This window comes from Heptranchias perlo, chromosome 3 (assembly GCF_035084215.1).
Source record: "Heptranchias perlo isolate sHepPer1 chromosome 3, sHepPer1.hap1, whole genome shotgun sequence".
Classification (NCBI taxonomy): domain Eukaryota; kingdom Metazoa; phylum Chordata; class Chondrichthyes; order Hexanchiformes; family Hexanchidae; genus Heptranchias; species Heptranchias perlo.
Window position 1 is genome coordinate 7,183,503 of NC_090327.1, and position 72,089 is coordinate 7,255,591.

General features: G+C 44.4%; 1 protein-coding gene and 1 long non-coding RNA gene across 2 annotated transcripts; one reads left to right on the forward strand and one right to left on the reverse strand.

The window, feature by feature from the left end:
- Positions 1–8,574: 8,574 nt before the first annotated feature.
- Positions 8,575–45,546, reverse strand: LOC137309941 (desmocollin-3-like). The gene is made up of 16 exons (XM_067977943.1): positions 45,228–45,546; positions 34,914–35,007; positions 32,568–32,779; positions 31,326–31,454; positions 31,051–31,206; positions 27,906–28,050; positions 25,874–26,046; positions 25,179–25,313; positions 23,999–24,184; positions 21,972–22,219; positions 20,261–20,403; positions 17,931–18,164; positions 13,644–13,868; positions 13,062–13,192; positions 12,365–12,742; positions 8,575–11,718 (listed from the first exon to the last, which is right to left on the reverse strand). The coding sequence occupies exons 1-16, from the start codon at positions 45,294–45,296 to the stop codon at positions 11,524–11,526; spliced, it is 2,853 nt and encodes a 950-aa protein (XP_067834044.1). The 5' UTR covers positions 45,297–45,546; the 3' UTR covers positions 8,575–11,523.
- Positions 44,612–45,877, forward strand: LOC137309953 (uncharacterized). The gene is made up of 3 exons (XR_010960029.1): positions 44,612–44,696; positions 44,995–45,103; positions 45,231–45,877. It is a non-coding gene; the product is annotated as an uncharacterized lncRNA (long non-coding RNA).
- The last annotated feature ends 26,212 nt before the right edge of the window (positions 45,878–72,089 follow it).

Consider the following 72,089-nt stretch of genomic DNA (forward strand, 5'->3'; position numbering starts at 1 on the left):
ACCAAAGTGTGCCACTCCCTCACGAGGCCATCTTGCGTAACATGTGTTGGTGGGAACGGAGAAAGCTTCATTGTACACTCAGTGAACCAGCAAGCTGTGGGTCACATCCTGTGACTCAACTGAATGGTTACATTCTCAACAGCAACTGAGCTGCTAATTTACTCATAACGAAAAAGACTTGCATTTATACAGAGCCTTTCACGACCTCAGGATGTCCCCACGCGACTTACAGCCAATGACGGATAAATATTGGTCCAGGACACCAGGGGGAACTACTTCACTCTTCTTCGCAGAGTGTCGAGGGATCTTTTACATCCAACTGAGAGGGCAGATAACATAGAAACATAGAAAATAGGAGCAAGAGTAGGCCATTCGGCCCTTCGGGCCTGGTCCGCCATTCAAAATTATCGTGGCTGATCGTCTAACTCAATGTAGTTAGCCTCCATGTAAAAGAGGCAAAATTAATGTAGTACACCTACATTTAATTAACACACAACAACTTGCATTTATATAGCGCCTTTAATGAAGTGGAACGTCCCAAGGCGCTTCACAGGTGGGTAATCAGACACAAATTGACACCGAGCCGCATAAGGAGATATTAGGACAGGTGACCAAATGCTTGGTCAAAGAGGTAGGTTTTAAGGAAACTCTTAAAGGAGGAGAGAGAAGTGGAGAGGCAGAGAGGTTTAGGGAAGGAATTCCAGAGCTTAGGGCCTCGGCAGTTGAAGGCACGGCCGCCAATGGCGGGGCGAAGGAATTCGGAGATGCACAAGAGGCCAGAATTGGAGGAGCGCAGAGATCTCGGAGGGTTGTAGGGGCTGGAGGAGGTTAGAGAGATAGGGAGGGGGCGAGGCCATGGAGGGATTTGAAAACAAGGATGAGAATTTTAAAATCGAGGGGTTGCTAAGTAGCTTTAGTATCTTGGAGCTTTGCTCGATTACTTTTGGAGTAAGAGGAAATGTCACCTCTTTGATTGGTCTATTCCTGATTTCGAGTGCAGCATCATTGGAGGAGCAGCCACATGGTGTCCCTACGCCAAACACGAGAGTCAGATTCCACTCTAGGTAGAGGTTAATCTTCATCTTTACAGCTCTTTGTGTAGAGCTTTTCATGCCAGGCGCACATATTGCCTGATTTGCAAGTCCTCAATTTTCCATGCATTAAAATTAACGAAGGAAAAATCGTAGGCCTGTGAATTGGGCACCCACTTGACTTTACTCTGATCTGGAAAAGTTTGTATGATTGACAGCAGTTAGTTAAAAAAAACACGTGTTTATCAAGGTCTGAAGTCTTTTCCAGTTTGTTACCAACTGAACTTCATAGCAAACGCTGCAGTGGCGTTGGAAATGTCTGCTTATAGACATTTCTGAAAGAATTGCCGCTCTCCTTCGAAGGATACGCAGGTAGGGTTAGATGAAGTAGGGGGAGGGGGTAGGCTTGTGTGGAGTGTAAACACCAGCATGGACCATTTGGGCTGAATGGCCTGTTTCTGTGAAGTTAATCCTATGCAGAATTCTACATAATCCCTTTCACAGAGGAGAGGGCAGGCTCACCTGAGGATCTAATGCAGTTTAGTGTGTGCTAGACAATGGGGTATGGTCGTCAGTGTGGTTGTTGCCAGTTTCAGGTCTGCCTGAGGTACTTTCTCAGATTGGTTTGTATCTTTAAATTTTATGAAATAAAGTATATTTTGAAATATTTTTTAAAAAACTATGCTTGTCCTTTCCATAAGCGTTCTGCACATCTTACGTTCAGCAGTGTGTCCTGCCCAATATCTAACCCACTGATTTATATAGTAACCCGAGGTTATAACAATACAACCCCTTTATGATCTGAACTGGATATCACGTCTTTCATACTTGCCCTCACATGCGCTTTCCCAGTCGTTCCCAAGGTGGACTGTTGTGACACGAGACCTGATATGAAGCTACTTTATTTTAGGGACATAGGAGCAGGAGGAGGCCATTCAGCCCCTCGAGCCTGTTCCGCCATTCAATTAGATCATGGCTGATCTGTATCTTAACTCCCATCTACCAGCCTTGGTTCCGTAACCCTTAATACCTTTGCCTAACAAAAATCGATCAATCTCAGTTTTGAAATTTTCAATTGACCTCCAGCCTCAACAGCTTTTTGGGGAGAGAGAGTTCCAGATTTCCACTCCCCTTTGTGTGAAGAACATAAGAACATAAGAAATAGGAACAGGAGTAGGCCAATCGGCCCCTCGAGCCTGCTCCGCCATTCAATAAGATCATGGCTGATCTGATCCTAACCTCAAATCTAAATTCATGTCCAATTTCCTGCCCGCTCCCCGTAACCCCTAATTCCCTTTACTTCTAGGAAACTGTCTATTTCTGTTTTAAATTTATTTAATGATGTAGCTTCCACAGCTTCCCGGGGCAGCAAATTCCACAGACCTACCACCCTCTGAGTGAAGAAGTTTCCCTCCCATCTTTGTATCATCTGCAAATTTTGATATGTTACACTCGGTCCCCTCCTCCAAATCGTTAATATAGATTGTAAAGAGTTGGGGACCCAGCACCGACCCCTGCGGAACACCACTGGCTACAGGTTGCCAGTCCGAGAATGTACCATTTATCCCAACTCTCTGCTTCCTGTTAACCAATCCTCCACCCATGCCAGAATATTACCCCCAATCCAGTGATTCTTTATCTTGAGCAATAATCTTTTATGTGGCACCTTGTCGAATGCCTTCTGGAAGTCTAAATACACTACGTCCACTGGTTCCCCTTTATCCACCCTGTACGTTATATCCTCAAAGAACTCAAGCAAATTTGTCAGACATGACTTCCCCTTTATAAAGCTATGCTGACTTTGTCCTATTAAATTGTGTTTATCCAAATGTTCCGCTACTGTCTCCTTAATAATAGACTCCAAAATTTTACCCACCACAGATGTTAAGCTAACTGGTCTATAATTTCCAGCCTTCTGCCTACTACCCTTTTTAAATAAGGGTGTTACATTGGCAGTGCTTCCTGACATCACCCCTGAACGGCCTAGCACTAATTTTAAGGTTATGCCCCCTTGTTCTGGACTCCCCCCACCGGAGGAAACAGTTTCTCTCCATCTACCCCATCAAATCCTTTAATCATCTTAAACACCACAATTAGATCCAGATTGTGGACGTGTAAACGTCTGTTCTCCTATCAGGTTTCCCAGCATGAATCCCAAGTCTTTTACGGGAAGCAAGTGACTGCACAGGACAACAGATACAGTCAAATCTCATCTTCATTCAACTAACTACAGAAGCCTCTTTGACAACAAGAACGACAGAAGACTTGCATTTATATAGCACTTTTCACGGCCTCAGGACATCCCAAGGCGCTCAAGAGCCAACGAGGCTACTTTTTTTTTTTGAAGTGTAGTCACTACGATAATGGAGGAAATGCGGCAGCCAATTTGCGCACAGCAAGATCCCACAAACAGCAATGTGATAATGCTCAGGTAATTTTTTTTTTTTTAAAGTGATTTTGGTTGAGGGATAAATATTGGCCAGGACACCGGGGGAGAATTCCCCTGCTCTTCTTCGAAATAGTGGCCGTGAGATCACTTACATCCACCTGAGAGGGCAGATGGGGGCCTCAGTTTAACGTCTCATCCGAAAGACGGCACCTCTGACAGTGCAGCACTCCCTCAGTACTGCACTGGGCATGTCAGCCTAGATTTTGTGCTCAAGTCACCGGAGTGAGGCTCAAACCCTCGACCGCCTGACTCAGAGGCAAGAGCGTTACCCACTGGGCCACAGCTCGTATCACAATAAAAGTACACCATGTCATCCCTACTAGCGGGCCCACTTAAGCTGTCCTGGTCAGCCGCCTTTTTTTAAAATTCATTCATGGGATGTGGGCGTCGCTGGCAAGGCCAGCATTTACTGCCCATCCCTAATTGCCCTTGAGAAGGTGGTGGTGAGCCGCCTTCTTGAACCGCTGCAGTCCATGTGGTGACGGTTCTCCCACAGCGCTGTTAGGAAGGGAGTTCCAGGATTTTGACCCAGCGACGATGAAGGAACGGCGATAAATTTCCAAGTCGGGATGGTGTGCGACTCGGAGGGGAACATGCAGGTGGTGTTGTCCCCATGTGCTAATTCTGATTCTGGCTGGCTCTGGGCTGGAGATGAGTGAGTTTCCACTCGATAGGGCTAGGCTGACTGCCCGCCCACGTTTCCCTTCTCTGTCAACGTCCCCAGCACAAAGGAGGGTTTCTCCCTCTGACTTCTTCCCCGTTCAGTCATCCGCCAATAAAACCAGTTAATTCTCTGTCCCCTCCCCCATGGGGTGTGGTCTGAAGATGCCCACGTCCTGCTGTTCTCAAAACGAATAGAAACCATTATGGCTTGATTAGTCGATTGGTTACGACATTTCACAAACTGACATATGCAGCTTTAAAACCCATCTTCAATATCTGTAGCTTGTGGTATTTTAAACCTGTACGTATTTACTTTTCTTTGAAAACAAACATAATTCATTCCCAAATCCTTTCCATGAACAAAAAAAAATGACCAAAGACCCCCTGAAACAATAATAATCCCTGGTACGGTAAGGTGGCTTTTAACCACTCTAGAGGGAGGTCAAGGGCATTGATTGGAAGCTACAACATTGTCTGTCCCCATTATTTATCTATGTCAGTAGCTGGATGCCAACTTTAGTCTGGACATAGTCTTTCCGGTCTGCACTTAAGCAGGAGTGAAGGGCACAAGTTGGTATAGTGGTTATGTTACTGGACTGGTAATCCTAGCAGGCCTGGATTAATAATCCAGAGACGTGAGTTCAAATCCCACCACGGCAGCTGGGGAATTTAAATTCAGCTAATTAAATAAAAATCTGGAATAAAAAGCTAGTATCAGCAATAGTGACCATGAAACTACTGGATTGTCGTAAAAACCCATCTGCTTCAATAATGCCCTTTCCGGAAGGAAACCTGCCATTCTTACCTGGTCCATATATGTCTCCAGACCCACAGCAATGTGGTGGATTCTTAACTGCCCTCTGCAAGCCACTCAGTTGTCAAGAAGGCAGCTCACCACCACCTTCTCAAGAGCAATTAGGGATGGGCAATAAATGCTGGCCTTGCCAGTGACGCCAATATCCCATGAATGAATTTTAAAAAAAAACTTTGGTCCTTTCTCGGTTTTCTTCAACGACAGCAAAATCTCAATGCGGTTTAAGTTTACGACGTGTAAGAGACGCCCAAATTGTTCTCCATGGCTCAGAACTCCTAGGCATGCATGATCAAGGACTGAACCTATTGACTTGGATATAAACGTGACCGGCCAGTACAAGGTGTCCACCATGCTGAAAGAGGCTGTCCACCGTATGGCAGATAATAAAACTCTTGAGGCTTGGGACTCCTGACTAATGCTGGGAAACATGATCGAACACACGTTCCTATATCCAGAATTTGGTGCCTACTGTGCTTGGGTGGCAAATACCTACTAGAACCACTATTGGGTGAGATATAATGTGCGTCTATGCTGTGGTTCGGGGAGTGGTTGAAATTTGCTTAGTTGTGCAGCTTGTCACACTGTTTATGGAGAGCTCCTAAATCGGTCCATTAAATGAGGTTTCAAACATGCACTCAAATTGTCTGATGACCAACTAGTGACGATACTTCTTTGGGTGGGGGGGGGGAGTAATCAGTTTCTTTGGGGTTAAGCTGACACACCTGGAAGGTCAGAAACAAATTAATCTCCGAGACAGACTCTAATTCAACACTTTAGCCAGGCAGATCCACTGTGGTCTATAACATTGTTACTGACAGACCAGCTAGCTTGGCACATTAAGAGTCCGCAGGGGTAAAGCAGTTGCTTGGATTCTACCCACTCAACTCCAGATAACTCGGCAAGCTAAAAAGGTAGGATGTTTTGGTTGGACAAACAGTGAGCAGCTTATCGTTCTCTGGTGGTAGGTTACGAACATACAAAATTGATGGGCAGGAAAAGACCAGCTGGTCTATCAAACCTACCCCACACCATGCGATGGCTGGAGCATCTTGACTAAACATTTCTCCAACAACCCCACCAACAGCCATGTAATCTCCTGAGAGAGGCAAAAGAACCCGAGGAAAAAACCCAGGGCCAATAAAGGAAAAAATATACTCTGGAAAATTCCTCTCCGAACCCCCTCAGGCGATCGAAACCAGTCCAGGAGATCATATGGACAGAGTGTGATCTGTAAAGACACTTACTTTCTATATGAAGCGGTCTCTCCTTCAGCTCCCTCTTGAAAGCAAATTTATGGTTATGTGGTTTCAGCTGGTTAAACTGAAGCAATAACTTTATGTCAAGGTGGATAAGCAATTTGGGCAACCTGTGCCTAAACTGCCTGTACTTAGTCAAGTGTGACAGATCTCCAGTGTGGACTTCATATATTGAGAACAAACAAAAACACTAAACCATGTGGATTCCTCAGTAGAATGGCATGGTTTGGAGGCTGATCAGCACAAGGATGAGTTTTGCAGGTCTCATACACTAGGTTAGTGAAGAAAAAGAGTTTTCCCACATCTGCACCCAATGTTAGTCAGTTGAAAATGTATCACCCGTGAATTTTCAGAACCATATAGATCAGGAATATCAATGGTTCAGTGTTTGGCCTGCACCAAGTAAATGGCTCTAACCCAAAGAAGCAGTTGGGGCACTATTGGTCTGTGTCATAGAATGATACAGCACAGAAGGAGGCCAGTACTCTCGAGGCAGTCCAAAGAAGGTTCACTTGGTTAATCCTGGGGATGAGGGGGTGGACATATGAGGAGAGGTTGAGTAGATTGGGACTCTACACATTGGAGTTCAGAAGAATGAGAGGCGATCTTATTGAAACATATAAGATTGTGAAGGGGCTTGATCGGGTGGATGCGGTGAGGGTGTTCCCAAGGATGGGTGAAACTAGAACTAGGGGGCATAATCTTAGAATAAGGGGCTGCTCTTTCAAAACTGAGATGAGGGGAAACTTCTTCACTCAGAGGGTAGTAGGTCTGTGGAATTTGCTGCCCCAGGAAGCTGTGGAAGCTACATCATTAAATAAATTTAAAACAGAAATAGACAGTTTCCTAGAAGTAAAGGGAATTAGGGGTTACGGGGAGCGGGCAGGAAATTGGACATGAATTTAGATTTGAGGTTAGGATCAGATCAGCCATGATCTTATTGAATGGCGGAGCAGGCTCGAGGGGCCGATTGGCCTACTCCTGCTCCTATTTCTTATGTTCTTATGTTCAAATCGGCCCATCGTGCCTGTCCCGGCTCTTAGAAAGAGCTATCCAATTAATCCCACTTCCCTGCTCTTTCCCCGTAGCCCTGCAAATTTTTCCCTTTTCAAGTATTTATCAAATTCCCTTTTGAAAGTTACTATTGAATCTGCTTCCACCGCCCTTTCAGGCAGCGCATTCCAGATCATCACAACTCGCTGCGTAAAATAAATTCTCAACTTCCCTCTGGTTCTTTTGCTAATTACCTTAAATTTGTGTCCTCTGGTTACCAACCCTCCTGCCAGTGGAAAGAGTTTCTCCTTATTTATTTGATCAGAATCCCTCATAATTTTGAGCACCGCTATTAAATCTTCCCCTTAACCTTCTCTGCTTCAGGGAGAACAATCCCAATTTCTATGGTCGCTCCATATAACTGAAGTCCCTCGTCCCACGGTAAATGAAAACTTAGACTGGATAACAAGTCCTGGCCCACATGAGTGACTCCTGTTGGAAACCACTCATTTAGACCCTGGACGAGAACATAATTGTGGTTAGCTGGCTTGTTGTCTCTTGTCCTTTCCATTGCTGACTCACTGTCCAGCAACATATGAACACTGGCCACTTAGGCAAACTATTACAGGGCTGCAAAAAATGCATTGAACTAGACCCTGGAATAGAAAGCATGGAGGAGATAAAGTGAGGGGGTAAAAAGCTGGTAGTATAAATATTTAGTTTTTGAGCTAAAAGAGCAAAGTTTTATGTAGTTATTTTGCCATTTGGCCAAGAGTAAATTGTGTGCATTATTCTAAAGGTAAGGAAGCTAGATTTTGGGACCTGACTGATTCCATTCTCCCAGAATCCAACAACAACTTGCATTTATATAGCGCCTTTAACATAGTAAAACGTCCCGAGGCGCCTCACAGAAACGATTTTCAAACAAAATTTAACTCAGCCGCAAGAGGAGATATTAGGACAGGTGATCAAAAGCTTGGTCAAAGAGGTAGGTTTTAAGGTGCATCTTAAAAAGGGAGAGAGGCGCAGAGAGGTTTAGGGAGGGAATTCCAGAGCTTAGGGCCCAGGCAGCTGAAGGCACGGCCGCCAATGGTGGAACAAAGGAAATCGGAGACGCACAAGGCGGCAGAACTGGAGGAGCGCAGAGATCTCGGTGGGTTGGTGATAGCCAGGCTTTTTTTTTTGAAAAAAAAATGCAGGTTTCCTATAGTTTGCTTAAAGAGTGGCCACAACAGGAGCACAGACGGTAGCCTTAGAGTCACATTCTACCGGGCCTTTAGGGTCCGCTACATATTGTATTTTTTTTTAAAAACCCATTCATAGTCGGCACTCTGAAGAAACAAAACGGTGGACACTTTTTTTCTCTCTCGAATATTTCGAGCAATTTCATTTATTGGCTTTTTACAATTGTAGTTTCTGCTCCTGGGTACACACACACACACTTAAAAAATAACACTGCATCTGCACGAGGCTCGCCTTCAGGTTCGACAAAATATCAACTGAATTGCAGCCACTCGAGGTTTAATGTGCACAGTTTCAGAAAATTATTTCCTGTGAGCGATGATGGTTTAGTTAATTGTGTACATCAATCATAGAAACAGGAGGGGGCCATTCAGCCCCTCGAGCCTGTTCAGTCATTCAATTAGATCACGGCTGATCTGTATCTCATCTCCATCTACCGCCTTGGTTCCCTAACCCTTAATACCCTTGCCTAACAAAAATCTATCAATCTCAGTTTTGAAATACTGTAGTGTTTATTAAGTTAAATAAATTTGCAAAGAAATCAATGTAATGTTGAATTTGACACATTGCAATTTTACATGCTGTATAAGCTCTTCTAAAAACAGTCTTACGCCTCCTTATGTACAATGTCAATTTTATTTTTTTTTAAAACAAGTATATTTTGACAGATATACAAAAGTCAGACATCATCTACTACATCAAGATGAATTCCATTCTGAACAAATATAGCATTGGGATGACTAATTGTTCAATCCAGAACTATGTTTGAGCAAGTTTTGAACAAGCTAGCAATTTAGTACAGCTTTGGTTCAGTATCTGTGTAAGTCATTATGACACTAATAGTTAATGCTACCTGGTGAACCTACTGTGCAATGCATTAAGGGATAGGTTTACTGTACAGGGTTTCAAATTATTTGTGGATATTTACACCAATGTAACCACAGAAGCCCAAACTCTTATTTCTCTATCCTAAAACATTACATAACAAAAGCAACATATATTTGAAGCATTACTGTACAATTGAACAACATTTCTAGAAACATAAATGGATAAATTCACAGGTTCTGCGCTCCCAACAGCAAGTCATGCTTTAAAAAGAGCACTGTAGCAGAAACCCGAGCCCAATTTCTGCCTACTTGTTCTTGTTGGGAGCACGGGATCTCACTAAATTTACCCAAAACTTACAATGTTGGAACATGAAGTTAAACTTTAGTAGTGTTATTTTTTTTTAAAAAGGCAAAATCATTCTGGACTGCACTTTTACTTGGAGATCAAAAGCAAGTTATCCCCCCAAGTGACATCTCAGTTAGAATCATACAGCACAGAAGGTAGCCATTCGGCCCATCGTGCCTGTGTCGGCTCTTTGAAGGAGCAACCCAATTAGTCCCACTCCCCTGCTCTTCTCCCATAGCCCTGTAAATTTTTCCATTTCAAGTATTTATCCAAATTTCCCTTTTGAAAGTAACTACTGAATCTGCTTCCACCGCCCTTTCAGGCAGGGCATTCCAGATCATAATAACTCGCAGCGCGAAAAAAAAAAAATTCTCCTCATCTCCCTCCTGGTTCTTTTGCCAATGGCCTTAAATCTGTGTCCTCTGGTTACCGACCCTCCTGCCAGTGGAAACAGTTTCTCCTTATGCACTCTTATCAAAACCCTTCATAATTTTGAACAGTTCTTATCTATTGCCACCCAAAAACCAGGAGGGATGGGGGTATGTTCATACACGTGCACTCTGCTCATCGACTTAAGTATTATACTGTTTAGTGTACTCATTTTAATTACTTGATGGGTCCTTTTTGTTGTTAGTTGAACTTAAATTACGTGGAACTACTTTCTTTCCAGTGAAGCTTCATTTGTACCACTGCCGAGAAATTAAAATTCAACTACCGATCTCCCCCTGAAAAAAGACTTAACATAAAAAGTCAAGCAGTACAATGCTGACATGAATATGCAGCTCTTACATTTTTTGAACCACTCAGAAGGATCAATCTGGTTCTTGCTAGCACAGGCTAGCAGTTCAAGGCAGCAGCCCTCCACCTCCAACGCTCTCAGGGCAACTAGAGATGGGCAATAATTGCCGGCCTCGCCAGCGACGCCCACATCCCGACAATGAGTAAAGGCAGATCGGGTATACGTTAATACGGCTCCTACGGCAAGTACATGAAATATTAAATTCCCCTACCCCACCCAAAAAGGTGCCAACTCATGCTGGGACGTGGATCCACAGGCACTGCCAAACCTTTGCTACTTTATTCAAGTGCCTAGTCTTCAGGCAAGTCTAGGCAGGGAGCCCATCCAACACGGCCAAACCAGACACTGCCCTCATCCAACATCTACGCACAAAATTTCCAGCAAGAGTCAATAGATCACGATCGGGAGCAGGAACTCCCGTGCTGATTTTTAAAAAAAAATTTAAAACCCCCTCTCCACAATTGTAGCACCTCAGTGGAATCCAGGCCAAGATCAACTAACTTTGATAAAGTTATTCCTAACTTTTATTGGTATAACCCGCCCAGAAAAAAAAAATCATAGGTAACAAATTAGTTAGGGCTGTTTTGGTGACCTTAAACCAGTGTAATACAAGAGGCATTACAAGAGTGTGCAGAAGAGAACGCAGGCTATGTACTTGTCACTCACTTGAGTGTAACCAACTCAAACCCAAGTGAATGGTCTGATTGGCAGAGTGAGACAACACTAATTGTGCATCATCTTGTATTCATGCCACTCCCAAGAAACTCCAATAGGAATTTTATATCAAGTTTAATACTTCACACTTCTTAAAAAAAAATTCTTTTTTTTCAAGCCAAAATGTTACCCAGTATCCCAATGCGTTCGTCAATAATAAAATTATGGGCTGCATATTCGTTGCAAGATTTTTAAACCACCCAGGGAGTCTGATAATTTGATGAATCCGTTCAATACAGAAAAGACGCGGCAAGAACGTCAACAACTGGCTTGGGAATAAATTCCAAATCGAAACATTCACCGTCACAGAAGTTCCAAAATACCTTTCGCGGGATTAAAAAAAAAATTTTAAAAAGTGGTTTAAATTATTTGAAGCTCAGGAACAGTTGTTATCTCTTCACACAAATATTGGCTAAGGTACCGAATTTGGGTCCCAAATTGTTCAAATAGTCCGATCCTACATTTTCTCTCTCATCACTGCAGCAACCCATAGACCCGGTAACTGATTCGCCTCCCTCGTGTCGATAGGTGTGTACATAATCAGTGGAGGGGACGTGATCTCCCAGCTCTTCCTCTTCATACACCTTAAACAAATCAAAACAGCAAGTTAAAAGTCTGTAAGTCTCTCAGTATGAAAAAAGGTGAAAACATATTTCAATAAAACAAATTTAAACTAAACGGATGCACTTTTTCCCTTTCAGATACCAACTGATTTGCTGTTTTATTACAAATCTTTATTGCAGATCAAAAAGGAACAACCAAAGCATTACTTGCTGCTAAACTTTCATTTTATTTTTAAAAAAAGGTCATTGGCAAAAGAGAACCAGAGGGGAGATGAGGAATTTTTTTTCTTTTTTACGCAGCGATCTGGAACGCGCTGCCTGAAAGGGCGGTGGAAGCAGATTCAATAGTAACTTTCAAAAGGGAATTGGATAAATACTTGAAGGCGAAAAATTTGCAGGGCTCCAGGCAAAGAGCAGGGGAGTGGAGCTAATTGGATAGCTCTTTCAAAGAGCTGGCACGGGCATGAAGGGCCAAATGGCCTCCTTCCGTGCTGTATCATTCTATGATTTTATGATTCATTCTAGATTAATGTCACTTCAGCCTTTTTTTTAATTCTCTTCCCCCTCCCCATAACAACAATGCATTCAGAACGTAAAATACTTGGGAGTTACTCCTATATAAAAAAAGATACAGGGCAAATTTTTACAGCCAAATATTAATATTCACCAGTTCAACTCGTGATCTCAGGAGGTCCATCAAGCCAAGCTGGTTTCTGCGATTGAGTGAATTAGCCTCTTCTATGGTCATATTTGCATTCGTTATGATATCCTGATGAGAGTGTATCGTTCCACCATGACCATACACCGCACCATGACCATACACCGCACCATGACCATACACCGTTCCGCTGTGGTCCTGCGACATCACATGTTTTACATTCACCATTTCACTAATCCCACTGCTTGTTCTTTTTATTCCATCTACATGGCTGGCAATGGGATAATTTCCACTACCAAACTCTGTTTCTTGGTTGCTGTAAGGCTGGTTACTTTGTCTTATAAAGTTCTCTTTCTGAGACAGAGGGATATCCAGTGCTGCAAGATTCTGGAAAATGGAATACAGTAATTAGGAACTGTGGGACTGAATCAGTGAAATACAGCATTAAAGTCACAAAGTTTGCCATAAACTATTCTACATGGGCAGATTTATTTTTTTTATTATCCACTTTGTGCAGAGAGGTTTTACAAAGTGACATGAAAAACTGGTTACGTCCCTGGAGGAGAAATGACAAAAGTGCATTACGTTACAAATATCAACAGATCTACCCTACCAACTGAGCCACAGCTGCAACTCAAAATGTGTGACGAAAAGCACGACAGAATTGTGACACAGGAAGCGGACGCACAGAGGTGAGAAAACCCACCTTGTCTTGCTGACCTCCGCCCTCTTCATTGGAGACAATGAGGCTTTGATGATATTGTTTATCGGGAAATAACGGAGGTCTTTCCTTTTGGCCACCTCCGCAATAGAACGCAATCGCTGCCAGGAGGAAACCTGTTGCGGATACGAGAGAAGAATAGTTATGCACTTTCGTTTGTACTTCCAACTTTTTAAACATACCGCCCAAGTAATTTAGCAGAGGATTATAAAGCTGCAAATTTTGTTGTGTGCATGAGGTTTGTTAAATCAAACGTTAACAGCAAGCTTTAAAGAACTATAAATTCACTAGGGTCATTATCAGAGCAACTTTTAAGATTCAAGGTACTCCAAGGGAATGAATAGCACATTGTTTCTACAGATGTGAAAATAAACAAACACTGTAAAACTGATTCAAATGTATAAACTCAAAACAGCAACAACTTATAAAAATTGTGTGTGTAGATGCTTTTTAAGTTACATGATGTCATTGAACAAAATCAGGAAACTTGAATTTCTCAACTTTGTGGGGTTTCAGTATCGGAGATTTTTTTTCTAAAAAAAAAGCTACCAATCTCTTAAAACTTACAAAGCAGTAACAATGCAGCCAACAACATTATAAGAATTCCCGATCCACCAAGGACAGCACTTCCAGAAGCCAGTCTGTCGGCGCAATTCAAACTGTTAGGGCAGTCACAGATCCGAATCTTCAATGTTTGTTGAGTTCCCCGATTTTGCTGATCCTGAACTATGATGGGAACTTCATAGTAACCGGGAGGAAGTGGATTTGTTGGTTTTACATTGACGTAGGATCCTAGAAGACAGAAAACTGTGATAAGTTTTGATCTGCTACCTCCAGCTCAAGTTTAGTGTAAGAGGCACTGAAACAATCCAACCTCTTCCCCCCCCCAACGTACGAGCATAAAATCATACACTGGGCTTTCGTTTCTTTCAGAGAGTCATTTAAAATGTTTGCAAAACTTATGATGCATTATAGCATAGTATTAACTAAAATAAGGGGAAGCTAGATTTTGGTAGGAAGAAGAATAAGGGGGCCATGAACCACTTAGGTACTAAGAGTCCAAATGGGGTAGAGGAGCTGAGGGATCTCAGGTTACAGATACACAAATCACTAAAAGTAGTGAGGAAAGTTAATAAGGCCATTAAAAAAAAACCATAAACCAAGCACTGGGGTTCATTTCTAAAGGGATAGAATCGAAAAGCAGAAGTTATGTTAAACTTGTATAGAACCTTGGTTAGACCACACTTGGAGTACTGTGAACAGTTCTGGTCTCCATATTATAAGAAGGATACAGAGGCACTGGAGAAGGTGCAAAAAAGATTTAACAGGATGATACCAGAACTGAGAGGTTAGACTGGATATTAGAATGGAGTGTGTACAAGATGGTTTTTTAGACCAGTACGTTGAGGAGCCAACCAGGGAACAGGCTATCTTAGATTGGGTATTGTGCAATGAGAAGGGGTTAATTAATAATCTTTTTGTGTGGGGTCCTTTAGGGAAGAGTGACCATAACATGATAGAATTCTTCATTAAGATGGAAAGTGATGGAAAGTGAAGTAGTCCAATCCACAACTAGGATCCTAAACCTAAATAAAGGAAACTATGAAGATATGAGGAGTGAGTTGGCTATGATAGATTGGGAAGCTTCATTAAAAGGCATGACGGTGGACAGGCAATGGCTAACATTTAAGGAACAAATGCATGAATTGCAACAATTATACATTCCTTTCTGGTGCAAAAACACAAAAGGAAAAGCAGCCCAACCATGGCTAACAAAAGGAATTTAGTATTAGATCTAAAAAGGAGTCATAAAAAGTTGCCAGAAAAAGTAGCAAGCCTGAGGATTGGGAGCAGTTTAGAATTCAGCAAAAAAGAACCCAGAGATTGATTAAGAGGGGAAAAAAAAAGTACGAGAGTAAACTTGCAAGGAACATAAAAGTGGACTGTAAAACCTCCTACAAGTATGTAAAAAGAAAAAAAGATTAGTGAAGACAAACATAGGTCCCTTACAGTCAGAAATGGGAGAATTTATAAATGAGGAACAGGGAAATGGCAGAGCAATTAAACAAATACTTTGGTTCTGTCTTCACAGAAACACACAAATAACTTCCCAGAAATGCTAGGGAACCAAGGGACTAGTGAGAAGGAGGAATTAAAGGAAATTAGTATTAGTAAAAAAAAAGTGCTGGAGAAATTAATGGGACTGAAAGCCGATAAATCCCCAGGGCCTGATAATCTGCATCCCAGAATACTAAAAGAGGTAGCCATGGAAATAGTGGATGTATTAGTTGTCATCATTAGTTGGAGGGTGGCAAATGTAACCCCACTATTTAAAAAAAGAGAGAGAGAGAACAGGGAACTACAGACCGGTTAGCCTAACATCAGTAGTAGGGAAAATGCTGGAGTCTATTATAAAGGATGTGATAACAGGACACTTAGAAAATATCAGCAGGATTAGACAAAATCAACATGGATTTATGAAAGGGAAATCATGTTTGACAAACCTACTGGAGTTTTTTGAGGATGTAACTGGTAGAATAGATAAGGGAGAACCAGTGGATGTGGTTTATTTGGATTTTCAGAAGGCCTTTGATAAAGTCCCACATAAGAGGTTAGTGTGCAAAATTAAAGCACATGGGATTGGGGGGAATATACTGGCATGGATTGAAAATTGGTTAACAGACAGGAAACAGTAGGAATAAATGGGTCCTTTTCGGGGTGGCAGGCGGTGACTAGTGGGGTACCGCAGGGATCAGTGCTTGGGCCCCAGCTATTCACAATATATATCAATGATTTGGATGAGGGGACCAAATGTAATATTTCCAAGTTTGCTGACGACACAAAACTAGGTGGGATCGTGAGTTGTGAGGAGGATGCAAAGAGGCTTCAAGGCGATTTAGACAAGTTGAGTGAGTGGCAAATACATGGCAGATGCAGTATAATGTGGATAAATGTGCAGTTATCCACTTCGGAAGGTAAACCGGAAAGGCAGAGTATTATTTAAATTGTGATAGATTGGGGAATGTTGATGTACAAAGGGACCTGGGTGTTCTTGTACACCAGTCACTGAAAGCAAACATGCAGGTGCAGCAAGCAGTTAGGAAGGCAAATGGTATGTTGGCCTTCATTGCAAGAGGATGAGAGCACAGGAGCAAGGATGTCTTACTGCAGTTATACAGGGCTTTGGTGAGACCACACCTGGAGTATTGTGTGCAGTTTTGGTCTCCTTACCCAAGGATATACTTGCCATAGAGGGAGTGCAGCAAAGGTTCATCAGATTGATTCCTGGGATGGCAGGACTGTCGTATGCAAAAAAAAGAGGTTGGGTCGACTCGGCCTGTATTCACTAGAGTTTAGAAGAATGAGAGGGGATCTCATTGAAACATTAAAATTCTGACAGGGCTCGACAGACTGGGTGCAGGGAGGATGTTTCCCCTGGCTGGGGGTTCCAGAACGAGGGGTTACAGTCTCAGGATATGGGGTAGGACATTTAGGACTGAGATGAGGAGAAATTTCTTCACTCAGAGGGTGGTGAACCTGTGGAATTCTCTACCACAGAAGGCTGTGGAGGCCAAGTCACTGAATATATTTAAGGAGCTAGATAGATTTCTAGACACAAAAAGGTATCAAGGGGTATGGGGAGAAAGCAGGAATATGGTATTGATAGAGGATCAGCCATGATCATATTGAATGGCAGAGCAGGCTCGAAGGGCCGAATGGCCTACTCCTGCTCCTATTTTCTATGTTTCTAGACCTATCAGGAAAGATTGAGCAGGCTGAGGCTCTTCTCTTTTCTAGAGAAAAGACTGAGGGGTGACCCGATAGAGGTCTTAAGATAATGAAAGGGTTTGATAGGGCAGACGTCGAAGATGTTTCCACATGTGGGGGAGACCAGAACTTGGGCCATAAATATAAGATAGTCACTAATAAATCCAATCGGGAATTCAGGAGAAACTCCTTTACCTGGAGAGTGGTTAGAATGTGGAACTCGCTACCACAAGGAGTGGTTGAGGTGATTAGCATAGATACATTTAAGGGAAAGCTGGATAAACACATGAGGTGGAAAGGAATAGAAGGACATGTCGATAGGGTGAGATGAAGTAGGGAGGGAGGAGGCGCGTGTGGAGTATAAACACCGGCATGGACCTGTTGGGCTGAATGGCCCTTTTCTATCCAATTCTATGTATGTGGCTGGCAAGTGATAATCTTGGGCTACCTACAGCCACTGTCTAGACACTCACTCAGACATGTTATTGGAACTCAGTTGGCATCCATAGAGCCATACTGCTCCATAAGTCAGCATTTACTATGTAAGATCCCTGCCAAGACCATGCAGATTTTTAGGACATATAAATTTAATTTGTAATCTTATAAATGCCATCTGGTTAGCTCTTAACATAAAGCAGAATAATTCATGTTCCACCATCAACCTAGGGTTTGCTTCAAATGATAAATTTATCTTATACCCTGCAAACTAAGGCCAATTCAAACATCTACTAAGTCCCAATGAAATGACCTCCCAAAAAGGTAAGTTTGAAAAGGCAAGACTTAGTTTTTAATAAAATGTAAAAAAGTGACATCCTTTCACCTAAAGTACTCGATTCACAATGTTTATATACATTAGCACTAACCAGAATTTATCAGTAACTTTTGTATATCCGACTCTCAAAATTGTGACTCCCTCCCCCCCCATCCCAAAATATAAAAAAGGGCGAAAGAAACCCCACAAGATTTAAAGGTTTCTCAGTGACTTGCACTTTTCATGTACACTGTGAAATATTGTACTCTACACAAGTATACAAACAAGGCAATAAGCCACAAACATCAGAATGCAGTTTTAAAAAAAAAATGTACCCATTCGCTTGGAGATCTCCCATTTCTCTCTAACTTCTGGCGGGTTATCTGGCAGCAGAAATGTAAATGGAGCTGAATTTGGTGTCGCATCAAGATCCTCAGCTGAAACATTAACAAACTTCTGGAATCCATTGTTGCAAAGAAGTAAGTCTTTATTGGGAATAATTGGATCATTATCATTGACATCATCCAGGTTTATAACCACAGTTCCAGTTCCAGTTCTTGCAGGAACTCCTAATGCAACACAAAAAGAAACATTGGTTAAAAACATTTCATACAACTTAATATTTGAGATTTTTTTTAAATGAAAAAAAATGATGTAATATTTGCAGGCGGGTTAATTGGTCATTCTGCACTAAGTAAGAGCCAAGATCCAGGAATCAAAGCTTTGATTTTCCATGTTACTTCTAGGATTTTTATACTTGGTGATGTGGACTCATTATATGTCCACTTGTGTATGGGCAGACTTATTGTAATGGTATGCAAGCAACACAACCATCCAACGCGTTTGTGCCATAGCAATGCTGGGCAAAAGGGTCTCTCGCACATCCAACGTCATTATTGGGGGGGGAACTTGCATTTTAGGGGGCTGCAAAGCCTACACAAATCAATCGTCTGGATTGGATAAGCTACAACATCTTTTAAGAAGAAAAACCCCCCCACATTTTTCAGCAGCTTTATCGGGCAGCTAAAAAGCCACAACCTTATCCCGAGGTTTGCTACAACTTTTCTCTGTGCACCCTCACCCACTGCAGTAGGCAGGGTGTAAAACCAGCATTCCACCCGATCCCACGGGCTTCTCACCCGGGGAGTTAGGTTAAAATTGCCCCCTTGATTTTTGACACTTTACTCGGTGTCTTTTGAAGTAGTTTTTAAGTCAATGAACAAAGTCGTTGCATTCTTTTTTTTTCTAGAAAAGGGATATTTCCTTCAAGTTTATTGAAAACTACTCCCTTTGGGAATTCATTAAATCCCTTCATCATCAGAAAACTGCTTTCTCCTAGTTGTAGCAGATAATTTGTGACTGGACGAAATAAAAATTAAATTGCCCAATAACTAATAGGGAGATTCAAATGTGGTCTCAGTGACCGTATGTAGGTAACAAATTTAAAACCATACAACTCCCTCCAAATACTGTCTGTCCTGCAGCAGCTGGTGGTATATTTCTAGGGAGCTACATGACATGTACCCCCCCACCCCCCAGAAAATTGTGAATTCATTTCTTCATGGAAAAATCAGGCAGCCTGGTTAATTTTAAACACTTGTATACTTCACAATTTTTTTTTTTTAAGTTTTTTTTTTAAAAAAAAGGAAAAATGTTTTGAGTTTTCAACAAGTTAAGCAGATCGGTCATTTTCCAAAAAGGTAAAAGTCTCTACCCAATTTTCAAAGGATCTCTTCCCCTTCCTCCAACCTACTCTCCCCCACAGTTCACAGATGCTGTACCCCAGTTTAGAGGTATTTTCTACTCCTCCAACCCTCAGTTCATGCTGGCACTTTATTATCTCTCCTGTCAATTCTTAATGTTTTCCTCACCTTCACCCACCCCCCCCCAATACAACACTCCCAGCAGTCTTGCATTGCCCCTGCCCTCATCCATCCACCCAACCCCCTCCCAGCTGGGACTCTTCCATCTAGCCCATTTATGCTGGCAATCTTCCGCGCCCCCTTTTATGCTACTAATTTTCATCCTCCCCCCCCCAACGTTTCAACTCTTCTTTCCCTCCCCTAAATTCAACCTTTCATCTTTACCACCACCCCCCCCCCCAACCCCACAATTCCTGCCAGCTCTTCTGACCCCACCCTGTTCTCACCGACACTTCATTTCCCCCGTTCCCCAAATCATTCCCATCGCCTCGCTACAACTTCCTCCTCTTCAACATGGTCTCTGGCTCCTATCTCCAATTGCTGCTGCTGCTGCTCTTAAGCAACTCAAAGCCACTGCATGTGGCAGGCAGGAATCCACGAGAGATCAGGGATTCCCACCTACAGCATGCAATAGCATTCAATTGGGTTAGAGCAGTAGCAACAGAGGGAGAAGCAGGGGAGTGGTGGGGTGAGAAGCTGAGGGCTGCACTACTTTCTGTCTGTGCACATTGACCAGCCTTGGAGATGCTGAGCGAGAGAGATATGAAATGGTTGGCTGTGTGAGCAGGTAAGAGAAAAGAGCAAACCAAGTGCTTACCCTTTTGGTCGGGAGCGCTGAGCATGCAGATAATCTGGTTCTTGTCTATCTTTTATTTACTGAGAAAATGCAAATAGAAATCTCTATCCAGTGTATGCATTATATTTACCCACATACTAAAAATATGCATTGAATGTGTACTTACTGTCTTCTATAGCCAGTACTGTAACATTGTACCTATTATTTTTTACAAATGTAGACTCTCTGTCCATCACAGCAGTAGTTTTGATCACACCAGTTCGCTGATCAATGGAGACCCAATTTGCTGGATCAGTTAGTTTCTCGTATCTGGTTGGTCAAACAAGAAATACAGCATTTCAAACATTAGCTCATTTCATTCATAAACCACCAGGCCATTGAAGTGTTCAACTAAAAGCTTAACTATTCTATTTGAATGGATATTTATGAAATTATTAAGCTTGAATGTGCTTATGAACATTAACTGCAGTGAGCCTCTTATAAGAGAGGCTGTACGCTCCCGCATAATTTGGAAAATGTAAAGAATCTTTACATTTGTCAACCCCAGTCCATCACCGGCATCTCCACATCATGGCTATAATTTGGAAAAGTAGTTGGTCAACACAGTGCAAGTGTTATGAATTCAGGCCTGCCATAGATGCCTTTTTTGGGTTCTGTGGTGTCAGTCACTCCCGTAAATGGTCTGAGCGTCATACTTTTATGGGATTTGACTTTCCCTGTCCTGTATCTACTTGTACGATAGTGTAAGTCAGTGGTGTAAATGTTAAACCCTTGTGACCTGAATCGGTTATGTCTTTTTACATATTACATAAAATTTACAGCACAAACAGGCCACACCAGTGTTTATGCACCACACAGACCTCCTCCCACTTTATTTACTTTATCTCATCAACATACCCTTCTATCCCTTTCTCCCTCATGTACTTATCTAGCTCCCCCTTAAATGCATCTATGCTGGTCACTCTACGTGGTAGCAAGTTCCACATTCTCACCACTCCCATAAAGAAGTTTCTCCTGAATTCATTAGCGACTATCTTCTATTTATGGCCCCTAGTTTTGAACTATTCCACAAGTGGAAACATCTTCTCTACGTCTACCCTATCTATACCTTTTGCATATGTACTTCTCCAACCTCTCCAAAAGGTGGACTCAGCAAACTCTTGGGCTGAGTTGTGACCAGATATAAATCTTTAAGCGGCTTTATTTCACGGCAAGTAAATATACACAGCAACATTTAGTTCAACTTGTCTGCACAGAATACAAAATCAACCCATTCGTGGGTTGACTTACTAGCCTTAAGCAAGAGGCCCTCTAACTCTCGTCCAGCCACACACAAAAATTCAAATCTGTTAGAAGTTTTCACTTCAAGACGCGGAGATTGGTGGAATGAAGGCATCAAGGGGAGAGAGCGGGAACATGGTATTGAGATAGAGGATCAGCCATGATCATACTGAATGGCGGAGCAGGCTCGAAGGGCCGAATGGCCAACTCCTGCTCCTGTTTTCTATATTTCTCAGGGAGGGGAAAATACTGGCTATGACTACTTGTTTTCAAAAAGCACTGACATCTACAAAAACTGGGGCACTGTGCCAATAGCTGTGAAAGAATAAAATGAGTACATCCAGCAGCTATTGTCCTGGGCCAATATTTATCCCTCAACCAACATCACAAACAGATTATCTGGTCATTATCTCATTGCTGTTTATGGGATCTTGCTATGCACAATTGGCTGCTGCCTTTCCTACAAGTGACTACACTTCAAAAAGGTACTTCACTGGCTGTAAAGGGCTTTGGGCTGTCCCGAGGTCATGAAATGCACTATATAAATGCAGGTCTTTCTTTACTTTCCAATCACTAACGATAAGCAGATGTTGTACCTGATGCCACTGCTGCTCTTAGTTTCGGGATCTCTCGCCACATAAGATCCCAGAACCGTCCCAACGGCCACGTTCTCCTTTGTCCAGATTTGTTTGACGGCCGGATCAAATTCTGGCCCTTCATCTACATCTTTCACGTCAACAATTACTCTCACAATTTGCCGTTCAGCAGTGCTCCCAATCAGGGGCACCTCATTTTCTACTGCAATTTCTAATGAGATTGATGGGGCTGCTTCATAATCCAGTGGCTATAGAACAGACACAGAAGAGATTACATTACATAGAATTTATAGCACAGAAACAGGATATGCAGCCCAACTGCTCTGTGCCAGCAAGACTGCATTAAAACGGAACATCCCTGGGGTCAGTGCTAACGATGCCACTGTACTAGAGCGGCTTGGGACGTTTTACTACGTTAAAGGCGCTATATAAATGCAAGTTATTGTTTTGTTCTTTCCCGTTTTACTTTGACCAATACTATAACACACACAAACACGGTCTGGATATAAATGGATTTAAATGTTTTGTCTATAGGTCCTGAAAGCATCCATCCATATAGATAGCATACCAATCGTGTACCACCCCATCGAGCCATATAATGGAGATGGGTCATTTTCAGGTTGGCAAGATGTAACAAGTGGAGTGCCACAGGGATCAGTGCTTGGGCCTCAACTATTTACAATCTATATCAATGACTTGGATGAAGGGACCAAATGTATGGTTGCTAAATTTGCTGATGACACAGAGAAAGGTAGGAAAGTAAGTTGTGAAGAGGACATAAGGAGTCTGCAAAGGGATATAGATAGGTTAAGTGAATGGGCAAAAATTTGGCAGATGGAGTATAATGTGGGAAAATGTGAACTTGTCCACTTTGGCAGGAGGAATAGAAAAGCAGAATATTATTTAAATGGAGAGAGATTGCAGCACTCAGATACAGAGGGATCTGGGTGTCCTAGTACATGAATCACAAAAAGTTAGTATGCAGGTACAGCAAGTGATTAGGAAGGCAAATGGAATGTTGTCATTTATTGCAAGGGGAATGGGATATAAAAGTAGAGATGTTTTGCTACAGTTGTACAGGGCATTAATATGAGACCACATCTAGAATACTGTGTGCAGTTTTGGTCTCCTTATTTAAGAAAGGACATATTTGCTTTGGAGGCGGTTCAAAGAAGGTTCACTCGACTGATTCCTGGGATGAGGGGGTTATCTTATGAGGAAAGGTTGGACAAGATGGGCCTGTATACACTGGAGTTTAGAAGAATGAGAGGTGATCTTATTGAAACATAAGATCTTGGGGGGACTTGAAGGGGTAGATGCTGAGAGGATGTTTCCCCTTGTGGGAGAGATTAGAACTAGGGGACACAGTTTAAAAATAAGGGGTCTCCCATTTAAGATGGAGATGAGGAGAAATTTTGTCTGAGGGCAGTGAGTCTGTAGAACTCCCTTCTCCAGAGAGCGGTGAAGGCAGAGTCATTGAATATTTTTAAGGCGGAGTTTGATAGATTCCTGATTAACAAGGGAGTCAAAGGTTATAGTAGGTAGATGGGAAAGTAGGGTTGAGGTCACAATCATATCAGCCATAATCTTATCAAATGGCAGAGCAGGCTCGAGGGGCCGAATGGCCTACTCCTGCTCTTAATTCGTATGTTCGTATGTACGTGTATGGTTTGATCGACAGTGTCAAAGGCTACCGACAGGTCTAGGAGGGATACAACATGGCCAGTCACAGCTGTTTGTGACTTTGGTTAGGGTGGTTTTGGGAGAGGTGTAAACTTAACGATTGGAAGAATTCAAACAGGGGACCTGAGGGAGAGATCGGCACCTGGCATAGCCATGAGAGATCCACTGGTTGGGTAAAATTTTAAAAAAAAAGCGACCACAAAAGTTAGCCAAAGACCAAAATATTATCTTTTTCATTCAATGGCATTTGAAGGAAAGCAAAGTGACAATTTCATAGCACTGTTATACAAGCAATTATTATTTGCTGCAAAATTTAGCAGAACCAAACACCATCATTTGCTTACCTTTACAACATACAAGAGACCGTCATTTGTTTTGGGATCGGTTAATATTTTGAAATTTCCATTTTCATTCCCCTTTACGATAGTGAACACTGGTCTACTAGCGTTCGTGTTCGCCAAGTCCTTGTCATCCACTGGAAGTCGGAGAACCATGATGTCGCTTTCAGTCTCGTTAGCAGTAATGGTGTACTGAGTCAAGAGAAATGTTCATTTTAAAATCTCTTCTTTAAAAAAAAAAGTCAAAAAAGAGCCCACAATTAAAAGTTGCTGTAACTTATTAATAGTGAGAACTTGATCAATGATGCAGTACAATTAATGTATGTTTAAAAGTCAGGAAACGAAAATTGGAATTCCGAAATTTGGATCGGATAGTTGTTACTCATACCTTGAAATAATGTTGTGAAAATGCTAGCATATAATTGCAAGCGCAAACTCCTTCACCTGCTATTTGAATGGAACTATTAAGTGGTTTGAATGGTTTAACGCCTTTATTCAAAGTAATGGGCCAAGAGATTTCTTTACGCTAATTTCAATGCCTCAGTGATGGTCAAGCCTACTTTCCATAACTATATAAATAAAAAGGAAGGTTCCATGAACCCAAATGCTAAATGAGAAGGTAATCCATGATAAATGTAGAACCTTATCATCTCCCATCTTCTGGCAGTGGAAACTATAAACCATTTCTGGGGGTTGTTCTCCTTAGAGCAGAGAAGGTTAAGAGGAGATTTAATAGAGGTGTTCAAAATTATGAAAGGGTTTTGATTGAGTAAATAAGGAGAAACTGTTCCCACTGGCAGGAGGGCCAATAACCAGAGGACACAGATTTAAGGTCATTGGCAAAAGAGCCAGAGGTGAGATGATGAGGAGAACACTTAATTTTTTTAAAAAAACGCAGCGAGTTGTTATGATCTGGAATGCGCTGCCTGGAAGGGTGGTGGAAGCAGATTCAATAATAACTTTCAAAAGGGAACTGGATAAATATTTGGACGGGGAGAAAATTTGCAGGGCTGTGGGGAAAGAGCGGAGGAGTGGGACTAATTGGATAGCTCTTTCAAAGAGCCGGCACAGGCACGATGGGCCGAATGGCCTCCTCCTGTGCTGCAAGATTCTATGATTTCTAAATCAAACACAGAAGAATGACAACATCAAATCAGATTATTTTCCACAGATGTCAAAAACTTACCTTGGAGTTTTTAAATGTCGGAGGGTGGTCATTCACATCAGTAACATGCACAACGACAGATGCAGTCGAAAATAATCCATAATGTGCTCCATTCATGTCTCGAACTTCAACTTTCAGGGTATAACTGTCTTGGTCCTGAAAACGTTGAATATTCGAAGATGAAACTCTCCGCGTAATTTTAAAAGGACAACTTTCAAACACAAAAATTCTGTTGACACTTAAAGTGTACTTCAGCGTTTGTTCCACCAATGCAGCTAATTCCTCAGCGATACAGGTGTGCTTTAAGCTGAATTTTATCACCCTAACCAACATTTGTACCCTGCAAGATAACCAGACTCAACACGCACCAAACTATATCAAAGAAAGAATTCAGAGCATGAGTCATTTGAGGCATGACTTATGGTAAGTGTAGCGTGCTTGGGAGGAACAGGTGGCTTTGGGCCTTTGATTCCCCAAGCTCGCCAACCATGGGGGGTTATCCTCACCTCATGTCTGGGTCTTGTGTAGACTAATTGAGGGACAAGCCATCAGCTTCTCCAACCTGACTGCAGTGTGTAACCAACCCAGTATTTTCTCTCAGTTGTTGATTAAACTTACTTAGTATTTCTGACTTCACTTTTGTGTGTTTTTACAATTCCAAATTACAAAATGGGATTTACATCTTGGCATACACAGCAAGGCACAAGGAAGCTTACCTCTCTGTCTAGTTTATCATTGTTGGTTCTGATTTCACCCGTTCTTTCATCAACAGAGAATAGCAGACCAAACTGAGAGGCTGGCACCTGTGACAGAATCTTGTATTTCAGTACAGTATTTAAGGTCTTGGGTTCATCTCTGTCAGTAGCTGTAAGGATCAGTACCGATGTACCTAAAATTGCAAACGTAAAGTTACAAAATCTAATTGCTACTTGCAGCACACAGTTAGATGAAAGTCAACAAAAAACCACACAAAATTATTAACTTCAACACTGATTTCCTGTTGGTTATTTTGTAAGAGTTTATGTATTAGCAGAACAATCTGAATTATCTTCAGAGATGAAGTCCTAGAGCCAGAAAACCTCAGCTTCAACCACGCACGTTAACTCAGCTCCCCAACGTAGTCATGCTGAATAAATCTTCCTAGCCAATTCCCGAGCTAGACCGTTCAGGGCTGATGTCAGGAAGCACTTCACACAAAGGAGAGTGGAAATCTGGAACTCTCTTCCCCCAAAAAGCTGTTGAGGCTGGGTGTCAATTGAAAATTTCAAAACTGAGATTGACAGATTTTTTGTCAGGCAAAGGTATTAAGGGTTACGGAACCAAGGCTGGTAGATGGAGTTAAGATACAAATCAGCCATGATCTAATTGAATGGCGGAACAGGCTCGAGGGGCTGAATGGCCTACTCCTGTTCCTAATGACTTGATCTCAACCATTTAAAAAAAAATTTCATAGAATTGACTTTAAAAATGGTTATGAAGTAAATTTTACAGGTTAGATCTTCAATGTCAATGGGGAGCAAAATCATTGGGCGGCAGAACTGGATTCCAAAATACAAGCTCCCATTACACTGCACCAAGCATGTTAACACCTAACATTGTGCTGTTGCTGGAATTCTTCTCTTTCACCTCTCCCCACAACACACAAAAGGCTAGAACAATTCAGCACATTGTTAAGCAGGTGAAACAGGCTGCATTCATTGAGCCCTCGTTTCCCCCAAACTTAACAGCACCAGCGTCTGTGCGTTCCACACACACATGGAAGTGGGACCAGTTTAATTAAAGATCAGAGGAACCCAGAATGTGGGGGGGAGAGAGAGAGAGAGAGAGAGAGAGGGGGGGTTGGATTTTAACTGCCAGCAAGTTTCCAGTGAGAAACCAGTATCAGTTAGATTCCCGTTTGCTTGTGGGACAGAATGAGGGCATGGCGATTTTAAGGAGGTCTAGATTTTGCTTGTGGGGCCCAGGGGAGCTTCCCTGCTCCTCCTGGCCCCACAAAAGAAAGCAAAAATAAATTTTAAAAAAAACTTACTTAGAATGGCTTGGTTTGCTTCTGATCTTCTTACTTGGCTGTGGCTTCCCTAGCCCAGCTAAGAGTTTAAATCGCAATCAGGGCCCAATGGCGTCACTAGACCCTGATCTGCATATTTGAAGAAGGACCCCGCCAGATGCCATTGCTGCCTGTTCAGAAGAGCAGGTTATAATGGGTTTCGGCAGGTTAAGTTACCCACTTGATTTTAACAACCAATTCACCCGGTTTCTGCTGGGCTGGTAGGATTAAAATCGACCTCTATGTGTCTGGCGGCATAAACTGGTCATTTTTTTTTTTAAAAACACTTTACTTGGACACGTCTAAATTAACAGGGGCATAATCTCCAAATCACGGGACAGATTCAATAGTTTGTCTGGTATTTTCCTGCTGGGGCGGGGAAAATAAAACTAACATGTTTAACGAGATCTCAAAAACTGAAGCGCTTTTGTTTTACGTAGAATTTGCAGCACAGAAACAGGCCATTCGGCCCAACTGGCCTATGCCAGTGTTAATGCTCCACATGAGCCTCCTCCCACCCTATCAGCATGTCCTTCTATTCCTTTCTCCCTCCTGTACTTATCCAGCTCTGATTTTGTCACAAGTAAAACCAAAGTAGGAACACTAGGAGTTTAGGGGTCTCTAACACCTACAATTATATTACTGATATTTGCAATGAATGCCTTTTCAATTATAAAAGCCTTAAGTCAATGTATCCTTACCAGCTGCTGAACGTTCAGGTACTTTTGTGCTGAACACTTTTTCAGTAAACTCAGGGGCATTATCATTGACATCAATGACTTTTACAGTCAGATCAAGGGGCTGTTCGGGGTGAAACCCCTCCGAAGTCCTTGCAGTTCCAGTCAGCTGAAGAATTGAAAAAGGGCAGCGTTAACAATTTTCCACAATCTACAACAAAGTTATTCCCTTTTCACAAGTGTATCCAAGCTAGCTTCATAGCAAAGACAAAAAAAAAAATCAACATAACATTAATTTGAAGGGAATTGCTCCCCAGCACCTTAAAAAAAAAGGAATATAGCCTCGACAATGTCAGCAGCAGAAAAGCCAATTGGACTATAGAAATTTGCAGCACAGGAGGCCATTCGGCCCATTGTGTCTGTGCCAGCTCTTTGCTTGAGCAATCCAAAACTGATCCTACTGCCCAACTCTCCTCATAGCCCGGTAACTTGCTCTGCTTCCAATATTCTTTTAAAATATGCCAGAGTCAAGCATTGCATGCTCCAACAAGTCACTAAAGAAAATTCTCCTAACCACCCCTCAATAATTTTGAATTCATGTCCTATTATCTTGTCTCTCCTTGTAACCATAGTTTATCATCCTGGTGAATCACTTGTATGCAGTGCAGGTTTGGATACCCAAAAGGAGTGTACATTATTCTTAACTGTGGCCAAACCAAGGTTTTGTATAAATTAATTACTCATGCTCCTACTTATAAAACCCAAAGTTCTTAGTATTTTTATGGTTTTATCTACCTGCACTTTCAGGGAATTATGCATTTGAACCTGTAAGTCTCTGGTCATCTACACCCTTCAGCATCTCTCCACTGAATGTACACTCCCAAAAAGTACTTTACACTTATCCACACTAAACTGCTTCTGGCATCCGTCTATTATACTTAGGATCCTTTGGGTGAAGTGAACCAAATGTAATATTCCCAAGTTTGCTGATGACACAAAACTAGGTGGGAATGAGAGTTGTGAGGAGGATACAAAGAGGCTTCAAGGGGACATGGACAGGCTAAGTGAGTGGGCAAGAAGATGGCAGATGGAATATAATGTGGAAAAATGTGAAGTTATCCACTTTGGTAGGAAAAACATTTCTGCAGAGTATTTTTTTTTAAATGGAGAGAGATTGGGGAATGTTGATGTTCAAAGGGACCTGGGTGTCCTTGTACATGAGTCACTGAAAGCGAACATGCAGGTGCAGCAAGCAATTAAGAAGGCAAATGGTACGTTGGCCTTTATTACAAGAGGGTTTGAGTACAGGAGTAAAGATGTCTTACTGCAATTATGTAGGGCCTTGGTGAGACCGCACCTGGAGTATTGTGTACAATTTTGGTCTCCTTACCCAAGAAAGGATATACTTGCCATAGAGGGTGTGCAATGAAGGTTCACCAGACTGATTCCTGGGATGGCGGGATTGTCGAATGAGGGGAGATTGAGTAGACTAGGCCTGTAGTCTCTAGAATTTCATTGAAATATACAAAATTCTTACAGGGCTCAACAGGGTAGATGCAGGGAGGATGTTTCCCCTGGCTGGAGAGTCTGGAACCAGGGGTCACAGTCTCAGAATAAGGGGTAGGCCATTTAGGACTGAGATGGAGGAGAAACCTCTTCACTCAGAGGGTGGTGAATCTTTGGAATTCTCTACCCCAGAGGGCTGTGGAGGCTCAGTCATTGAGTACATTCAAAACAGAGATCGATAGATTTCTAGATATTGAAGGCATCAAGGGATTATGGGGAATAGCGCAGGAAAATGGCGTTGAGGTAGAAGATCAGCCACGATCTTGTTGAATGGCAGAGCAGGCCCGAGGGGCTGGACGGCCTACGCCTGCTCCTATTTCTTATGTTCTTACGTTTGCCCGTTCCACTAGCCCATCTAGGTCTTTCTGAAATCTTTTCCTTGTACCCAGTGTTTATCAAATCTTCTACTTTTGGGTCATCCGCAAGTTTCAAAATTGTGCACCCCCATCCCCCAAGTCATCTAAAAATAAACCAACAAAAAAGTGAACCCAGCACTCTTACTACAATTGTACAGGGCTTTGTTGAGATCTCACCTGGAGTACTGCGTACAGTTTTGGTCTCCTTATCTGCCTTAGAGGCAGTGCAATGAAGGTTCACTAGGCTGATTCCTGGGATGAGAGGGTTGTCCTATGAGGAGAGATTAAGCAGAATGGGCCTATACTCTCTGGAGTTTAGCAGAATGAGGGGTGATCTCATTGAAACATACAAGATTCTGAAAGGATGTTTCCCATGGCTGAAGAGTCTAGATAGGGGACATAGTCTCAGGATAAGGGGTCGGCCATTTAAGACTGAGATGAGGAGGAATTTCTTCACACAGAGGGTTGCAAATCTTTTGAATTCTCTACTTCAGAGGGCTGAGGAGGCTGAGTTGTTGAATGCGTTCAAGGCTGAGAGGGAGATTTTTGGACTCTAGGGAATCAAGGGATATGGGGATCGGGAAAGAAACTGGAGTTGAGGTTGAACATCAGCCATGATCTGATTGAATGGCGGAGCAGGCTTGAGGGGCTGTATGGCCTACCCCAGCTCCTATTTCTTATGTTCTTAAGCAACGACCTCAGTCAGCACAATCCTTCTCTAAATCAGAGAGTAATACTCAATCACTCTAAATCTGTTCCTCTCAAACCAACTATCTCACCATCCTGCTACCTTTTTTCTTGTAACAAAGACTTGAATTTTTCCAACAAGCCACTTGAGGTGCCTTATTAAACACCTTCTGAAGGTCCACACATCTACTGCATTCGCTTTATCTATCCAATCAGACACCTTTTCCAAAACAACGTTAAGTTTGACTAACATGACCTACCATAAGCACTGACCATCCTTGATTAACTAATGCATTTCTAAACGTTCACTAATTTTAATCTTGAATTATGGATTCCAGGAGTGTCTAAAACTGACGTTAGATTAACAGGTCCCGAAGTTACCCGATTTATTCTTCTCTCCCTTCTTGGAGAAAGATATTAGTGACTAATCTCCCGTCATCACGTAAATCACACATTTTAGGATTCACAGCTAGAACGGAATCTTAAAAAAAAAAAGCATCATATCTTGCTGGCTGAATCACTATTTGCAACTACAGAAAAAGGCCAATAGAGACACTTACTTTAAACAGTGGGTATTCTTCACGATCCACAGACCTCAACGCATATATTTCACCAGTGTCAGGTTTTATCGAGAACAAATTCAATGGGGGCAGATCTACCCCTTGACCAATTATTTTGTAGCTTAATGTATAATTCTGCTGAAAGTCTGATCTTATCTGAAAAAGTACGAAGAATTTTGCGTCAATAAAAATTTTAGCGCAATGAAAAAAAAAGTGTTCTGCTTTGATTAATTGAGTTTTGCACAATTTAACAAAAAAAAAATATTGCAACTTACAGTTTGAACATATTGGGGAAAAGGCCCTTTGGAATTCTCGGTGATCGTAAACGGAAGAGGTCTCCACCGCCTCTTCTGACGCCGCAGTATAGTTGCTCGCCGATTTCGAGCGTGCCTTTTTGCTCTTAACTGAAAATATTAAGCACGTCACAGGTGACGTTAATTCCGATCAGGAGGTCGGTAACCCAAGACAAAAAAATCTCCGATACAAGAAAGAAATAGTTTTAAAAAGAAATAGCTTGCATTTATATAGGACCGTTCACAACCTCAGGATGTCCCAAAGTGCTTTACAGCCAATGAAGTACTTTTGAAGTGTAGTCACTGTTGTAATGTAGGAAATGCGGCAGCCAATTTGCACACAGCAAGATCCCACAAACAGCAGTGAGGTAAATGACCAGATAACCTGTTTTTTAAAAAAAAAGTGATGTGATTGAGGGATAAATATTGGCCAGGACACTGGGGAGAACTCCCCTGCTCCTCTTCGAAATAGTGCCATGGGATAGTTTACCCCCGAGAGGGCAGGTGGGGCCTCGGTTTAACATCTCATCCGAAAGACGGCACCTCTGACACTGCAGCACTCCCTCAGTACTGGCACTGGAGTGTCAGCCTGGATTTTGTGCTCAAGTTTGTGGAGTGGGACTTGAGACCACGACCTACTGACTCAAAAAAAGTGCGCTACCCACTGAGCCACAGCAGTTTTAGGATTCGTACATATAATAAATACTAACACAGAAGCAGTTAAAGCCCCGCGAGCACAGGCGAGAGTTCCAGTCTCTGAATACCGAGTTGACATCCAGTGGGGTACAAGTGTCCAATGGTAGCCGAGTGCCCCCCCCACCCCACTGCGACCCCAGCAAGATCAGAGCTCTGGCCTCGAATAGTGGGATGGCATCCAGCAGGATACTTGCGTCACATGGGAGTGGAATGGTCTACGCCCATTGTACCTGGACATTCCTACCGGTAAGGAGTTGTCAGGCTAATGACCTCTCCACGTAAAAAGGGTCCTGGTTACTTAAACAACCCAGAGTACGATCTGCTGGATATAAAAGCAGTGCAAGGAATGGGCTGCCTCTTGTGCCGGCAGGCGTGGTAGGGAAAGAAGATAGCTGTAAAAACCTTGTTGAACTTGGCAACATTAAATTTCACTGAAAATTCTAACTATTTAACCCCGCCTAAGCACGGCTTCCAGAATCTTTGCCAAGTGTCTGAGGCAGGAATTAACAGGAACAGTAACTCGCCTACCTGTAGTTTCCAGAGGTCCTGTTGAACTAACGTGACATCAATTTTCCACTCCATTAACGTCACAGAATCTTGCAGCCTAATGACAAACATCCGTTGCCCAGGAGAAATGTGGAGATTACGAGTCGCATACAAAGAGCCATCAAGCCTGACAGCAAAGTCTGCATCACTGGTGCTGATTCGCAATGTGTCCTTTTGGCAATGTCGCAAATCCACTTTATATTTTTAAAAAAACATTTAGGGCAAATCAATAAAGGCATGGCGTTTTTTTTTTAAAACAATTATATTTCATTGTATTTTTTTTATTGGTTCACGGGATGCGGGCGTCGCTGGCGAGGCCAGCATTTTATTGCCCATCCCTGTGATGCAGCTAAAGACGGCCAGGTGTTACATTTTTGAAATATTCTTCACCACAGTGTGCAATTTAGTTAAACAGTAGTAGAATACCAAATATACTTGCAGGTAAAACATGGAAGGAATAGAACAAGATTGGGATTAATAGATACTCTCATTTTCATGGTTAGAAGTTTACAACATGGAAACAGGCCCTTCGGCCCAACATGTCCATGTCGCCCAGTTTATACCACTAAGCTAGTCCCAATTGCCTGCACTTGGCCCATATCCCTCTATACCCATCTTACCCATGTAACTGTCCAAATGCTTTTTAAAAGACAAAATTGTACCCGCCTCTACTACTGCCTCTGGCAGCTCGTTCCAGACACTCACCACCCTTTGAGTGAAAAAATTGCCCCTCTCGACCCTTTTGTATCTCTCCCCTCTCACCTTAAATCTATGCCCCCTCTTGGGAATAAGACTGGTATCAAAAGCCAAAGATAGTAAAAACATTTCAGATCATTTCATATGATTATATGGCTGAATTAAGAGTATATTTTTCATACAAAAATGGATACCCACCCCACTTTATAGAATGATTCAGCACAGAAGGAGGCCATTTGGCCCATCATGCCTGTGCCCACTCTTTGAAAGAGCTACCCAATTAGTCCCACTCCCCTGCCCTTTCCCCATAGCCCTGCAGATTTTTCCCCCTTCAAGTATAGATCCAATTCCCTTTTGAAAATTATTACTGAATCTCCCTTTCAGGCAACTTACATTAAAATCAAAAATTTTCATAAATGCGATCTTAAATGGGAACATTAATACAAATGTATGGAGGAGGCACTTTCAATCTATTTTTTTTTGGGTTCACAACTAAAGATCAATGCTAACCATAACCAAGCTCAATGGGAACCAATGGATACATATACATCACTTTTTCCAACCAGAACTCCTTAGGACAAGTTTCCAAGAGTCTTCTACCAGCCTCCCCACCTCTCCCCCCACCCCCCCGCATTAAGAACGGTTAAGAGGCAATCATCTCGCAGAATGGAGAAATTATTTAAGACTCTCTGCTTTTCAGATCTAAATTACTTTCTCATCTTCCCTCGACTTCAGTGCTGTGCCATCTAAAGCCAGAGTAGAGGTGGCAGAATTTAATAGCAGCTAGTTTCACTACACATTGCGAGTCACCAGATGGAACTTTTCCCGACTAGGTCACACACAATAATTCAGCTGTCATGCAAGTCCTAAAATGTTGGATGCCCTATAGCATCTAAAGAGTATTTAAAAAATTTAGACATTTCACTCCCATTTTAACTGCAAGTTATAACTACTAATCGAGAACTTTCTTACTATACCCTTCAAAATACTGCAACTTTCTTGCTCTAGTGAACGTACACACCCAAACTATGAAAACACACTCTAGCACTTGCTTGATGGCTTATTCAGTAAATCCACTACACTGTGGCGCTAAGCCACATGGACCAAGTAAACCCCAGGTTCAATTAATTAAGCTATGTGGAATTAGCAAATGTGAACCAAATTGGAGGTGAAAATGGAAGTTAAGGCACTGCATCCTTGGGAGAGAGAGGGTACGAAAGGAAGATAGGCAAAAGGCTTAAAGTTATACTATGACCCACTTCTGGTATTTAATACCAGAGCTGAGACGTTATTCTCTCCCCACCATAACAACTTGCATTTACATAGGATCTTTAACATAGTACAACGTACCGCAGCATCTCGCAGGAGCATTGTTAGGCAAACTCTGACACCGAGCCACATTAGGAGATATTACGACAGGTGACCAAAGGCTTGGTCAAAGAGGTCTGTTTTAAGGAGCACCTTAAAAAAAGGAGATAGACAGATAGATGGAATTCTAGAGCTGAGGGCCTAGGCAGCTGAAGGCACGTCCCCCAATGGTGCAGCGATGAAAATTGGGGATGCGCAAGAGGCCAGGATTACCATAAACAAATCCACTGTTCAAGGACGTTGCCATAAGCAGAGTTACGTTACCTTTTGAAATGACTTCGCCTGCTTTAATATCAGTACTCCGCACATTTACAACAATAGAGTTGCTGAAGCAAGCGTCTCCAAATCTTGTGAGCGTCTAAAAAAATATAAAAATACAATTTTAAGTCCGCAGCTAATCAAATTTACGATACAAACTGAATTGTGAAACTATGTAAATACAGGGTTGGGAAACATGGGAACAAAATGGAAGAAACAATGCACTAATTACCATTTTGAATCTATTGAATATTTGTTACTTTTTTTTTAAAAAGTGTAAAAAAAACTGCACTAATGCTGGAAATCAAATAAAAACAGAAAATGCCGGAAACAGTGCCCTATACAGATGCGGACCAGACCCAAAGACATGTTAACATGTCAGGTGTGAACCTTTCATCAAAACTAGGAACTGGGAGAGCCCCTCAATGGGGCTAACCAAACCACTTTGAATGATCTGGCCTCAGCTTCACACCCCTAATCTCCTATTTCAACAAACTCCAAACTCAACACGATGTCTTTTCTGCCACCTTTCTCTTTTTTTTTTGTCAAGAAGGCTCCCCTTTGTGAATCTTCTTTCAGTCTCCAGCCATCTTGATCCTCCTGGACCCCCTCCCTTCTCTTTTTCTGTCAGTTGTTTCATCAAAAGCTCCTGGCTATCCTGGCACACATTGTTTGTTTGCTTCTGTCCCTCCAAACTACTCCCTCAAGTCCACAACTACCTGGACTATGCTTCTTCCCACACTACATTGTGTAAATACTCCATTTTCTTTCTCGGTCACATTCGCTCTGATCTGCACCAGAACTTCTGAGATGTCATTTTTCCGCAGCCAAGTTTGCCCCCCCACCCCCGCTGTGATGGATAGGGTCCTTACCTGTACCTTCCCCATTTCCCTTGGTTATGTGTTCACTCGCTCCTCTCATGCGAGAGCACCCCCTGGTTCGGACCTTCCACCCACCAGCATCCATGTACACCAGATCATTTCCCGCCATCTACAATATAATGCCTCCACGTTGTCCTCTTCACCTTTCCAGAGTGACTGTGCGCTCCAGGGTAACCCTTTGTCATTCTTTCACCGCTCTGATTTCCACCCGCCCTTCCCTGGTGCAACACCTGGCCATTCACCTTTTCCTACAACAATCACCCTGCAGGAGACAGCAATTCCCTCCAAACTAGTTATTCACTGCTCATGTTTTTTTTGGGTTGGGGGGGGGGGTGGGGGGGGTGGGCAGAAAAGAGACCAAATACAACTAATATCTGCAACTGATGAGCTGAAACGAAGAGCACTCAAAGCAGATCTGCAAAACGCACAGTGCTGCGGGACAGGAGATCTAAATCCACTCTGCGAGGAGGAAAACAAGTGTCAGAAGCAGAAGGAGATGCCAGGTGAAAGATCTGGACCCAGACCTGCTGCACGACACTTTCCATGTTGCCAGCCTTTAACTGTAGCTCACTGTGGTGTCACAACAGTCACTGTTATCATTAGCCTTTTATGTAACTTCTTGCACCGCATCACCTCAATAGCCCCAGGTTATCACAGCACCACTTTCTTCAAAAATGCTTATGATACTATAGCGGGGGAATGGGACTAATTGGATAGCTCTTTCAAAGAGCCGGCACAGGCACAATGGGCCGAATGGCCACCTCCTATGCTGTATCTACTATGGTAGAGATTTGAAAACTGCTTTGATGAACACCTCCATTCGGTCATGAAGTGTGAGCTGAGGTTTGCCTCATCATTAACCCTCCCTCCTATTCCCACTCTTGGCTTTCCACATTATTCCAACCAAGTTCATCACAGGCTTCGGGAACAGTATCTCATCTTCCTCCCGGGTGCTCTGCAGCTCCTTTCTAAACTCCGGCCTTAAAAACTTCTCATCTCAGGATGCACGGAGGGTCTTTCAGCTCGTCAGGAGGTGGTCATTCAGTCCCTCGAGGCTGTTCTGCTCCACAAGGGAGTAGAAGGGAGGTGGGTGGGTGGATGGACCCTTTGTCGCAAACAGTTAGCCTGCTTTTTCCTCTTTCCAGGCCGCTGCTGTGTGCATCTGGAATTTTCTGTTTTTAATTTAATATTTCCCGCACTCACACTTTTGCCTTTATATTTGCATCTTTCTCAAATATTCTCCTCACCCTGAGCCACTTTCACAACCTTTTTTTTCTTTCAATGGCTTCATTACTTCACAGAGATAATCTTTACACTTCATCTACCAGTTTTCACCCTCTCCAGTGTTTGTTTGCTGATCGTTTTGTGCCTGCAAGGAGTCAGAATTTGCCACACTCTATTTTTGTCTGTTGCTCTCCACCCCTTCCCCATGTTTTGCTCAGCCACATTAAGGGGCTTACTCCTCTCCCATTTTCAGCTCTGATGAAGGGTATATACTCGAAACGTTCACCTAGCTTTGCTTTTTACAGATGCTGACCAACTAGCAATTTCTGTCTTCAATTAAAATTGGAGTGATTAACATTCTTTTTTTTAAAAATTCGTTCATGGGATGTGGGTGTCACTGGCAAGGCCGGCATTTATTGCCCATCCCTAATTGCCCTGAAGGTGGTGGTGAGCCGTCTTCTTGAACTGAGTGGCTTGCTAGGCCATTTCAGAGGGCAGTTAAAAATCAACCACTTTGCTGTGGGACTGGAGTCACATATAGGCCCAGACTGGGCAAGGACATTTCTATAGGTTTCCTTCCCTAAAAAGGACATTAGTGAACCAGATGGGTTTTTACAACAATCCGGTAGTTTCACGGTCACCATTACTGATACTAGCTTTTTATTCCAGATTATTATTTAATTAGCCGAATTTAAATTCCCCAGCTGCCGTGGTGGGATTGGAACTCGCGTCTCCGGATTATTAGTCCAGTAACATAACCACTATGCTACCGTATCCTCTTCATTTAATGCAACACATAGAAAAGACAAGCTGTTAGAACACGTGATCGATATATTTCACTTCTCAATTAGAAACCTATTCAAAAAGGACTATAAAAGGAGCATTAGAAAAACATTTCAATGTGTGGATTGAGTTGACTGAAAAAAAAATGCATTTTGCTTGTGGGCAAATTTGAAGCTCTCCTACGAACTGATTTGATGAAACTAAAGCGTGCCATTTTCAGCGTTTATATATTCCGTATTCTACAAGAAGTCAGATTTTTTCCCCCACACAGAGCAGTTTGCAAGAGAAATTGGGAGGTTTCGTGTTTTTTTTAAAAAAAGGCCTCTAGAACACAGACGCAGGGATATAATTTTAGATTAGATCCAACCATGAATTTTTTTTATATTCCAAAAAATTTAAAGATACACACAGTACAATGTAAAAGGACACGATTCCAAGCAATGCAGTTTCAACTACTACAATGCAGATTGTACACATTAATGATCCCATTACAAATCAAGACAGTACGTATCTCCTAATACATTCTGTACAAGGTGGGATGGCCTAACACGACGGCCTTTCCCGATACAGCCTTTGCATAGGCCGCACCTCGCTTCAGTGCGTCCCGCAGCACGTACGCCTGGACTTGCAGTGTGCCAGTCGGCAACACTCAGTCGTGGACAACTCCTTCAGCTGGAAGACCAGCAGGTTTCAGGCGGTCCAAAGGGCCTCCTTCACCGAGTTGACGGTCTTCCAGCAGCAGTGGATATCTGTCCCGGTGTGCGTCTCGAGGAACAGCCCCGAGAGCACGGCGTCCTGAGTTACCGAACTGTTTGGGATGAACCGGGACAGATACCAACACATCTCTCTCCACACCCTCTGCGGGAAGGGGCAGCCCATCAGGAGGTGGAAGACGGTCTCCTCCCTGCCACAGCCCCGAGGGCAGCTCGCGGTGGCGCTGAGATTCCGTGCGTGTTGGAAGGACTGCACTGGGAGGGCCCTTCTCACCACCACCCAGGCTACATTCTGGTGCCTGTTGGTCAGTTCTGGTGACGACACGCTCTGCCAAATGGCATCGACCGTCTGGCGACTGCTCGATCGGATCCACCCTCTTCTTTCCCTGCAGGACTCTCAGAACGTTCCGTGCTGACCACTGTCCAATGGTCTTGTGGTTGAAGGGGTTCCTCCTCAGGAACTTCTCCACCTGGTGGGGTCCAGCTGGATGGGACGTCCTGAATCTTCTTGGCCAGCGTGGCCAGACCCAGCCTTCCCAGTGTGTTGGACAGGTAGAAACTTAGCACAGTGACACTGGGTGTTTGCGTACGAGGGTTCATTACACCTCCTGAGGCAGCCACACACAAAGGTGGCCATCAGGATCAGAGCAGCATAAATGGCGTATTAAAATACACATAATCCCACACGGGTTTATGTGGGAGAATACACATTATACGTGGCTGGGTGTATATCCATCCCCTTTGAGTTACTATTGTACATGGACTGTGAGAATTATGAGTAGGGGTCAAAGGCACTTAGTGCACATGCCTTCGAAAGCACAGAAAGACTGACTAAGACCAGAAACAGCAAATAAGCACGGCAGATTAGTGTGGGAAAAGCTGCCTGGATATGACGAGAAGATGATTACTGCTATTTATTAATCTTACTTTGACTAGGAGAGCGGTGTTTAGCCAAATTATATTAATGACTTATGGACCAACTCTTCTGCTAAAGATCATTTACTACATATGGTGAATGTAAAAAAAAGACATAGACCCTGAGGTAAACCACATCGTAAACATTCGACAGTGAAATTTAATGCAAAATGTGAATGTGAGGCAATCATCTCTGAACTGGTAGTTTAAAAGGTTTTGCCAATTGAAATCAAGATCAGAAAATTTGGTTCATCTTCCGCATAGATTTAGTTAATTTGTTAAATTGAATCCTCAATCTAAAAGCTACAATTTATGACTTTTTTTTTGAGAAAGTACAAGAGGTAATATTGGTCTGCTGAATGCACCATAGATGGACAATTTAGGAATAATTAATTTATTTGCAGGCCGGTGATAAAGCAGGAATAATTGTTTTTTAAATAAATTTTAATAAGGTTGCCCTGGTAAATTCAAGCAGGTTCCAACATCCTCACACTAATTTATTGGTCAAACAAACCTAATCTTTAATTTTGTATTAATTGTGGCCTTCAAGCCAATTTTTGGCAAGCCCCCCTGCACCAACCCTCGTAACTCTGAAATGTCGGATTCAAGATAGCACAGTGACCAAGCTCGTTCAAATAAAGAGAGTCAAAATGTTTTCATAATCTTAATTATGTGCAACCAGGATCTACAATTTTAATATAAGCTTCAAAATGTTTCACTTGTAAGAAATACAGAAGTCCGTGGACACCCCCCCAAGTGCAGCCCCAGCAAAGAGACCGGGGGACGTGTACAGTTTTAAATCTGCTGCCTGGAGATAAATACAACACTTGTAAATTTTGCTGACGGTAGCTGAGCAAAACATACAGCACAATGTTAAGCTTTCAATAAAGATACACCAGTTTGGTCTAGTCAATAAGATAGAATCATAGAAAGGTTACAGCACGGAAGGAGGCCATTTGGCCCATCGAGTCCGTGCCGGCTCTATGCCGATAGTGAGGAGGAAAGCTGTAGAGTGCAGGAAGATATCAACGGACTGGTCAGGTAGGCAGAAAAGTGGCAAATGGAGTTCAATCCGGAGCAGTGTGAGGTAATGTATTTGGGGAGAGCAAACAAGGCAAGGGAATACACAATAAATGGGAGGATTCTGAGAGGTGTAGAGGAAGTGAGGGACCTTGGAGTGCATGTCCACAGATCGCTGAAGGTAGCAGGTCAGGCAGATAAGGTGGTTAAGAAGGCATGTGGAATGCTTTCCTTTATTAGCTGAGGCATAGAATATAAAAGCAGGGATGTTATGCTGGAACTGTATAAAATGCTAGTTAGGCCACAGCTCGAGTACTGCGCACAGTTCTGGTCACCACATTACAGGAAGGATGTAATTGCACTAGAGAGGGTGCAGAGGAGATTTACGAGGATGTTGCCAGGACTGGAGAATTTTAGCTATGACGACAGATTGGATAGGCTGGGGTTGTTTTTCTTGGAACAGAGGAGGCTGAGGGGAGATTTAATTGAGGTGTACAAAATTATGAGGGGCCTAGATAGAGTGGATAGGAAGGACCTATTTCCCTTAGCGGAGGGGCCAATAACCAGAGGGCATAGATTTGAAGTGATTGGTAGAAGGATTAGAGCAGAAATTAGGAAAAAATGTTTCACCCAAAGGGTGGTGGGGGTCTGGAACTCACTGCCTGAGAGGGTGGTGGAGGCAGAAACCCTCAACTCATTTAAAGAACCAGGATGCGCACCTGAAGAGTCGTGACCTTCAGGGCTACGGACCAAATGTGGGAAAGTGGGATTAGGCTGGGTGGCTCATTTCTCAGCCGGCGCGGACACGATGGGCCGAATGGCCTCCTTCTGTGCCGTAAATTTTTAGGATTCTAGTCCCACTCCCCCACCCTTTCCCCGTAGCCCTCAAATTGTTTCCTTTCAAGTACTTATCCAGTTCCCTTTTGAAGGCCATGATTAAATCTGCAGTGCATTCCAGATCCTAACCACTCGCTGTGTAAAAGAATTTTTCCTCATGCCACCTTTGGGTCTTTTGCCAATCACCTTAAATCAATGTCCTCTGGTTCTTGACCCTTCCGCCAATGGGAACAATTTCTCTCTGTCTAGACCCTTCATGATTTTGAATACCTCTATCAAATCTCCTCTCAACCTTCTCTGTTCCAAGGAGAACAACCCCAGCTTCTCCAGTTTATCCACGTAACTGAAGTCCCTCATTCCTGGAATCATTCTAGTAAATCTCTTCTGCACCCTCTCTAAGGCCTTCACATCTTTCCTGACGTGTGGTGCCCAGAACTGGACACAATACTCCAGCTGTGGCCCAACCAGTGTTTTATTAAAAAGGTTCATCATGAATTCCTTGCTTTTGTACTCTATGCCTCTATGTATAAAGCCCAGGGTCCCATATGCTTTTTTAACCGCTTTCTCAACCTGACCTGCCACCTTCAACGATTTCTGCACATATACCCCCAGATCTCTCTGTTCCTGTGCCCCTTTTAGAGCTGTGCCCTTTAGTTTATATTGCCTCTCCTCATTCTTCCTACCAAAATGTATTACTTTGCATCGACAATATTTCTTTTCATGGGAGAATATTGGGAGGCAGAATTACACAAATCACTGAAAGCTAGTGCATGGGTACAAAAAGTAATCGAAAAGGCTAATTGAATATTGGCCTTTATCTCAAGGGGGTTGGAATACAAAAAGAGTGAGGAAGTGATGCTTCAGTTACTATGGTCAAACCCCATTTAGAGTAATGTGTTCACACGTTTGGGCACCGAACTTCAGGAAAGATACATCAGCCTTGGAGGGTGTACAGCGCAGATCACAAAAATGATACCAGGGTTTAAAGGGTTAAATTATGAGGACAGGTTTCATAAACTTAGCTTGTAATCCCTTGAGTTTAGAAGTTTGAGAGGTGATCTAATTGAGGTGTTTAAAATGATAAGAGATTCGACAGGGTAAATACAGAGAAGCTATTTTCTCAGGTGGGGGAAACCCAGAAGGCTTAATCTTAAAAATGAAAGCTAGGCAGTTTAGGAGTGAAACCAAGAAGCACTTTTTCCACAGAATGGATAGTAGAAATCTGGGAACTCTACCCCAAAAGATGCTGGGTCAATTGAAATTTTCAAGACTGAGCTTGATTGATTTTTGTTAGGTAAGGGTATCGAGGGATGTGGAGCAAAGGCAGGTAAATGGAGTTGAGGTGCAGATGAGCCATGATCTAATTGCACGGCAGAACAGGCTCGAGGGGCTGAATGGCCTACTCCTGTTCCTATTTCTTTTGATCACAGAACAACACCCGTAGGCTTTGAACGCCGAGATTGATGTAGCTGCTCGAGAAGTACTTATGCTGTTGTCAATCATTGTAAGTCCAGGTCAACCTTATATAAATCAGCAGCTTCTACACAACTAACAAAAAATGATATTAATGAACACAAAGCCCAGTATGAACAGCAATACTAATTTTCCAGAAACAGGGCAATTAAAAAAAAACTAATAATATTTCCTTAAAATGTCACATAATTTAACAGGAACATTTTAAAATAAATGTATTTTTGCAAGAAGCAAAACTTACTTCATCAAAAAGATCCCCCACAAAGTTGGGAAAAAAATACATTAAATTCAAATGGAAAACAATAAACTAAGCATTTGGAAAACTGCAAAAGATGTGATAGCAAACCATAAAAAATAAACCTGTGCATACCTACAGCTATGTCAACACATGCTAATTAATGTTTCCTGGGGAGGACATGTGCACACATGTGCTCATCAAAAAACAGTTCACAAAACAGTATACATATTTATTATGTATCAGAGATAACATTTTTGAAATCTTATGAAACTTGCATTTTGAAAATACTTTGGCTTTTCCCTGTTAACAAGTTAGGATCTCCGTATGTTAATCAGATAATCAGCATCTGTAGCCAAAAAAAAGTTTAATTGCTGCTTTCAAAGCTATATCAATCCACCAACATAAAGTCCTCAGGAACTAAAACTGCAGATTATAAAGGATGAGGTACACGCCCAGTAGCAGAGTGAAGTTTCTTCAATTTCAAGAAATTATATTTTAACATTTAAAAAAAAAATCAGATCAATTTTTTTTTAAAAATCAAAATAAAATTTTAAAAATGAAATAAATTGTGGGTGATAATTACAAAATATCACATTTATTTGTTGTCTAGGTTACATAAAAATATTTTGCTGCCATACTGGTGAGGTGAGAGAAAATGGTCAGGCCCATGTTAATTGCTAGTTCAACATCTCAAAATATGCACAGATCCAAGAGACTAAAAAAAATGTGAAACTTCAGGAAATAGGTATAGGTTAGTATTTTTGATTGAATAATTATTCAAACTAGAATAATTTTACATCTATTAATGCAGTGTCAATACACACTAAAAACAAAACCATTAAATGTTGAGCAACTGAAATATTGAGAGCCATGATCAACACCGTATGGAACTGATTAACGGGCCAAAACAAATCTAATTATAAATTCTAGCTGGCCAGACAAAAAGCACCAACAGTTACAGCTTATTTGATTATGTAAAAGGTTGTATGATTTACAAGGAAACAAACAATTCCTGCATTAATAAATAGTGCACAACTATAGTGAACACCAAAAAAGTACTAAATACACAATATTTTTAAACAGCAAGCAGATCAGAAACTAGAACAAAAAAAAATTACAGAAAACTTTTTTTTTGAATCAGAAGTATATCTGGATCATTTTTTTAAAATCTAACTCAAATTACATAAGCAGTCTTCCACAAACAGGTGAAACAAAAACAGAAACAAACATTGTGGGGATTTTGCATGAGTAATCCAGCAGTCGTAACTTTGTTTACACCAGAGACATAATAAGCCTTCTTTTCAACCAGCAAAACAGAAACTTTGTTATGATATAGATGCTGCTATGCTCTAAAGTCTTAAAACTGGGCAATGAGTTAAAGGGAGATTGCAAACCTATTAATGAATGACTGAAAAGGACACGTGTGTTGACATAGCAGCCCAGTAAGGTCAAAGCATCACACACACACACACAAAGAAATGACTTTCGAACAGTGTTCAGATGTAGGTAAATGTGGCAACCATTCAGTACAATGCCAGCAACGCCCTACAGCCAGCAGTTAGGTGAATGGCCAACCAGTTAAATCCCATAATAGAATCTGCGTTTAGTTAAAAAACACTTTTCTAAATCAAAAAAGTTATAAAACGAGAGCTGCCAAAAGCAACCTCGTACAACAGGTCCGAACCACTCATTTTAGCTTTAAAATGTAAGTTATTTCCACATATTACTTAAAATATAAATAAAGGCAGCTCCGATTGGTTATAAACGCTTGTTAAAAACGCTTGATCTTGAAACATTTGCCTGAGGAAGGAGAAAATCTCCGAAAGCTTGTGAATTTAAAATAAAATTGCTGGACTATAACTTGGTGTTGTAAAATTGTTTACAATTGTTAAAAAATAGTTGCCTCCTGTCTAGAAGTGTGTTAAAAATGTTTTACTGCTCTATCATTGTCCCTTTGTTCATTTTTTTTTGTTGTAAATAATGAATGTTAATGATTCCCTCAGAGAAAGAGCAGCTTCTCGCTCGGTACAAAACCCCCCCTCAGAGTTTGCTGATAGTAGAGGGGGAATTCCCACATGGAAAGGAGTTTAAATAAAATCACATCAATGACAGGTAAAATTGTATTACTAATCGCAGATTGATTTTCCATCTATAAGCAAACACCGGTTTGAAAAATATTCCTCTCATGACCACGAGCGAGAGAGAAACAAAAAAAAAGAAATAATCACTTTCTTACCAGGAACAGCGCGCTCAGGAGAGAGACCGCCGGCAAACCCCAGACCGCCGGCAAACCCCAGACCGCCATGTCCTGGAGATTCCGCTCAGTCGGTCGTCGCCTGGCTCCACTCAACTCAAGCGGCGCAAAGTCAGTCCTGGGGGTTTACAGGAGCGGAGTTGATGGTTTAGTTGCCTCCTGTCTAGAAGAGTGTGTAAAAAGTTTCTGTCTGTTAAAAAAAAGTGTGTAAAAAGTTTCTGTCCAAAAATAATTAGCGTGTAGAAAGTTTCTGTCTGTAAAAAATGTGTAGAAAGTTTCTGTCTGTAAAAAATGAGTGTAGAAAGTTTCTGTCTGTAAAAAATTAGTGTGGAAAGTTTCTGTCTGTAAAAAATGAGTGTAGAAAGTTTCTGTCTGTAAAAAATGAGTGTAGAAAGTTTCTGTCTGTAAAAAAATAGTGTGGAAAGTTTCTGTCTGTAAAAAATGAGTGTAGAAAGTTTCTGTCTGTAAAAAATGAGTGTAGAAAGTTTCTGTCTGTAAAAAATTAGTGTGGAAAGTTTCTGTCTGTAAAAAATTAGTGTGGAAAGTTTCTGTCTGTAAAAGATGTGTAAAAAGATTGTGTCTGTAAAAAATGTGTGGATATAAAGGTTCTGTCTGTAAAAATAATTGTGTATAAAAAATTTCTATGTTTTAAAAAGCCGCCGTGAAGAAAGTTTCTTTCTCTCTGTTGAAAATAGACCGACTTTTTCCCCCCCTCTCTTGTCCTTCTGCAGACTGTGGCCGCTCTCCCCTCTGCCGCTGTTAGTTGTAGCCTCTGTCTGTCTGTGCGGCCCCGCCCCGCCTCACCTGCCCCGCCCCGCCTCACCTGGGGCGAGGTCCACCCAGGTGAGGCGCGCCACGTGGGTCCTGTGGGGGTGGGTGGGTGGGGCCGGCTCGGATAAACATTGACACAATCCCCGTCTCCATTGGTGACGGGGCGAGGCCGGGATGGTGGAACAGGTTGGGCTTCCCAAAGGGAGCCTATGGTCCACCGGCCAAATCTGAATGAGACCAACCGAGACGGCAAACGAGAGACCGAGCAATTACATCAGGACAAAAAAAAACAACAAACAAAAAGAAGGGAGTGCTTTAGTTTGTAACAAGATACTTACAGAATCATAGAAAGTTTCGGCGCAGAAGGAGGCCGTTCGGCCCATCGTGTCCGTGCTGGCCGAAAAAGAGCTATCCGGCTTAATCCCACTTTCCAGCACCTGGTCCGTAGCCCTGTGGCTTTACGGCACTTCAAGTGCACATCCAAATACTTTTAAAATGTTTTAAAGGTCTCTGCCTCTACCACCCTTTCAGGCAGTGAGTTCCAGACCCCCCACCGCCCCTCTGGGTTTAAAAAAATTTCTCAGCTCCCCTCTAATCCTTCTACCGATCACTTTAAATCTATGACCCCCTGGTCACTGACCCCTCTGCTAAGGGAAATAGGTCCTCCCTATCCACTCTATCTAGTCCTGTCATAATTTTATGTACCTCAATTAAATTTCCCCTCAGCCTCCTTAAGAGATGAGGAATGCCATTCGGCCCATCTTTATACATCCAGCAAGAATAATCCAATTCACCCCTACCCTGCCATTGCTGCATCTAATTGTTTCTTAAATGATTCCAGGGTTTTTGGAACCCCATGGCAACATTATTGGGACAGATGACCAAAAGCTTGGTCAAGGAGCTGGGTTTTAAGGAGCGGCTTAAAGGACGAGAGCGAGGCGGAGAGGCTTAGGGAGGGAATTCCAGAGCTTGGGGCCCAGGCAGCTGAAGGCACGGCCGCCATTGGTGGAGCGAAGGAAATCGGGGATGCACGAGGGGGCCAGAATCGGAGTAACGCAGAGTTCCTGGAGGGCAGGAGGAGGTTACAGATAGGGAGGGGCGAGGCCATGGAGGGATTTGAACATGAGGATGAGAATTTTAAAATGGGGGTATGGGGGACCGTGAGCCAGTATAGCTCAGCGAGCACAGGGTTGATGGGTGAGCAGGATTGGGTGCGGGTTATGATATGGGCAAAAGAGTTTTGGACGAACTGAGTTTATGGAGGACAGAGAATGGGAGGTCTGCCAGTAGAACATTGGAACAGTTGAGTTTGGAGGTGACAAAGGCATGGGTGAGGGTTTCAGCAGCAGGGTGAGCTGAGGCAGGGGTGGAAACAGGCAATGACACAGGGATGGAAGTAGGCGGTCTTGGGTGATGGAGAGGATATGGGGTCGGAAGCTCAGCTCAGGGTCAAATGGGAGACCGAGGTTGGGAACATTCAGCTTCAACCTGAGACAGTGGCCAGGGACATGGATGGAATCAGTGGCGGGGAACGGAGTCTCTAATGGGGACTGAACACGATGACTTCGGTATTCTCAATGTTCAATTGGAGGAAATTGCAGCTCACCCAGGACTCGATGTTGGACAAGCAGTCTGACAAGACAGAGGCAGCGGAGGGGTTGAGAGACGTGGCGGAGAGGTAGAGCTGGGTGTCGTCAGCGTACACGTGGAACTTAATGCCACATCTTTGGATGTTGTCGCTGAGTGGCAGCATGTTGATGAAGAGGAAGGAGCCAAGGATCGATCCTGTATTGTTCTTCATCAGGCAAAGAGTGGAGTCATTTCAAATTTTTCATTACAATCCCATATATGAATTTTGGTGATAGTCTAGGAAATAGTAATGGGTCTCTAGGAACATAGGAACAGGAGTAGGCCATTCAGCCCCTCGTGCCTGCTCCGCCATTTGATAAGATCATGGCTGATCTGTGATCTAACTCCATATACCCGCCTTTGGCCCATATCGCTTAATACTTTGATTGCCAAAAAGCTATCTATCTCAGATTTAAATTTAGCAATTGAGCTAGTATCAATTGCCGTTTGCGGAAGAGAGTTCCAAACTTCTACCACCCTTTGTGTGTAATGCATAGTTGAATGCCTGGATTCAAATATATTTTGGATCTTTATACGCTAGTGGTCTATATAATTACCATCGATGCTTGGAGACGGGCTGTAGGCAGAGGGTGTAGGTAGCCGTGTGCAGTGTATCCAATTGCATGTTTTTTTCGGCAGAGGATGTCAGACATGAGCAATGAATCACTGATTCTGAAACCTTAGGGAAAAACCAGCTCAAGTCTGCATTGACACAACTGTATATTGCGATGTCCCTGTACATCGATTGGATTCAGGGCTCTGTCTGTGCAAACATACATTTACATAGAATTTACAGCACAGAAACAGGCATTTGGCCCAATTAGCCTATCCCGGTGTTTATGCTCTACACCAGCCTCCTCCCTCCCTACTTTATCTCACCCTATCAGCATACCCTTCTATTCCTTTCTCCGTCATGTACTTATCCAGCTTCCCCTTCAATGCATCTATGCTATTCACCTCAACTATTCCTTGTGGTAGTGAGTTCCGCATTCTAACCACTCTCTGGGTAAATATATTTCTCCTGAATTCTTTATTGGATTTATCAGTGACTAGGGCCATGATTTTAGCATGTCAGCGGGTGGGTGGATTTGCGTGTGGGGAACTCGGAGGCAAAGTGAGCGGGTTTAAATCTGCGATCGTATCTCGATTGCAGTCAATTATCTTTGTGTCCAGGTTTCGCGTCTCCGAGCTGTGCAGCAGGTCTACTGCGTACCCGAATGACGAGATTTAAAGCCCACGACTTAAAGGGCCAGTCCAAGAATGGATTTTGAAGGAGAAAGGAGAAATGGAGTCCAGGAAAGCAAAGACTGCCCCTAGATTTAATGATGCCTCCCTGGATGTACTGCTGGCTGCAGTGAAAGCCAGGAGGGAGGTAATGTTTCCAATGGATGGCAAGAAGAAACATGGCTCTGTAACCAAAAATGCTCGGCCGGAGGCGGCAGAAGAGGTGAGCAGCAGGAGCACAGGTCGTGGGTTCAGTGCAGGAAATGGTTTAACGACCTAACCAGGTCAGGAAAAGTGAGTACAGTTGCGGATTGACCCAGATCCTGTGTTGTTCAACAGCACCCCCTCTCCGCCTATCACCCTGTGTCGGCGTGCCTGCCCCATCACATCACTCCTCACACCCACTTAACTCTGTCCCGGATTATCATTTCTAGTTAACAGTCACTTGGGTGGATTGATTAGAGAAAGCCAGCACGGATTTGTTAAAGGCACATCGTGCTTAACTAACCTGATGAGTTTTTTGATGAGGTAATAGAGAGGGTAGAGGAGGGCAGTGCAGCTGATGTCGCGGAAATGGACTTCCAAAAGGCATTTGATAAAGTGCCGCAAGGTAGGTTATTATCAAGATTGCGACCCATGGGATAAAGGGGGCAGTAGCAACATGGATACAGAATTGGCTAAGGGACAGGAAACAGAGAGTAGTGATGAACGGTTTTTTTTCGGACTGGAGGGAGGTGTACAGTGGTGTTCCTCAGGGGTCGGTGCTGGGACCACTGCTTTCCTTGATATATATTAATGACTTGGACTTGGGTGTACAGGGCACAATTTCAAAATTTGCAGATGACTCAAAACTTGGAAGAGTAATAAACAGTAACGAGGATAGCGATAGACTTCAAGAGGATATAGACAGGCTGGTGGCATGGGCGGACACGTGGCAGATGAAATTTAATGCAGAAAAATACGAAGTGATACATTTCGGTAGGAAGAATGAGGAGAGGCAATATAAACTGGATGGCACAATTCTAAAAAGGGTACAGGAACAGAGAGATCTGGGGGTATATGTGCACAAATCATTGAAGGTGGCAGGGCAGGTTGAGAAAGTGGTTAAAAAAGCATACGGGATCCAGGGCTTAAAAATAGAAGCATAGAAAACAAAAGTATGGAAGTCATGATGAACCTTTATAAAACACTGGTTCGGCCACAACTGGAGTATTGTGTCCAGTTCTGGGCACTGCATTTTAGGAAAGATGTGAAGGCCTTAGAGAGAGTGCAGAAGAGATTTACTAGAATGATTCCAGGGATGAGGGACTTTAGTCACGTGGATAAACTGGAGAAGCTGGGGTTCTTCTCCTTGGAACAGAGAAAGTTGATGGGAGATTTGATAGAGGTATTCAAAATCATGAAGGGTCTAGACAGAGTAGATAGAGAGAAACTGTTCCCATTGGCGGAAGGGTCAAGAACCAGAGGACATAGATTTAAGGTGATTGGCAAAAGAACCAAAGGTGACATGAGGAAAAACCTTTTTACACAGCGAGTGGTTAGGATCTGGAATGCACTGCCCGAGGGGGTGGTGGAGGCAGATTCAATCATGGCCTTCAAAAGTTGTAAACAATTTTACAACACCAAGTTATAGTCCAGCAATTTTATTTTAAATTCACAAGCTTTCGGAGATTTTCTCCTTCCTCAGGCAAATGTTTCAAGATCTTGAAACATTTGCCTGAGGAAGGAGAAAATCTCCGAAAGCTTGTGAATTTAAAATAAAATTGCTGGACTATAACTTGGTGTTGTAAAATTGTTTACAATTGTCAACCCCAGTCCATCACCGGCATCTCCACATCGGGCCTTCAAAAGGGAAGTCGATAAGTACATGAAAGGAAAATAATTTGCAGGGCTACGGGGAAAGGGCAGGGGAGTGGGACTAGCTGGATTGCTCTTGCATAGAGCCAGCATGGACTCGATGGGCCGAATGGCCTCCTTCTGTGCTGTAACCTTTCTGTGATTCTATGATTCTATGAGGTGCCAGCAGCAGCAACCATCCTTCACTTTCTATGCACTTCCTCAACTGACACTCCCCACAATCCTGATGCAATGTGATGTATCTGTCTGATAGTCACCCTCTGACGCATCTATTTAATGGCCAGCCTCACCCAAAACAATGCATTCGTAGGGTGAATACATCACCTTCAGTCACTCACGGGTCTCTTCCTTCTCCGCTAGTAAGAGAAGAGAGCACAAAATGCAAGGGAGAGGAGCAGAACTGGAGGTGGCCCACCGCATAGTGGAGATGACAGATGTGGAGGAGGAGGCCGTGAAAGTAAGACAGACCATCACATGCCTATCCATCGGAGATGGAGAGACTGGCAACCCGCAGATGGCTGGTGACCAGACTTTAACATCTTTCACACGCATGATGAATTGACACTGAACCGTGCCAGACCTCAGTATGGTCACTGGAAAGATTGTCACTTTTGCGATGAATCATTAATATCCCTTTCTGTTGTCTTCCAGGGCCTTCATGCCTTCACGAACAATCAGGGGAAATGGAAGGAAAGGATTCCTCAGAGCTCATTCCTTCCGAGGACGCACTGTCACAGGACATAGAGCCGTGCACCAGCGCTGATACTCACACATCGGTGGGTCCTGTTAGACGGTTAGTTGGGTTGTCACCTGGTGATTCACCACTCACAAGTGATCACGAGCAGACACTGACGGCAGGGGCAGCTGTGGAGAGTCCGTGTCGGGGGGGGGCCCTCTCGTCTCCAAGATCTGCTCAGCTGGTCACAGATGCTAAACCCCGGGGTCCATTGTTGAGAAGGACATTGATCGAGGCACAGCAGCAGCTTTGCGAGACACTGGAAAACGTGCCTCACACACTCTCCACAATAGCGGAGAGGATGGAGGAGTCCACCTCCTTCGCCAGTGGATTGGTGACGCAGGTAATTGCGGGAATGTCTGTGATGAAGAGAATAGTAGAATCCATTGAGCTTCAAGCACGGCTCACAAATGGGTCCATTCAGGCCCTGACAACGGCCGTGTGGACTCTGGATGTCAACATGTCTGCCGCCTTAAACAGGCAGACAGATACTTTAGCCGTGGCCTTCAATGCAGCACATCTGCTCACCAGCCTGCTGGCCAGCAGAGTGGTAGGTGTGATACGGCCCTGGCCCAGGAGAGAGATGATGGCGAAAGGGGACATGGAAGTGCGGACTCCACTCAAAGCGCTCCCACGTCTCACCCATTGCCCCACCCCTCAACCGGTACCCTCAATGCTGCCTCCTCTCCTGATGGCCGAGTCTGCTCCTGCACAGGTGTAGATGGGGCAGTCTTTGATGGGGCCCTCACAGGCTCCAAAACCCAGGGGGCGTTGGCCAGGCAGGGATCTGAGCAACCTGCCACTACCTCTGCTGAAGCCATGGGGGACGCACGACATAGAAGTGGTAGAAAGGGAAAGGCTAAACGATTGTAGTTCACCAAGGGTATGCACAAAGGTATTTGACGAGCTGACTTGTTAATTTATATTTTTTGTTGTGACATGTTAAATTTAATAATTATCACCTGCCATGTCTTGGCGATTATTGAGCCCCCTTTGTGAATTCGCCCTTTCATGTGCTTCATCATGAACGCCAAGACATGATGCCACCCATTGGGCGGGTGAACAATGGGTGTAGGTGTGGTTGAAGGAGTGTTTTGTGCAAAGTTCGGGGGGGTGGTGGGTGATGGTGGTTGTTCCAGGCAGCTTGAGTCTTCAAATTCTTCAATTTGCACATCTCATTATGAGAACCTGTTAGCGATGAGGGAATCACGGGCAGCACTGTGCGCCGCTGCTCTGACGATGGGTTCCCCATCTTCATTTTCCTCCTCCTCAGATATAATGTCGAGTAAATCCATTGCCCACCCCCCAAACCCATCCTGATCTTGTCAGTTCGAGGGGCTCCAAGATGTAGGTAAATTTGTGTGAACACAAGAATTCTCAGCAACAAAGAATTCTCAGTCTAAACACAAAGAACTCCCAGCCAAACGTTTGTCTGAGAGAACTCAGTGCCCAGATGCAGTACCTCACCTTTTATTGAGATGTGTCAATCACTGGTTTAAAGGGCCAAATGAACCTCGGCTGCAACTCGCCTTCTTTTCAATGGCGTGTTTCAGAGGCCACGGGAGACACGTTCAGGAGAAGTTAAATCCACTTCTGTTGCAGAATCCACGAAAAGTTGAGTACCTAAAGTGTTACAACTATCTGAATTGTCCCTTTAAATATCGTCCCGCCGGCTTTAAGTGGGGCGGGACTTCCGGGTTTCTGTTGAGTGCACGCGTCCAAACACACCTGGGTCAAACCCAGAAGTGGGCTCATTGGTGCCGGGATGCGGTCCCGCTCCCAACTGCTGCTACTTTAACTGCCCACCCGCCCCCAACCCACCCGTCCCTGGGGGTTAAAATCACCCCCCCCCTATTTGTGGACTCCCCCACAAGTGGAAACATTGTGAAAACAGACATATCAACGCACAATTGCACTTGCACAGGTTTACTTTTATGAGCAGGCTTTTTCCTCAGTCACCGCATCAACTGCCCGTCAGTTACACCAAAAGAAACATGGTTTAGAACTAGATTTTAACTTTAGAGTTAGAGTCCAGAGTTGGAATTTAGGGTCAAAATTTAGATTTAGAATTTAGTCTTCCAAACCTACTTTTAAGGTGAACACGCCCAGACTCTTTTAAGAGCACTTGTGCTAGTGTGTGAGAGAGAAAGGAAAAGAAGGTTATGCCGATAGGGTTAGATGAAGAGGGCTAGGAGGCAGTTGGACCGAATGGCCTGTTTCTGTGCTGTAGACTCGATGTAACTCGATTGTGCACCGAATGCTCCTAATTCAAGAGCTCAGCTTCTTAAAAAATAAGATCCTGTAATGCATTTTGCCTTGAATTTATTATAATGGACAGTAGAAATCACATTCTCTTTTATCAATTGGAGGTGCAAATAATCATAAATATCAAGGTAGGACTAAATTATCTATATTATAATAAAATATTAAAGAAAGAAAGAACCTGCATTTCTATAGTGCCTTTCAGGACGCCCCAAAGCTCTTTACACCCAATGATGTACATGTTGAGATGTAGTCAGTTTTGTAACGTAGGAAAACGTGGCAGACGATTTGCGCACAGCAAGATTCCACAAACAGCAATAAGATGAATGACCAGATCATCTGTGATGGTTGAGGGTTAAACATTGGCCAGGACGCTGGGAGAACTCCGCTGCTCTTCTTTGTATAGTGCCATGGGATGTTTTACGTCCACCTGAGAGGGCGAATGGGGCCTCGGTTTAACGCCTCATCCAAACGAAGGTAGCTCTGACAGTGCAGCACTCCCTCAGTACTGCACTGAAGTGTCAGCCTAGATTAGATGCTCATGTCTCTGGAGTGAGGCTTGAACCCATAACCTTCTGACTCGGGGGTAAGTGTGCTACCCACTGAGTTAAGGCTGACACGTGTTAATAGAAGTTAATTAGTAGTCAATGGAAGTGAATAATACTGCTCTCCAGTAATCATTTTAATCCGTTGTGTATCCTCAAACATACAGCCATATTTAACAAAAAAAAAGGTTAGAGCATTTTGCTGATCTTGTCATCGCAATGAAAAATTTTAGATGCATTCACAAGGAAGTGAAGTATCATTATGAATTGATCCACTCAGGCTTCACATACCTGAAAATAATTTCAAAGTACAATCCCACACATGAATTTTGATGGAAGTTGGATGCCTGCCACCAAATATATTGTGATGGAAAAAAATAGTTAGTAGCCATCTTGGATTTCATCCAACATTGTTAAAAATGATTAAGGACATAAGAAAATCTGAAGTAGTACAGGCATTTGGAATTTCATGCAATGTGTCCAGTTTCGTCTTGATGCGATGCAGTCAAATGTATTGCAGTCACAAGCAAAGGAATGCCAGCCAATAGAGGGTGCTCTTATCTGAAGCTCATTAAATGTCCTCAAAAGGGACAAGAACAAACAACCTTAATTCTCAACAAATATTTCTGGCATATTCCAAAAATTGTTTCACAATATGATAGAGTACGTACTAAGTGAAGAAGCATTGTAAGGTGACAGGCAAATCTTCGTCGAGCAAATGTTTTCATTTCCTTTACAAACACCCAGCAAGATCTGTTACACAATCATATCTTGGTTATGCCCAAATTCTTGCAGACATGATTCACTCACTAAAGGGTAGGACATGTCAACTGGCAAATAAGCATTTGGGCCAGGCCAGCTTATTTGCCTACTGACATATCCTATGAAGGGATATTTTACAGCAATGTGTATCATCAAAATGTGGAGATGCCGGTGATGGACTGGGGTTGACAATTGTAAACAATTTTACAACACCAAGTTATAGTCCAACAAATTTATTTTAAATTCCACAAGCTTTCGGAGGCTACCTCTTTCGTTCACCTGACGAAGGAGGAAGCCTCCGAAAGCTTGTGGAATTTAAAATAAATTTGTTGGACTATAACTTGGTGTTGTAAAATTGTTTACAATTATCATCAAAATGTTCTGACTGTCATCCTCTGATCAACATTTGCAAGCACCAGCATAGCTATACCCAGCCTGGAAGCAATGATCAACCTTTATAGTGCCCTGGTAAGACTGCGCCTTGATTACTGTGTGGAGATGCCGGTGATGGACTGGGGTTGACAATTGTAAACAATTTTACAACACCAAGTTATAGTCCAGCAATTTTATTTTAAATTCACAAGCTTTCGGAGGCTTCCTCCTTCGTCAGGTAAATGTTACCTGACGAAGGAGGAAGCCTCCGAAAGCTTGTGAATTTAAAATAAAATTGCTGGACTATAACTTGGTGTTGTAAAATTGTTTACAATTGATTACTGTGTCCAGTTCTGGTCACCAAGAAATAAACAGAGACATTCAAGCACTCGAAGCAGTGCAGAGAAGGGCCACAAGTCTGATTCCCAGTGTCAAGGATCCGAGTTCTGAGGGACGACTGGAAGAGACAGGGGCAGGTCAGATGGGGAAAACCCTAATAATTTGAATAACTTAATTAAATATTTCACAATATTAAAGACACCAAGACATATTAAAACTAAGAATCTACAATGTAAGCAGGTTCGAAGAGGTCACATTCAGGACAAGATTAGAACCTACGAACGCACCATACTAATAAACTGTGTAAGGAAACAGGGCAATGGTGGAGTTCACACATGGGGTTAGTGAGTTTCGGGTGATGCAGCAGTAAACTGAAACCGCGGTGTTCGATCATATTGTGGGAGGTATTGATAAGAGGACCATTTGATCACATTGTTTGAGCAATTGGCCATTTGATCACAGCACCAGGGTTTTGTTCAAGGGAAGTACTGACAGATGGGTCAGATTACGATCTTCACACAATCCAAAGACAAGTTTGCATACTAGTTAGGTGGGTTTGCATGCGGCATAAAGTGAACAACACAAGAAAGAAGTGATCCTGGAGCCGCAGAACGGGGATCACAGGGAGGTCAGACCACACGGCAGGAAGGGAAACGAGATAAACTGGGAGAAAGATAGAACTGGGAGCAGAGAATCGAAGGAAGAACACTAAGGAGAGGCAGGGTTGCATCTCTATCCAGAGAGGTGGGTAATACTGTTTTTATTGTATCTATTGCCTTCAAGGGTAAGACTGTTCGCAATCTGACTTGTCGACTGTACTTCGTCATGTACTAAATAAAACACAAATTAGCGTAACCATTTTGGTATAGTCTCCTTCTGAATGTCTTACGACTTGTTTTAACCGAGAGCTGCAAGAAGGGCAGCGGCCGTCCTCGGGCTTCTCTGAGTGGGTGAGAGGAGGAAAGGATCTCCGTGTCCCCTCCACCAATCAGCTTGAAGAAAGCCACGCTGTGAGAACCAGGAAGTGACGTTCATTCACAAACCGCGCAGAGTCAGGACCAGGAAGTATTAGTTGAGACTAGCAAATGTACTATAAAATCAGATAGAGAAAGCGAAATAAAGAGAGCGTAAGATTAAAAAACTGAGAAAAAAAAGAGAAAGAAAGAAAAAGTAAGAAAATAAAAAAAATTAATTTTTTAATTTAAAAACATTTTTTTTAAGAACGGGTCACATGTCACGGGAATGCTGGAAAGGGAGACCAGGGAGTCCACCCTCTGGACACGGTCCCCCGGGGAAGCAGCGGACAAGAAAGTCACGGGATCTGCTGGTTGCATCAGCCTAACGAACGATTGGAGGCACAGCTAACCGTGCAAAGAGGAACGGGGGTGTTTGCAGCCGGAACCCGGGGTAATTTGCCCCTTTCTCTGCCACCCAACCAAAGCTTGGGAGGATCAACATCTCCGGGATCAGCCCAGGGATGCGTGGCCTCCCCGAAGCAGGTAGTGAGGTTCCTGTGTGACCGGGGCAGGGGGGTGGTGACCGGTAGTGAGGTCCTGGTGTGACGAGGGAGGGTGACCGGTAGTGAGGTTCCACTGTGGTGAGGGTGTGTGACAGGTAGTGAGGTCCCGGTGTGACGAGGGGGTGTGACGAGGCGGTGTGACCGGTGGTGAGGTTCCACTGTGGCGAGGGTGTGTGACCGGTGGTGAGGTCCCGGTGTGACGAGGGGGTGTGACCGGTGGTGAGGTCCCAGTGTGGCGAGGGTGTGTGACGAGGGTGTGTGACAGGTGGTGAGGTCCCGGTGTGACGAGGGGGTGTGACCGGTGGTGAGGTCCCAGTGAGACGAGGGGGTGTGACGAGCGGGTGTGACCAGTAGTGAGGTCCCGGTGTGACGAGCGGGTGTGACCGGTGGTGAGGTCCCAGTGTGACGAGGGGGTGTGACGAGGGGGTGTGACCGGTGGTGAGGTCCCAGTGTGACGAGGGGGTGTGACGAGGGGGTGTGACGAGCGGGTGTGACCGGTGGTGAGGTCCCGGTGTGACGAGGGGGTGTGACGAGGGGGTGTGACGAGCGGGTGTGACCGGTGGTGAGGTCCCAGTGTGACGAGGGGGTGTGACGAGGGGGTGTGATGTCCCAGTGTGACGAGGGGGTGTGACGAGCGGGTGTGACCAGTAGTGAGGTTCCGGTGTGACGAGCGGGTGTGACCGGTAGTGAGGTCCCGGTGTGACGAGGGGGTGTGACGAGGGGGTGTGACGAGCGGGTGTGACCGGTGGTGAGGTCCCAGTGTGACGAGGGGGTGTGACGAGGGGGTGTGACGTCCCAGTGTGACGAGGGGGTGTGACGAGCGGGTGTGACCAGTAGTGAGGTCCCGGTGTGACGAGGGGGTGTGACCGGTGGTGAGGTCCCAGTGTGACGAGGGGGTGTGACGAGCGGGTGTGACCGGTGGTGAGGTCCCAGTGTGACGAGGGGGTGTGACGAGGGGGTGTGACCGGTAGTGAGGTCCCAGTGTGACGAGGGGGTGTGACCGGTAGTGAGGTTCCGGTGTGACGAGGGGGTGTGACCGGTAGTGAGGTCCCAGTGTGACGAGGGGGTGTGACCGGTAGTGAGGTTCCGGTGTGACGAGGGGGTGTGACCGGTAGTGAGGTCCCAGTGTGACGAGGGGGTGTGACCGGTAGTGAGGTTCCGGTGTGACGAGGGGGTGTGACCGGTAGTGAGGTTCCGGTGTGACGAGGGGGTGTGACCGGTAGTGAGGTTCCGGTGTGACGAGGGGGTGTGGCCGGTAGTGAGGTTCCGGTGTGACGAGGGGGTGTGACCGGTAGTGAGGTTCCGGTGTGACGAGGGGGTGTGACCGGTAGTGAGGTTCCGGTGTGACGAGGGGGTGTGACCGGTGGTGAGGTCCCGGTGTGACGAGGGGGTGTGACGAGCGGGTGTGACCGGTAGTGAGGTCCCAGTGTGACGAGGGGGTGTGACCGGTAGTGAGGTTCCGGTGTGACGAGGGGGTGTGACCGGTAGTGAGGTTCCGGTGTGACGAGGGGGTGTGACCGGTAGTGAGGTTCCGGTGTGACGAGGGGGTGTGACCGGTAGTGAGGTCCCAGTGTGACGAGGGGGTGTGGCCGGTAGTGAGGTTCCGGTGTGACGAGGGGGTGTGACCGGTGGTGAGGTTCCGGTGTGACGAGGGGGTGTGACCGGTAGTGAGGTTCCGGTGTGACGAGGGGGTGTGACCGGTAGTGAGGTTCCGGTGTGACGAGGGGGTGTGACCGGTGGTGAGGTCCCGGTGTGACGAGGGGGTGTGACGAGGGGGTGTGACGAGGGGGTGTGACCGGTGGTGAGGTCCCAGTGTGACGAGGGGGTGTGACGAGGGGGTGTGACCGGTAGTGAGGTTCCGGTGTGACGAGGGGGTGTGACCGGTGGTGAGGTCCCAGTGTGACGAGGGGGTGTGACCAGTTGCCTCTGTCAGCAGTAATCGAGGCCGCCGACAGAATATGTTAGTAGACATCGGATTGTCAGCCACCACCAGACATCCCTCACAACCACAGACTCATGGCTTGATACAGGGGGTGATTGATCCTTTAACTAGCTTTTCTGGACAACCTACACTGGCTTACGTGTCACGATCATGTTATATAAGTTGAGGTCAAGATATCAACGTTTGGTTTAAGGATCCTGTCTTAATGGACGTGCCAGGCCAACATACGTTAATGGATCAGATGCATTGGGTTATATGGGAACGTGCGTGGGTTTTGAAACCCTCGGGTGTAGGACAGGGGCAGAGTGTGGAAGCATCAGACGCTCAGTCATTGAGTGCCATTAAACGGCCTGAGAACTATGAGCCTCCTGCCCGTGAGGACAGGGACTTACAGGATATCGTTCGCCAGCAACAAAGGGTGTTTGCTGCGCACACAAACGCGATTGTGGCCAGCCCACCCGGGGCGGAGCAAATTAATGGGTCACAAAACTCACCCCACTCCCACAAACAGTACCCCATCCCCAGTGTCTGCACCACTATCGAAGGATTGTCACAACAAGGAGTGATGCAGAAAGGAACATTCACCACAAATTCACCAAATTGGCCTGTGGTCAAAGCAGACGGATTGTGGCGTTCAGAGTGACTGCTGCAATAGGTGGATGATTTGTTGTTAGCCACAGAAATGGCCAACGGGCATAAGGAATTGTTACTGGAAGCTCCGCAGCTGCTGCAGCAAAGCAGGGCTCCCACAGCCCATCATTACTTTCCTCAGCGTGACTCTGTCCAAGGGGGACGGATCCCCTGATCAGCATCAAGTGGACATCGTCCAGAGGCTTCTGCCACCATCACACACTGCTTCTGAGGCCCCTTTTGGGGCCTGTCGGCTACCAAAGATTGTTAAACCCGTAGTTTGCAGAAGTTGCCAAACCACTGTACGACCTCTTAAAGGCACAGGCCCCCGACGATCGGATGAAGAATAAATGGACGGAAGAACACACCAAGGCAGCAGCTCAAGTGCGGGGTTATGGACGCTCCCTGCTCGGTTTCCCCTGAACCCTCACAACCTTCCCCGCCTCGGGGTTACGGCCACGGATCAGAGCTTGGTAGCTGCCCTGCGCCCGGAACGACACGGACAGCTCAGACCAACCGCTTTTTGTTTCACCTATTCCCACGGGGGTAGCGAAAAGGTACAATGCAGGCGAATGCCACTAATTAGCCGCATTCTGGGCAATAGAGCACATCACCTTTATCACTGGTCTTCAGGAGGTGGCCCTCCACTCGTCACTTACCCTCTTGAACTTGTCATTGTGACTGGGGGGATACACTGGTATCGTAGGCAAGACTCAGCCACTGGACTTTGTTGTTGCACGGTAAACGTTTGGACATCTCCCCAAAAAGGACAACCTTGTTGCCAGCCCAGCAACTGCATTCAGGGGACCCACACACATGTCCACTGCCCACACTCCAATTCCACGCCCCACTAGGTCAGTCCAAAGTAATAGCCGGAGCTATGAATGTTTACATCGATGGCTCCTCATCTCATATTAATGGCCAGCCTCACACAGGGTCCTCTCCTTTAAACTAACTCCTCACTCAGCTCAATATGCAGAATTGGCAGCACCATACACCGCGATAGGAGAAAGGCACATGGAACGTCCGGTCAGATAATCCGTGTGCGGTCAATGTGGTAACGACGTTGCCATTAAATTCTAAAAACAAGTTTGGTTCTACGGATGGTGAGCCATTAGTACATGCCGGCCGAATACGGCATGTGCGGTTGGCTCTGGGTGGGCACACTGCCCCTTGCTATGTGTGGAAAGGTAACGGCCCACTGAGAGGTCAGTCCCCACTCTCAGGCAAACTCACTCACCGACGGGCAGGCCAAGGCTGCGGCACAGGATGGTGCCAACCGGGGACCTCCCAGCGAGGTCAACCGCGAGTCGCGTGACCGTGAATGTCAACCAAATAACCGTAAATAACCCACGGCGACGGGAGCCCTATGAAGTAGTCACGACCAAGGCTGCCCCCTTTCCATCCCCAACCGAGCGGGCTGCGGGGACCACACTGACCCAAACCACCCCACCTACTTCGATGTTTAAAGGCAAGGGAAAACTTGCTGTGGTGTCCGTCACACCGGAATGGGTAAATGGGTAAGTGAATTCTTCCACCTATTCCACTCACATCCTGTAGGGGGACATTACTCTGTCTCTGCCACCATGGATAAGATTGCACATGTGGTATGGTGGCCTAGCATGGCACGTGATATTACTCTGTTTTGCCAGGTATGCTTATCATACTCGCAGCATGACTGTTCTACGAACACTAACAGGGCTTTTTTTGGAAATCTGCACCACTGCCAGACGGTCCCTGGACTTATATCCAGATTGACTTTATTGACTTTATAATTCCAGGTCGGGGAACCAGTGCTGTTTAGTAATCATTGGTAAATTTACAAAATGGATGGAGGCCTTCCTGTGTCAACGTAATACGGCCATCACTGCAGCAGGTATTCCATCGTGTGAAGTGATGTCACGGCGGGGAGTGCCGGTACATATTGATAGTGATCAGGGGGACGCATTTTACCGGACAAATTTTTAGAAATGTACAAAGAGCCATGGGCATAACTCAAAAATTACATGTGGCCCATCATTCACAATCTTCAGGGGCAGTGGAGAGAGGGAATCGGACTTTGAAATCAATACCAAAAAAGTTTCGTTCAGAAAACCCGAACAAATGGACAACTATGTGCTTAATGGCAATTAGAGCAACAGCTCTCAGTACCACAGAAATGTCTCCTTATCACGCAATGACAGGACGCTTAATGAGGGCTCCCGGACACCAATTAGTGTCACAAGCATTGATATCTCCCACCATGCAGGGAACAGTAGGAGAAGCATGGTTGACAAAAATGATTGAGCATGTACACACCACAAATTAATTTGTGGCAAAAAGAATTGGACCAGTCAAAACGACAGATTAAGAAATATTCTGACAAAGAGGTCAGGCCATTTGAGTATGAAATTGGAGACACGGTAATTGCACTGGACTATGGGACAAAAACACTTGTATTTGTATCTACATGGAAAGGATCATTTCTCATTGTGGACAAAGCAAGTTCAGCCGTACACATAATCCAGTATCCAGGCCAAAAGAACAGAAAGGTGAACAGGTGGCATCATATCAACCAGCTTAAGACAGTACGCGGTACCAGAGACCTAACTGATGGGTGACTGTACTCTCTTGATTTTAGGAAAAGACGCTATGGAAAAGGGAAGGGCATGGAAGCGATGGACGGTCAGAGTAATGGCTATAATAATGATGGTAATTGCGCCACCCTTTGCGATGAGTGGAGTGATACCAAGCGCAAGTTTGACAATGGAAGCGGGAGGGGGAGAAATAGAAAACGGAACCGAGATAGTCAGAAACGGAAAAGAAAGCAAGAGCGAGAATCTGTTGAACATAAACGAGACAGGAAAGGATGCCCCGGAGCATGGTACATCGGCGAGACCATGCAGACACTGCCACAACGGATGAATGGGCACCGCACAACAATCGCCAGACAGGAGGGTTCCCTCCCAGTCGGGGAACACTTCAGCAGGCAAGGACATTCAGCCACCGATCTTCGGGTAAGCGTACTCCAAGGCGGCCTTCGAGACACACGACAACGCAAAATCGTGGAGCAGAAATTGATAGGCAAGTTCCGCACCCACGAGGACGGCCTCAACCGGGATCTTGGGTTCATGTCGCGCTACACGTAACCCCACCAGCGAATAAAAGTTATCTGTTTTTAATTCAACGGGTCATTTTCAGTCTTTCTCTTCCTTTCGGATGTTTCTCCCTCTCTCTCTCTGTTTTGTGTTCTGGCCGTTTGTATATTCGGTGGTCCTGGAGATAACACCTCTCTGTCTGAACACTTTGATTGCCTTGACAACGGGCAGTTGGAATGATTATCTGTAATCACCAGGTATTGTTCTCTGAATATAAATGCGAAAGGTTCAAGGATTTCCTGACATTCACCTGACGAAGGAGGAAGCCTCCGAAAGCTTGTGATTTTCAAATAAAATTGTTGGACTATAACTTGGTGTTGTAAGATTGTTTACATAAACGAGACAGACTTAGGCGTATCGAAGGACGGATATACATCAAGATGGCCTGTCGGAGTGCCATTCATGGGCACAATAAAATCAGAGGACCCCGTGGGCCCCAGATGGGAATCGAGGTTCTTCGATGTACACCAAGGCCATGAAGGACGATGCCTACCAATGTCGAGATCTGAATCGCACCAACATGCATACAATTTTGTTATTATCCAAGTGATGTGTGCTCTGTATTAATACGCGTTGTATGAAAGGTGATTAAGTGTACGCAAGAGAAAGCAGATCATCTGGAGTTAGCTTAGTTGCTGCAGAAAGAAAGTGAGGGATCAGAAAAAGGTTTCTTTACCCTCAAGGTGGGCAATGTAGACAGAGGAAGGCCAGGTGAAGAAGAGCCTAATAATTCTAATAATATGATTAAACATTTCACAATATTAAAGACACTAACACATATTATAACTAAGAATCTGCAGTATGAGCAGGTTCAAAGAGGCCATATTCTGGACAAGATTAGAACCTATGAACCCTTTTTATTAATATTTCAAAATATACTTTATTCCATAAAATTTAAAGATATCACAATTCCAAGGCGATACAATTCAAAACAATACAACAAGGATCGTACACAATACGATTCCAATATTACAATTTAAACACAGTACATATCTTATAATACATGCTGTACAATACACGGTGGCCTTTCCCCATTTTGCGTAGGCCGCACCTCATCTCAGTGCATCCCGCAGCACGCATTCCTGGACCTCGGAGTGTGCCAGTCGGTAACACTCGGTCATGGACAGCTCCTTCAGCTGGAAGACCAGCAGGTTTCGGGCGGACCAAAGGGCCTCCTTCACCGAGTTGATGGTCTTCCAGCCGCAGGTGATATCTGTCTCGGTGTGCGTCCCCGGGCAACAGCCCGTAGAGCACGGCGTCCTGTGTTACTGAACTGTTCAGGATGAACCGGGACAGATACCAACACATCTCTCTCCACACCTTCTGCGGGAAGGGGCAGTCCATCAGGAGGTGGACAACGATCTCCTCCCCGCCGCAGCTTCGAGGGCAGCTCACGGTGGTGCTGAGATTCTGTGGTGTTGGAAGGACTGCACTGGGAGGGCCTCTCTCACCACCATCCACGCTACATCCTGGTGTCTGTTGGTGAGTTCTGACGACGAGAACGTTCTGCCAAATTGCATGGACCGTCTGGTCGGGGAACTGCCCGATCGGATCCACCCCCTCCTTTCCCTGCGGGACTCTCAGATCCATACTAATAAGCTGTGTAAGAAAGCAGGGCAATGGTAGAATTCATAGAATCATAGAAGTTACAACATGGAAACAGGCCCTTCGGCCCAACATGTCCATGTCGCCCAGTTTATACCACTAAGCTAGTCCCAATTGCCTGCACTTGGCCCATATCCCTCTATACCCATCTTACCCATGTAACTGTCCAAATGCTTTTTAAAGACAAAATTGTACCCGCCTCTACTACTGCCTCTGGCAGCTCGTTCCAGACACTCACCACCCTTTGAGTGAAAAAATTGCCCCTCTAGACCCTTTTGTATCTCTCCCCTCTTACCTTAAATCTATGTCCCCTCGTTATAGACTCCCCTACCTTTGGGAAAAGATTTTGACTATCTACCTTATCTATGCCCCTCATTATTTTATAGACTTCTATAAGATCACCCCTAAACCTCCTACTCTCCAGGGAAAAAAGTCCCAGTCTATCTAACCTCTCCCTATAAGTCAAACCATCAAGTCCCGGTAGCATCCTAGTAAATCTTTTCTGCACTCTTTCTAGTTTAATAATATCCTTTCTATAATCGGGTGACCAGAACTGTACACAGTATTCCAAGTGTGGCCTTACTAATGTCTTGTACAACTTCAACAAGACATTCCAACTCCTGTATTCAATGTTCTGACCAATGAAACCAAGCATGCCGAATGCCTTCTTCACCACCCTATCCACCTGTGACTCCACTTTCAAGGAGCTAGGAACCTGTACTCCTAGATCTCTTTGTTCTATAACTCTCCCCAACGCCCTACCATTAACGGAGTAGGTCCTGGCCCGATTCGATCTGCCAAAATGCATCATCTCACATTTATCTAAATAAACTCCATCTGCCATTCATCGGCCCACTGGCCCAATTTATCAAGGTCCCGTTGCAATCCTAGATAACCTTCTTCACTGTCCACAATGCCACCAATCTTGGTGTCATCTGCAAACTTACTAACAATGCCTCCTAAATTCTCATCCAAATCATTAATATAAATAACAAATAACAGCGGACCCAGCACCGATCCCTGAGGCACACCGCTGGACACAGGCCTCCAGTTTGAAAAACAACCCTCTACAACCACCCTCTGTTTTCTGTCGTCAATCCAATTTTGTATCCAATTGGCTACCTCACCTTGGATCCCATGAGATTTAACCTTATGTAACAACCTACCATGCGGTACCTTGTCAAAGGCTTTGCTGAAGTCCATGTAGACCACGTCTACTGCACAGCCCTCATCTATCTTCTTGGTTACCCCTTCAAAAAACTCAATCAAATTCGTGAGACATGATTTTCCTCTCACAAAACCATGCTGACTGTTCCTAATTAGTCCCTGCCTCTCCAAATGCCTGTAGATCCTGTCCCTCAGAATACCCTCTAACAACTTACCCACTACAGATGTCAGGCTCACCGGTCTGTAGTTCCCAGGCTTTTCCCTGCCGCCCTTCTTAAACAAAGGCACAACATTTGCTACCCTCCAATCTTCAGGCACCTCACCTGTAGCTGTCGATGATTCAAATATCTCTGCTAGGGGACCCGCAATTTCCTCCCTAACCTCCCATAACGTCCTGGGATACATTTCATCAGGTCCCGGAGATTTATCTACCTTGATGCGCGTTAAGACTTCCAGCACCTCCCTCTCTGTAATATGTACACTCCTCAAGACATCACTATTTATTTCCCCAAGTTCCCTAACATCCATGCCTTTCTCAACCGTAAATACCGATGTGAAATATTCATTCAGGATCTCACCCATCTCTTGTGGTTCCGCACATAGATGACCTTGTTGATCCTTAAGAGGCCCTACTCTCTCCCTAGTTACTCTTTTGCCCTTTATGTATTTGTAGAAGCTCTTTGGATTCTCCTTTGCCTTATCTGCCAAAGCAATCTCATGTCCCCTTTTTGGCCTCCTGATTTCTCTCTTAACTCTACTCCAGCAATCTCTATACTCTTCAAGGGATCCACTTGATCCCAGCTGCCTATGCATGTCATATGCCTCCTTCTTCTTTTTGACTAGGGCCTCAATCTCCCGAGTCATCCAAGGTTCCCTACTTCTACCAGCCTTGCCCTTCACTTTATAAGGAATGTGCTTACCCTGAACCCTGGTTAACACACTTTTGAAAGCCTCCCACTTACCAGACGTCCCTTTGCCTGCCAACAGACTCTCCCAATCAACTTCTGAAAGTTCCTGTCTAATACCATCAAAATTGGCCTTTCCCCAATTTAGAATTTTAACTTTTGGGCCAGACCTATCATTCTCCATAGCTATCTTAAAACTAATGGAATTATGATCACTGGTCCCAAAGTGTTCCCTCACTAACACTTCTGTCACCTGCCCTTCCTTATTTCCCAAGAGGAGGTCAAGTTTTGCCCCCTCTCTAGTCGGGCCATCCACATACTGAATGAGAAATTCCTCCTGAATACACTCAACAAATTTCTCTCCATCCAAGCCCCTAATGCTATGGCTGTCCCAGTCAATGTTGGGAAAGTTAAAGTCCCCTACTATTACCACCCTATTTTTCTTGCAGCTGTCTGTAATCTCCTTACATATTTGCTCCTCAATTTCCCGTTGACTATTTGGGGGTCTGTAGTACAATCCTATCAAAGTGATCTCTCCCTTCTTATTTTTCAGTTCTACCCATATAGACTCAGTGGGCGAACCCTCGGATATATCCCCTCTCACTACTGCCGTGATGTTCTCCCTAATCAAGAACGCAACTCCCCCTCCTCTCTTACCTCCTGCTCTATCTTTCCTATAACATCTGTACCCTGGAACATTGAGCTGCCAGTCCTGCCCCTCCCTTAGCCATGTTTCAGTAATAGCTATAACATCCCAGTCCCATGTACCCATCCATGCCCTGAGTTCATCTGCCTTGCCCATCAGACTTCTTGCATTGAAATAAATGCAGTTTAATCTAGACTTCCCTTGGTCTTTGCCCTGCTTTCTCAGACCATCTGTCCGGTCATGTTTTGTACACTCTCCCTTACTGCCTTTTGTTTCTGTCACCACTTTACTTCCCACTGACTTCCTGCATCGGTTCCCATCCCCCTGCCACATTAGTTTAAACCCTCCCCAACAGCACTGGCAAACACTCCCCCTAGGACATTGGTTCCAGTCCTGCCCAGATGCAGACCGTCCAATTTGTACTGGTCCCACCTCCCCCAGAACCGGTTCCAATGGCCCAGGAATTTGAATCCCTCCCTCTTGCACCATCTCTCAAGCCACGTATTCATCTTAGCTATCCTATCATTCCTACTCTGACTAGCCCGTGGCACTGGTAGCAATCCTGAGATTACTACCTTTGAGGTCCTACTCTTTAGTTTAACTCCTAACTCCCTAAATTCAGCTTGTAGGACCTCATCCTGTTTTTTACCTATATCGTTGGTGCCTATATGCACCACGACAACTGGCTGTTCACCCTCCCCCTCCAGAATGTCCTGCAGCCGCTCCGAGACATCCCTGACCCTTGCACCAGGGAGGCAACATACCATCCTGGAGTCTCGGTTGCGTCCGCAGAAACGCCTGTCTATTCTCCTTAAAATCGAGTCCCCTATCACTATAGCTCTGCCACTCTTTTTCCTGCCCTCCTGTGCAGCAGAGCCAGCCACGGTGCCATGAAGCTGGCCGCTGTCACCTCCCCCTGGTGAGCCATCTCCCCCAACAGCATCCAAAACGGTATACCTGTTTTGGAGGGAGATGACCGCAGGGGACCCCTGCACTGCCTTCCTACTCTTCCTCTGTCTGTTGGTCACCCATTCACTATCTCCCTCAGTAATTTTTATCTGTGGTGTGACCAACTCACTGAACGTGCTATCCACGACTTTCTCAGCATCGCGGATGCTCCAAAGTGAGCCCATCCGCAGCTCCAGAGCCGTCAAGCGGCCAAACAGTAGCTGCAGCTGGACACACTTCCCGCAGGTGAAGGAATCAGGGACACAGGAAGGATCCCTGACTTCCCACATCCCACAAGAGGAACATGACATGGCTCTGGGATCTCCTGCCATGACTTAACCCTTAAGTTAGCTTAACAACAACTACAATGTCAAGAGAAAAAAAGGAAAGAGAAACTACTTACCACTCCCTTTAAGGAGTTTACTCCTTTAAATTATTCTTAATTTAGAGAATGTTAACTACACTAGGGACCTTGATTCACTAAAAAAATGCTACTTGCTATAAGCTTTCAAGAGAACAGCGTCCACGACACCACACAACCCTGCCACGGTAACCTCTGCAAGACATGCCAGATCATCGACACAGATACCACCATCACACGAGAGGACACCACCCACCAGGTGCATGGTTCATACTCCTGTGACTCGGCCAACGTTGTCTACCTCATACGTTGCAGGAAAGGATGCCCCAGAGCATGGTACATTGGCGAGACCATGCAGACGCTGCGACAACGGATGAACGGACACCGCGCAACAATCGCCAAACAGGAAGGTTCCCTCCCAGTCGGGGAACACTTCAGCAGTCAAGGACATTCAGCCACCGATCTTCGGGTAAGCGTTCTCCAAGGCGGCCTTCGAGACACACGACAACGCAAAATCGTCGAGCAGAAATTGATAGCCAAATTCCGCACCCATGAGGACGGCCTCAACCGGGATCTTGGGTTCATGTCACACTACACGTAACCCCACCAGCGAACAAATGTTATCTGTTTTTAATATAACGGGTTAGTTGCTGTCTTTTCTATGTTTCTACCTCTCTACCTCTGTTTTTTTTTTGTTTGTTGTTTTTTTTTTGGTGATTTGTATATTCTGTGAGACCTGGCAGGTAACACCTGTCTGTCTGCACACTGATTGCCTTGGCAACGGGCAGTTGAAAAAACTGTCTGTACTCACCAAGCATTGTTCTGTGAATTATAAATGCGATTTCATTTCGAGGATCTCATTTCACATCGTTCACCTGACGAAGGGGGAAGCCTCCGAAAGCTTGTGAATTTAAAATAAAATTGCTGGACTATAACTTGGTGTTGTAAAATTGTTTACAATTGTCAACCCCAGTCCATCACCGGCATCTCCACATCATGCTATAAGACCTGCAGACCTTACCTTTCTTTTTACTTTAGTTACTGTAGATAAGTAGAAATACTCACCTGTACCTACTCACCAATCAGGTGCCTCCCCTGTTTCGCGTCCCTTTCTGATTCCTGACGTCACTTCGAACTCCGTCGCAGCTCCCTCTGAAATCCCGCCTTTTTATGGGACGCTCCCTCTGCTCCGATCAGCTCCTCTCAGCTGTTCTCAGCGCTCTGAAATCCCGCCTTTTTATGGGACGCTCCCTCTGCTCCGATCAGCTCCTCTCAGCTGTTCTCAGCGCTCTGAAATCCCGCCTTTTTATGGGACGGTCCCTCTGCTCCGATCCGCACATGGGGTTAGTGAGTTTCGGGTGATGCAGCAGTAAACTGAAACCGCGGTGTTTGATCATATTGTGGGAGGTATTGATAAGAGGACCATTTGATCACATTGTTTGAGCAATTGGCCATTTGATCACAGCACCAGGGTTTTGTTCAAGGGAAGTACTGACAGATGGGTCAGATTACGATCTTCACACAATCCAAAGACAAGTTTGCATACTAGTTAGGTGGGTTTGTATGCAACATAAAGTGAACAACACAAGAAAGAAGTGATCCTGGAGCCGCAGAACGGGGATCACAGGGAGGTCAGACCACACGGCAGGAAGGGAAATGAGATAAACTGGGAGAAAGATAGAACTGGGAGCAGGGAATCGAAGGAAGAACACTAAGGAGAGGCAGGGTTGCATCTCTATCCAGAGAGGCAGGTAATACTGTTTTTATTGTATCTATTGCCTTTGAGGGTAAGACTGTTCGCAATCTGACTTGTCGACTGTACTTCGTCGTGTACTAAATAAAACACAAATTAGAGCAACCATTTTGGTACAGTCTCCTTCTGAATGTCTTACACTGGAAAGAATTGGGCTTTTCAGCTTAGACAGAAGGCATCTGAGAGTTGATCCTATGGAGGTATATAAAATTATTAAGGGTGTAGAAAAACTTTAAACTATGGCAGTGGAGGTGAGGAACATGGATCAAACTAGTGAAAGGTAATTTTAGGACTGGCATCAGGAAATTCTTCTTCATTCAAAGAGTATCATAGTAAGTGCAGCACAGGAGGAGACTATTCGGCCCATCGTGCCTGTGTCAGCTCTTTGAAAGAGCTATCCAATTAGTCCCGTTCCCAATCACCACACGTGGCGATCAATGCGTGAAATAAACTTCCAGATACAGTAGTGGAGGCAGAAATCCCAGGAACCATTTAAGAAACAATTAGATGCAACACTGGGGGAACATTAAGAAATCTGGATAGGTTTTTTAAAATTTCAAAACATACTTTATTTCATAAAATTTAAAGATACACACAGTTCAATGTAAAAAAAAAACCCACAAAATTCCAAGCAATACAATTCAAACCAATACAATGCAGATCATACACACTACGATCCCATTATTACAGTTCAAAACACAGTACATATCTCCTAATACATTCTGTACAATACAAGGTGGGGTGGCCTTAAAAGGTGGCCTTTCCCCATAGATCCTTTGCCTAGGCCGCAGCTTGCTTCAGTGCATCCCGCAGCACGCACCTTGGAGTGTGCCAGTCGGTAACACTGGGCCGTGGACAGCTCCTTCAGCTGGAAGACCAGCAGGTTTCGGGCGGACCAAAGGGCCTCCTTCACCGAGTTGATGGTCTTCCAGCCGCAGGTGATGTCTGTCTCGGTGTGCGTCCCGGGGAACAGCCCGTAGAGCACAGTGTCCTGTGTTACCGAACTGTTGGGGATGAACCGGGACAGATACCAACACATCTCTCTCCACACCTTCTGCGCGAAGAGGCAGCCCATCAGGAGGTGGAAGACGGTCTAGTCCTCGCCGCAGCCTCGAGGGCAGCTCGCGGTGGTGCTGAGGTTCCGTGCGTGTTGGAAAGACCGCACTGGGAGGGCCTTTCTCACCACCATCCAGGCTACTTCCTGATGCCTGCTGGTCAGTCCCGGATAGATGAATTAAGGTGGGCAGAATGGCCTTCCTCGCCCTTAGTAATCTTGTGATTTTGTGAGAATGCAGTTAGTGAGCTTAAGGAGGAGGCGCTGGTTGAGCGACTGTGGACAGATGAGAAGGATGCAGTGTTGGTGCCAACGTGGCTACGATCTGGTGCCAACGTGGCTACGATCAATGTACTTTCGGTATTGTAGCAAGGCTCCTGTTGTTATTGAAGGGAGAGGGAAAGTGCTGGGTATGCTAACCAATAGAAAGAACTTACATTTATATGGCGTCTTTCATGACCTCAGTTCGTTTCAAAGCACTTTTACAGCCAATGAGGTACTTTTTCAAGTGTAGTCACTGTTGTAATGTAAGAAAGGCGGCGGCCAATCTGTGCACAGCAAGATCCCACAAACAGCAATGAGATAATGACCAGATAATCTGTTGGTTGAGGGACAAATATTGGGCAGGACACCAGGGAGAACTCCCCCTGCTCTTCTTCGAAAGAATGAACCATGCTTTT

Excerpts from the sequence above, each read along its gene's own strand:
- LOC137309941 (XM_067977943.1), bottom strand. The coding sequence starts at position 45,296 with ATGGCGGTCTGGGGTTTGCCGGCGGTCTGGGGTTTGCCGGCGGTCTCT. Across the intron at positions 35,008-45,227 it reads TCCTGAGCGCGCTGTTCCTG|ACGCTCACAAGATTTGGAGA; the intron begins GTAAGAAAGTGA and ends ATATTTTTTTAG. Across the intron at positions 25,314-25,873 it reads ATGATAAACTAGACAGAGAG|GACCAAGACAGTTATACCCT; the intron begins GTAAGCTTCCTT and ends CAACGTTTTCAG.